The sequence below is a fragment of the Leptosomus discolor genome, chromosome 4 (assembly GCF_034619465.1).
Source record: "Leptosomus discolor isolate bLepDis1 chromosome 4, bLepDis1.hap2, whole genome shotgun sequence".
NCBI classification, from domain to species: domain Eukaryota; kingdom Metazoa; phylum Chordata; class Aves; order Leptosomiformes; family Leptosomidae; genus Leptosomus; species Leptosomus discolor.
Window position 1 is genome coordinate 13335880 of NC_141394.1, and position 72089 is coordinate 13407968.

Consider the following 72089-nt stretch of genomic DNA (forward strand, 5'->3'; position numbering starts at 1 on the left):
GGACATGCTGCTGCCCTGATGAGTCCCTATGGTGCTCAGCCCAAGGGCCATGTTGCCAAGTCCTGGCATGCAGCACTGGAAACAGCAGCTGTCGCTGTCTGTTGCCCCAGTGTGCAGGTATCCCATGGAAGAAACAAGATCTGTGAGGAAAAACAAGCTTGTCATGTCTCTTGTTGTTGCGAAGAGGGTGAAATACCCAGAATGTTTCCCTGAGCCCTGTGCCAGTGACTGCCCACACAGGGAACGTCTGGCAGAGACAGCCTGCACCAGGACCAGCATGGGATGGCTGTATGCATCCTCCTCCTCCAACCCGCCGAGGAGGCAGCCCAGTGCCCTGGGCAGCCCTGCTTGCCCCATGCCAGAGCCGGGGGCATCCCAGCCAGCAGCCATGCATATGCTGGCATCATTCACCACCAATGCTTCCCAGGATGGTCTCATCACCTGGAGCCCAGGCAGCGTCACCACCACCTCTACACCTGCAGCACTGTCTGGTGTCTCCAGTGGCCTTGCAGCAGCAGGACAGTGCTGGGGGCTTCAGCAGCACCAGTGACAGCAGAGCAGAAGCAGCAGCAGGGGCCCAGCACACCCCACCCACAGGAAGCCCATCCCAGGGGACACCTGGGCTGGTCACCCCTTGGACATCTTCCCCAGCCTCCTACCCCTGCCTCTTGTACCTCCTCAGCCCACACCCCCTCGATATGCATCCCCAGCCCCAAGGACACACACCTTCAGGCAGCACGTAGCCCTCTAGGCCTGGGGAAGATTCCCCACATCCCACTGCCCCCCGGACATTGCAGGGCACAGGAACAAGGAGAAAGATTTTTGGGGTAGGAACAGCACAACAGCACTAGCACCAGGACGTTATGGCCTGAGCTCACCGCGGCGGGCGGGGGTGCTCAAATAACGGCGGCAAGGGGTAGGGTGAGGGTAGGCGGGGCAAGGGGTGGGGACAGGCGGAGTGAGGGGGTGGGGACAGGGGTCGGGGGTCGCGGAAGGGCGATGTGAGGGGCGGGGGCAGAGCGAAAAAGTGGGGATGGGGATAGGAGTGGGGAGGGGCGGTGTGGGGCGGAGCCAGAGGGGCGGGAACGGCCGGAGGGGGGGGGGGAGGGGATGGGTGGAGACAGGTCAGAGGGTGGGGCGGAGCGGGGCGGGACTGGGCGGGGCGAGCAGGCGGGGCGGGGGGGCTCACTGGCGCCGCCTGGCGGGCGCGGGGCGGGACTGCCCTACCGGCGCGGCGCCTCCTGCCCCGCGGTGCCGCGGAGGGGCGGGCTCTGGCCGTCCCGGGGGGCACGGTGGCCGTCGGGCTGGCCGGGCTGTGCAGCCAGGACAACCACAGCAATGACAGGCACAGCCCAGGCACAGGGAGGGGCAGGGCGCAGGGTCAGAGGCAGGGCTGGAATGGGAGAGCACCAATCTTTTTTTCCACATTTTATTGACAGGAAGGGCAGAGAAGAGGGGGTTCTTCAGAACTTGGGTTTCTAAACACACCTAGGACACTGCTGCCGAACAGCGATAGCTTCCTGGTCCTGCACAATACGGGACAATACTTTTGCATGTAAAGGGTATAAAACACTTTCATAGAATTATAGAATCATAGAATCATTAGGTTGGAATAGACCTCTCAGATCATCAAGTCCAATCGTTGACCTAATACCACCATGCTGACTAATCCATGTCCTGAAGTGCCATATCTACATGTTTTTTGGACACCTCCAGGGATGGTGACTCCACCACTTCCCTGGGCAGCCTGTTCCAATGTTTGACTATTTTTTTGGTAAAGAAATTTTTCCTAATGTCCAACCTAAACCTCCCCTGGCACAACTTGAGGCCATTTCCTCTTGTTCTATCGCTTGTTACTTGGGAGACGAGACCGACTCCTGCCTCACTACAACCTCCTTTCAGGTAGTTGTAGAGAGTGATAAGGTCTCCCCTCAGCCTCCTCTTCTCCAGGTTAAACAGCCCCAGATCCCTCAGCTGTTCCTCATACGAGACATGCTCCAAATCCTTTACTAGCTTGGCAGCCCGCCTCTGTACCCTCTCCAGCACCTCAACGTCCTTCTTGTAGAGAGGGGCCCAAATCTGGACACAGTACTCGAGATGTGGCCTCACCAAAGCCAAGTACAGGGGCACAATCACCTCCCTACTCCTGCTGACAACACTATTCCTGATACAGGCCAGGATGCCATTGGCCTTCTTGGCCACCTGAGCACACTGCTGGCTCATGTTCAGGCGGCTGTCAATCAACACTCCCAGATCCCTCTCTGCCAGGCAGCTCTCCAGCCACTCCTCCCCAAGCCTGTAACACTGCTGGGGGTTGTTGTGGCCAAAGTGCAGGACCCGGCCCTTGGCCTTACTGAAACTCATGGAATTGGCCTTGGCCCAGCAATCCAGCCTATCCAGATCCCTCTGTAGATCTTCCCTACCCTCAAGCAGATCGACACTTCCACCCAGCTTGGTGTCATCTGCAAACTTACCAAGGGTGCACTCCGTCCCCTCATTGATAAAGGTGTTAAACAGGAGTGGCCCAGTGCTGAGCCCTGGGGGACACCACTCGTGACTGGCTGCCAACTGGATTTAACTCCATTGACCACAACTCTCTGGACTCGGCCATCCAGCCAGGTTTTCATCCAGCAAAGCGGATGCCCATCCAAACCAAGAGCAGTCATTTTCTTTAGGAGAATGCTGTGGGAAACAGTGTCAAATGCCTTACTAAAGTCGAGGTAGATGACATCCACAGCGTTTCCCTCATCCAACAAGTGTGTCACCCTGTCATAGAAGGAGATCAGGTTTGTTAAACAGGACCTGCCCTTCATAAACCCATGCTGACTGGGCCCGATCACCTGATTGTCCTGTATGTGCTGCATAATGGAACTCAGGATGATCTGCTCTATCAGCTTCCCTGGCACTAATGTCAAACTGACAGGCCTGTAATTTCCCAGATCATCCTTCCGTCCCTTCTTATATATGGGCGTTACATTGACTGACTTCCAATCTGCTGGCACCTCCCTAGTCAGCCAGGACTGCTGATAAATGATGGACAGTGAGCATCCCTTCCAGTTCTCTCAGCACTCTAGGATGTACCCCGTCTGGCCTCATAGATTTATTCACATTGATGTGGAGCAGCAGGTCACTGACCATCTCCTCCAGATTGTGTGGGGGACATTTTGCTCCTGAGCCCTGTCTCTTGGCTTGAGGGGGTGACTTTCCCCAGTACAAGTGTTCCTATTACTAAAGACTGAGGCAAAGAAGGCATTAAGCACCCCAGCCTTATCCTCGCCTCTTATTACCATATTTCCTCCTGGAATACTAGTAGGGGATGGAGGCTCTCCCTGGTCTTTCTTTTGTTGTTAATGTAGTTATAGAAACTTTTCTTGTTGCCCTTTACCTCCAAAGCCAGATTAACTTCTAGATGGGCTTTGGACCTTCTAATTGTCTCTCTGCATAACCTAACAGCATTCTTGTAATCGTTATGAGTGGTCTGCCCCTTCTTCCAGAGGCCATAGACTCTCCTTTTTTCCCCGATTTTAAGCCAAATCTCCCTATTCAGCCAGGCTGGTCTTCTTGGCCACTGGCTCGTCTTATGGCATGTGGGGATGGCCTGCTCCTGTGCCTTTAAGATTTCCTTCTTAAAACGTGTCTGGCCTTCCTGGACTCCTATACCTTCCAAAACTGACTCCCAAGGTTTTCTCTCCAGTAACCTCCTAAACAAGTCAAAGTCTGCCCTTCGAAGAGAACTTAATGATTTCATGGTCACTGTTCCCTAGACTGCCTCCAGCTGCTATGTCCTCCCTGCATAACCCCATGACATCCTTGTAGTCCTCTTGAGTTACCTGCTTCTGCTTTCAAAGGTCACAAACAACCTTTTTTTCCATAAGTTCCAGCCAAAGCTGGGGTTCAGCCAGGCTGGTCTTCTTTCCTTCTGGCTTGTCTTTTGGCACAATGGGATGGCCCACTCCTGCACCTTTAAGATTTCCTTCTTGAAGAATGTCCAGTCTTCCTGGACTCTTGCCTTTAAGGACTGTCTCCTAAGTGACTCTGTCAATGCAGCTCCTAAACAGGCTCTGCCCTCCAGAATTCCAAAGTCGAAGTTCTGCTAACCACCCTCATTATTTCTCTGAGAACTGAAAACTATCATTTTATGATAGTTGTGCCCAAGATGGCCTCCAACCATCACATCACCCACAAGCCCTCTGATCACAAGCAACAGGTCCAGTAGGGTGCCTTCCCTTGTTGGCTCACTCACCAGCTGTGTCATTAGTATGCTTGTATATCTGTGTTTATCACTTATCTCACTGTGCTGAATCTGCCAACTCATGGAAATGGTGCAGACCAAATCTCCAAGCTGGAGGTTATAAAACAACAGCTTACACAATTGCCAAGCTGCAATGTAGAGCTGGAGCTTCAAGAAGATGGAGCTGTAAGAAGCTGAAGCTGAAATAACTTGGAGCTTCAAATAACTTGAGCTGGACCAAGCTGGAGCATCTTGTGGCCAGAGCTGCTATATACAGCTGGAGCTTCAACAAGCTGGAACTGGAGCTGAAACTACCTGAAACTGAAACAAGCTGTAGCGTTCATCAGCCAGAGCAGTATGAAGCAGGAGCATTTTTCAGCTGGAGGGTCCAGTAGCTGGAGCTGGAATGAGCTGGAGCTGAAACTGAAACAAGCCCAAGCATCCATCAGCTGGAGCTGTAAGAAGATGGAACTTTTGTGCAGAAGCTGGAGCTTCAATAAGCTGGACCTGGAATTACTGAACTGAAACAAGCCAGAGCTATAAGAAACTGGAGTGTCCAGGAGCTGGAATTGAAATTACCTGAACCTGAAACCAGCAGCAGCAGCATCTCCCACTGCAACTGTGCAGGAGCCGGAGCTGCAATATATAGCCAGCGCTGCAAGAAGCAGGAACTGAAATTAGCTGAGGTTTCATGAGTAGTTACATGCTGGATTGTCTGTCAGCAAGAGCTGTAAGAAGCAGGAGCATCCCTTATCTGGAGTGTCCAGTTGCTGGAGCTGCTGTACAGCTGGAGTGTCCATTAGCTGTAGCTGTAACAAGCTGTGGTGTCCGTCAGCCAGGGCTGCACTCCAGCGTGGCTGAACAGAGGAGTACCTTATCCATAGCCTCTGTTAGCCAGAGCTGAGAGAACCTGCAGCTGTAACAGGAATGAGAACCTATGAGCAGGAACGTCTCCTGGCTGGAGCTGAAATTACCTGGAGCTAGAGCATCCATCAGCCAGGGTGTCCATCAACCAGATCCATACTCTGAAGTGGGTGCAGGCAGGGCTGTCCTCAACAAAGAGCTCTTCCCAGCCAGGAGCAGCAAGAAGGCAAGTTGTCCTTCTGCAAGTGGGAAGCTCGGCCTCTTTCCCCTAGCTCTCCCAGGGCAGCTGTGCTGCAAGGGAGTGCAGGCCGCAGGGGGCAGGCGAGGCAGAGGCAGAGGCATGAGGCAGCGGTGTCTCCTCTGTACCTGAGAAATCGGTTGGTCAGAGCTCCCGGGGTGCACAACATGGCCCTGCACAACCCTGCATAACCCACTGGAGATACCTGTCCCTGTCCCAGCCAAGGGCAACGCTTCCCTCCTGCCTGTCCCTCTCTTTCAGCAGAGGCTGCCCAGTGCCACACACAGTAAACAGGGAGTTTAAAATGATAATGGGAGAGCTTGGGGCTCAGCCTGAAAAAACACATCTCAGGCAAGAACTGTGCTAAACCCTCCTGCTCAGTGAGGGGCATTTCAGGCACAAAGCGACACAGGGTAACACAGGGGCTGAGGGGCTGTTCCCATCCAGGGCTTGGCCTGGCACAGCACTTCGCCTGCCCTGGCTGCCAGCCTCACCCTGACCCTGCCCAGGAGCAGGACTTTGGGAGCCACAGGCTGTGCTTCGCATCCTGCTAAATGTCATTACCAAGCCAAGGGCTAAACATCAAATAAAACTGAACCAATTCAAATGTGTTTCAGGAGGGGCCCAGAACAACCAAGAGCCCCACGGGGAAGGACAGGGCTATCCCCAGACCAGCTGTGGCTAAGAAGCCACACTAGCACTTGCCAGGGGCAGGCTGGATGGTCATTTATCGTGTGGGCAGAAGCTGCCCTGGAACAGCTGTCACCAGAGCTTCCCTCACAGCGACCAGTCACAGAACTGGGGGGGACAGCCCCAACCCCTGGCCTGGCCCCACTGCAGCTTGGACTCCTGCCCAGGAGTGCTGCCAGTGCAGCCCCAAACCACCCCACAGCAGGACATGCAACGCAACCAGAAGCCACAAGCAAAACCATTTTCCTCCCAAGCAACAGCCAGACACCACAGAGATGTCAGGTGCAGCCATGGCCATGACCCTGACCCTGCCTGCTGCAGCTGAGGCCCCTTCCTGGCAGTGGTGCCAGACCCAGCCCCCCCCGGCAACAGGACCAGGACTGGCACCAGCACCAGAAGCCACAAGCAAGGCATGTTTGTCTCTTCAATCACAGCCAGGCACAGCTTCCTCAGCTCACGCGCGGTTGGGGTGTTCCCATGTGCCTGACCCTGCTGGACGCCCCTGGAGCATGGCACACCGGCGCGCCTGCTTCAGAGCACCCGCCTGACACTTACTACCATGTTGGTGTCCTTTGGCGCTGCCCGTGTTGGGGCTCTGCTCCTTGCCCAGGCTGAGCCTTCCTGCTGCTCAGCTACTCCCTTGCACCACTGTCTGCGCTGAAAATATCTGCTGCAAATATTGCTTGTGAGGAAGTTGCCATGGTGCTGCAGCTGGGAGGATGCCACTGGCCACGGTGCCTGGCCCACACCGTGGCAAACAGGGAGTTGACACTGGACTGCGGCTCAGCATCCAGAAAGCAGCTAATATGGCCCTTAACATCAGCTGAAGTATCTAAGCACCTACCAAGAGAGATGGTATAGCAGGTCTATTGTGTTCCCTCAGTAGCACAAAAGTTTCCGTGATCCCTTGCAGTACAAAGGGTATTTTTAGCTATATGTTGCTTATGTTTGATTCATCTGTTTTCTTTTCATGACCATGTACATGAAAGACAGAACCCCTTGTCCTTGTTAAAAAAAAAAAAGTGTTTTATGAGTGAATTACCATGGCTGAAGTGTTAAGGTAAAAACAAGAGAAAATTATGTGTAAAGCAAATTAACCGGTGAACATATTACAGGTAAAAACTTTTTATGTGGGATGATGAGCCTCCTGTTATCCCTTGTGATTATGAACATGAGTGCATCCGCTTCCTTGCATGAGGATTAGAGGCAAAATCACAAGTCAGAATATTTGTGTTGCCATGGTCAGTGGTACGTTCCCAACATTTCTGATCTCACAGTCTCTTGCCTGATGTGGGAGAGAAATAATCTTGACCTTGCCTGAACTGACCCGTCTACTTCCAGTAGGATCAGCATGGGTATACCTCAAATGGTTTAAGGGGAAATAAATTCTGACATGATTTAAAACATAGCTTTTTCACATCATAGAGGAAACTTTTAATATCCATAAGGTAGACAGCCAGGCCAGTTGTTTAGTACAGCTTGTAACAAACCCAGCTGTTCACTGCTGAGACTACCCTAGGACAGTAAATGCTGGGTAGTGGTCTCTTGCCTCCTTTGTCTGGTAACGTGCATTGTAACAGTGCCACTGATTCTGCCACAGAAAAAATAGGAGTTGCTCTGCAGGGTTCTGAGCTTCCCTGGCCCTGAGGGGAGGATTTCCTGTCCTGCCTGGCACATGCCCCTGCCAGAGCAGGGAACGGGAAGGTGCCAGGTGAGAGCCGCAATGTGCAAGTGCAGACCTACAGCTCCTGCATAGGGTCCAAATGGCTGCAGGGATCACCTCAGGGCCTCACTCCACATCTTCCTGCTCCGGCCAGGGAGTAGGGAAGGCTGAGGGGTGTGTGTGGAACTGCAGACAGCCCCAGCCCAGAACTTCAGGCACCTATGCAGAGACACAAGTCAGCAGGTCATGGCTGAGACCTGCTGCTGTTACCCTCTTCAGATCATAAGCTCTGATGACAAATATACGTTGCTTTGTTCTGAAACAAGCAGTGCCTTCACTGAAAGAGGAGAAGGTACAATCCCAGCAGAGTGATATTTGCTCTTATAAGTGTATCTGATTAAAGATACTTAGTGTTCTAAACCTATTGTTCTAAGCCTTTGGATGAAATCCCATCTCTGTGGTCTTTCTAATCATATTTATACTCTCACTTGACCTTGGGTGGCAGCAGTCCTATAAACACACTATTCACTAATCCCCTTCCTCCTCCTCCTCCAGTATTTTCACAGTTCAAGTGCCAAAGCAATAAATTAGAAGTGGTTACCAGTTTTTGACACTCTTACAAGTATTTATGCAAAATTTTTAACCAGTTAGCTGTTGTTCTTCGCTCCTCTTGATGGCAGAAAAGTGCATTTCCATAAAACTCTTAGATCAAGTGTTCCTCAGAGTGGTGGGGGGAGGGAAAAGGCTTTCTGCTTTCTGACTTTTTCCTGGTGCCTGACTGACTGGCCAGCCCTGCGATGGAAACAGCACATCCACAGTATTTGCCTTTTGATGTGATTTGTTTCCAGATTCTCTGCTCTGACTGTTGCACTTCTTGGCTGCAAATTTCAGTCTCCCACAGTCTTCCTCTTGTCCTTAATGTGTCTGCGTCAGTTAAATTAATCAATTATGTTTCTCTTACTCTTTTAGCACATTATACCATCCCTGCTGCCAGTCCCTTCAGGAGACAGCTTTTTGTCTGTGATGAGCAGAACTTCCCTGAGAATCTGTCCATTTCTCCTGCATCTACACCAAGAGGCCTTGAAGGAAATGTTTAGTGATTTCACTTGCGGTTTAACCATATATTTAAGTAGTTATGTTACAGCGCTGTTCTCCCTCATTGACTTAACCACCCTAACTCATTTCTACATATTCAAGTCAAAGGATGTTCAGTCCATCATTTCTGTGACAGCCGTGTCATTGTTGTGGGACGTTTCTGGGATGACACTAGCAGCCTGTGTCTTGCTTAAGCCACGCCGCACAGTGAGTTCTGCTTCAATAAAAATCCTAAGCAGAGCCTTTTCTGTTTCTTTGCCAGCCAGTACCACAACAGTGAGTGGTTTTCCATCCCTTGTGACTCTAAAAAGAAAGCTAGGAGGAAGGTCAGATGATACAAGAGTTACAGATGAACACTGACAATTCTGGCAAGTGTACTCTTAAACTACGCCTGAGTCTGTGCATCAGTTTCTGCACACAGCCGTTCTTTTCTACTGCCAGTTAGTGAAACTGCTGAATGACCAGACCTCCAGCTGATACAAACCTACTTACCTTCACTGTTCCCCATAGAGGTGTGCTAATCTGCAGCTTCTGAGGCTCAGGATCTGGATAAAAGCTACAAGCTGGAATAAATAAAAGACTGAGAAGATAAAAGCCTCGAATGCCAGACTTCCAGCTTGCTTTGGAAAGAACTTTCAATCATAGCATTGCTAAAGGAACATGTCTTACAAATGAGTAATTTAAAATTTTTTCATTGGAGGGTCCCTCTAATGATGTTATAGTAAAGCTATACAGTCAGAAATTACTTTAAACTCTCTTTTATTGATTGAATTTAAAGTAATTTTAGGTATTACACTTGCCCCTGGGCCAATTCTCGTGGGTTAAGAGCTACGTTCTCTTCCTTTTCAAAATGCCTTTGTTCCCTTTGTTGTGGTATGAAATGCCCACGCAAATAGGGGAATTGAAGTAGTGACAAGGAAACCAGCAAGTCACTGGCTGCCATCAGCCTGTGAAAACCAGTACAGACAAATTCTAGCTTCTTTGAGCTCTAGTAGCATTAAGCATCTTCTGTAATGAAAACTTTAAAAACATTTCAGGCCAGAAATGGTGAGAATGTGGGTGTTTTTTGTTTTGTTTTGTTTTGTTTTTCTGTACCTCTATAAATAAAATGCAGACAGCATCATCCTGATAGTTTTTAGGCAGAAGGAGCTTGAAAACAGTTAAGCTATTATTTGGGCAGGCTGGGCCCAAATCTGCAAGCCTTCTCTAAGGTAAATGGGCAGGAGAAGTCACACATTCTGTGTGCAAATCTAATGGACTTTAAAAACTGGAAGACGAGAGTTGTGCTTTTCTCCTGCATGAAAAGACAGACAGTTGCAGACAACAAAGAGCTTTTCACTGCTGTGTCTTGGTAATGAAAAAGAGCCTGTGTCTCTAGTGTGGAGCTGTGTGGGCTCCTATCTTGACTTACAGAATAGTCAGAAGTAGTGATGTACACAGGCTGACTGTACTGTAGGGGTCAACTTTTAATCCACTGGTCCACTCCTGGGCCCAGTGTCATTAGGACATTAGGACACCTGCTAAGCTGGAAGCAGGCTTGGATCTTCAACAGACAACAGGCCCTGCAAGCAAAAACAGATGCAGTGGTTTCCAATAGTTCTTTTTTTGTAACAGCTGCACAAATAAATCCATAGTTTACAAAATTCGGTGTGACAATGGCTACTGTTAAGAAACACACAAGCTCAAATGATTAACCTAACTAAAGCTAATCTTCAATTTGTGGAAAGCTTTTGCAAAATAGATTTTATAGAGCTTGACAAGGCAACATCAGCTCTGTGCCGATACATCCTATTTCTTTGTTCAAGGTGAGCTGGCTGGTGATGAGTAACACTCCATCACCAAAATAATTTCCTTTACAGTATTTTTGATGCTCTTGAGGTCCACACCTCAGCCTCAGTAGAAAGGCAGGAGCTGTTCAGTAGCCCTTGAAGGCTGGATTTCTCCCCACATTGCATTCTGTTAGGATTACAGCACGTGCCTTTCTTAGAATAGCACCAGACTACATCTTCCTGAATACAGTGCAGAGGATAAAGTATTTTACACCTTTCTAGCTCCCCATGGGAATTCTTTGGATCATCACACTGCAAACAAGACTGCTACCTCAGGGGAGGGCAGCCAGTACCCCAGGAAAATACCTGCTTCTGGCACCCAAGTACAATGCTCACTGAGTGATGGGCAATGCACAAGGGACTTGTAAAGGGACTAGGACACAGGTACCTCTCGCTTTGTCCCCAGCAGGATGGTGAACAACAGAGGACATAGTTCAAGATAAGATCTGGTGTGTTTCCTTTGCTCTTCCTCTCCGTCAGGGAAGCTGACCAGAAACACCTCTAATGTAAGCTCTCAGCAGCCAGGCACTACAGCAGCGTAACTGTACGTGTTGCTGGGTGCCCTTTTGAATCCCATTAGGGTGGGTTTCAGCCTTCTTTTTCTGGAATGCTTTTTGCTTAGCAAGACAGCATGGAAAACAATCCACCTGGGCATGGACTTTGCTACCCTAGCAGCTAGCTAGACTATTCAGCAGCCATGCCTCTTGCTATTAGTCTCATAATTTAATTGGAACATTCATTCTGTCTTTTGCCATTGCTGGCCTGCAGCTTGGTATGGGTAATGGCTTTTGACTCTGCAAGCACATCAGATGAGCTTTGAAATTATATTTGCCACTTCTCAGCTCCCGCACATCAATGAAACTCTGGCTAGTGGAGGTCAGCCACAGTATAGCCCTGACTTCTGTGGATCAGGAATTCACCTTAATTCAGTAGCTTTGTCCCAACTCCCACCAACCAGTGACGAGCCACAGCATATCAAGAGTCATGACGACCTCGCGTTTGGGAGTTTGGCCAAAGGATGCACTGAAACACTGGTGCAAATCTTGCTGCTATCCCCAGAATAGACCACCAGGCAATATTTGTGCAGGAAACAATGGATCACGGATTTGTGAGAAAATAATTACCCACCTTTTCTGTGGCTGTTGTGCAAATCAATTTGCTTTGAACCTGTAACTCCCAGTCTAGCATCATCTTGCTTACAATTTACAGAAGAACCAGGCCCTCATCTCTTGCCTCTGATTACAGGAAGGTGACAAGAGTGGAGACTCTGACCCCTGAAGGGAAAAGATGCTTCTGACTGCTCAGTTCCCCACTGGCCCAACCTAGCAAGTAAACTTGGGTCCCAGAATAACACCCTGCCCTCTTGCCTGGAGGTGATCCAGGTTCCCAAGCCACAGGGTTGGGACATAAAGGTTCAAGGACGACAGGTCGCAGCTGATGCATTTAATTTCACATCTTCACGTCTGCTCTCTGCACAACCTCCTCCTTGCTTTCTACCTTTGGGAGGACTTATCTGGTTTTACTGACACTGCATTCTGCCTCTAGCACTGCCTTCCATCTCTCCCTAAAACGGCACCACACGCAAAATAGTTAATCATAATGTGGTGCAAATTCATTTTCCTAGGCCTTTCGCCTCAACAGATCTTATGTACTTGAAGAGCACCATATCCACAGGAATCAGTTATCTGAGTGTGGACATGCAGACACTTAAGCAGTGAGACATGAAACTGGGAAACAATGTTCTGTAACGGGCATATTCAGGTGTGTGCGCCTGTTTGAATCTTTTGATTTACACCTGGTTGTTTAGCCCTAGATGAAGAAGTAAAGAAGTAAATCAGAAATGCTCAAACCCATGTCAGGAAACAAAATAAACTGTGCTACAGCATTCAAGCACAAGGAACTCAAAGAGATACAGAGCACCAGCCTTGTGCTGCCTTGCAAAAAATGGGAAGGGAGAATGAATTTAGAGCAGTGTGCTATGCTACAGGTGAGAATGCTGGCTTTGATTGTCTCTTCATTCCCACACTTTCTACATAATCTTGAGGAAGCCAAATTGTCAAACTGTCAAAGCTGTCTAAACCCCAAAGCTACACACAGCTGTCTAGAGGACCTTGAAAAATCACCAAGCGGCTTAAATCTCTCAGGGCTTCAGCTTCCACTTTGTCAAATAGACAAAAATTTTTCTTCCCACTACACTGGCAAGGTCCTTGGGGACCACAGCAGGGGAAAGCTGTGTCTGTTCAGAGATAGCTTGTTGAGTAGTGTAAGGAGAAAGGCATCTCGGATGCTTTTCATTGCAAGTGAGACCTGTTAAATCCTGCCTGAAATCACAGACATTCTCTAAATGCCCTGACAACCGTTTCCTCTCATTCAATGCAAAAATCTTACAGGCTGACACTCTGTAACATCCACCCCACACCCCTTTATGGATGAATTCAAACATCTGAGGCACTGAGGTTACTTCTTCCCCTTTCTGTTAACAGATGATGCTTTCAGGCATTGGGGTGGCCATCCTCACCCTCCTTAAAGCCTTGAAGGGGCAGCTGTGAGGATACGGTGAAAGTTCATCACTTGCACTAGAAACTGGATGGAATTATCACACACCTGGGAATTTTCTCTTTCACTCTGCTGCTGCTCCTGCCTACATGTCTCTCTGAAGCACTCACCTGCATCTCTACTCTGATATGGTAGTTGGGGAAAGGTGCTTCCATCTGCCCAGCCCAGGCTAACTGCTCCTTATCTCTGTCCTCTGTCAGGAAGAATCGTCATGTTCTCTTATGGCAGAAGTACAGGGAAAAAAGCATAGCTATAGCTGGATTTCTCAGGGAGCCACACAATAAAAGCAAAGCTGACAAGACAGAAAGGCAAAATACAGATAAGAACACCAAGGACAGAACTCCAGACAATTACTAACATATCCACAGCATGCCCAAAACCTGAATGTCAAAAGCTGTTTTTCGCTTACCTTAATTTAGAAAATGCAACAACAACCATAATTTGATCATCATCTTAACTGTACATTCAATTCTGCCATGATCTCCTGCACTTTGAAACTACCTAAGCATGAATCGCTTATTTATCCTTTTGTTTTACAACAGCATAAGTACATCTGTCTGTTAAAGACAGTTTGGGTTAGTTCAAGTAATGTTTAGCCTGTACCGTATCAGCTTGCGCTTCTATTTCTGGAAAACTTCAGCTCAGTCAACTGCATACATACCAGAAATAAAATAAATGAAATGTACCTGGGAACTCTACATAAATACAAAATGATCTGTGACCTCATTTATTGTGGCTTCTTATGCATTCATTTTCTCTACATCCATTAGGGAAAACATAGTCTGAACGGGGGACATGCTGCAAGAAATTACATCAGTGACTCTCTCCAGGGTATTCTTTTCTGCCTCAGTCTCTTCTGAATCATGTGGACAAGAAGTATAATTCAGGGATAAGATTCCAGACTGCTGTATGGAATGTGATTGTAAAAAAATGAATGTCCTGCCCATTGCACTGTAAGCTTACTTTATTTTCATACACTGCAAATTAGACGAGCTTTATAAAGAAAATATATTCTACAGCTGCACAGACTTAACGCTAACTGCACTTATCATACGGCTATTTCTTCACTTTAAAAACACACATACACACACATATATATATATGCTTTGTTTAAAAAAATATATATAACCACCTATAATGCAACAGAAAAATACATTTAAGACCTTTTTATAAAACTTGGCACAGTACTATTTTGACTGTAATAAGAATATTTATGAGATAAAGACAAACAGACACACAGAGAAACAGACATACGTAATGTCTAGTGCTTGTCCAAATCGTGAAAAGAAAATCTGGTCTTTGGTGATGCTAAAGAGTTAGTTGCAAGTGTCTAAAGCATCTACAGTCCCAGCTTACAGCCTTTGCTCTACCCTCTCTGTCTGGATATACTTATCACTGTTTTGCTCAGGCTTTGCTGACTGCAGATTTCCACAACAGTTTACAACCAGGCAGGGAAACAAAACCAGCTAAACATGTAGTGTCTTCCTCCAAGGGCTCAGTCAACCTTCATTAAATTCAGTGGAAAATATTCTACTGCCTTTATTTGGACTGAATGTTGTACAAAATATTTAAATTGATTTGCTGTCAAAACAATGGCCACCCAGCAGTAAAAAACAATTGTGACCATGGAACAAACAATGGAACAGCCCCTATGGCAGTCCCTCCCTCCTCAGTTGGGATAAGTCATGACCAGCAGCTAGGAAGTCTAGCCAGCATTCGTGGGTAACTAAACCCTGAGCACACATTCCATGTTCCCTGTGAGGCTTTCCATTCAGCATGTGAAATTCAGTGTGCTGTGGCAGCTTCAATATTGAAATTTAGATTGGTCTCAGGGGGAGCTGAAACAAATCCTAGCATGGGTTGCAGATGCATCAATCCCATAAGCCCAGCATGACATCCAGGAACATCCCTGTTTCTACAGCATTTGTGGTTCCTAACAGAGAGGAACAGAATTTTGCACAACATCCAACTGCATTTATTATCCAATCAACATCTCAAACTAATTCTCATGTTCTAACAATTTAAGGTTAAGTGGCAAAGCCCATGCATATATAAACTCAGAGGGGAATATGCATTGTGCTATACTCTGATTATACAAATGGCTGAAAAATAAAACTAATTCCTAGAAATGTAGAATCACCCAGGCTGGAAGGGACTTTGGGAGGTCTCTAGTCCAACCTCCTGGAAAGAAGGGTCAACACTGAATCCAGACTGGATTGCTTGAGGCTCTGTCTGATCCTGTCTTGAAAACTTAAAAGGAAGGAGATTGCAAAACCTGACTGGGATCCTGCTTCACTGGGGAAACACTTTTTTCCTTTTGTCAGGTCAGCATCTCCTGTTCCAATTTATGATGACTCCTTCCTGCGCAGCTCCATAAAGGGCCTGGCTCTGTCTTCTCAACAACCTCCATGTAGGCACTGGTGGGCTGCTGTAAGGTCCCTGCAAAGCATTCCCTCCTCCAGGCTGAACAAGCCCAGCTCCCTCAGCCTTTCCAAACAGGGTACGTGCTCCAGCCTCCTGACTATCTTAGCTGTTTGTTGGACTCCCTTGCTTAGGTTGTTTGATGGTTCTAGTTAGCAATTTGTTTACTTGTATCAAAGTAGGTGAGGATAGAGCTTGAAAAACCAGGCTACAAATCACAATTATATTTTTGTACTGTTTTTGAGAGGAGCTTGGAATTTATTGCCTTTCTAAACCTCATTAGCAGCCATCAGAGAGAAGGGAAGGCAGTCAAAAGAAAACAAGAGTATTTAAACTGATTTGTGAATAGAATTCCTTACAAGAGAAAAAAAAAAAATCAAGTTTTTGCTCTCTTATTCTCCCCTCCTATAAAAGTAGAACTCAGAATAATTATATGTTAATAAGATGTCTGATGAAATATAATTTTAAATGGTAGTTCACTTCTAGTGATACCAACTGGAACATTGAAATGGGTGAGTTTTATCACTTATGTGAACAAATGTAGCATTTCAGCAAAATATCAATGAAAACAATCTGAAAATATATTTGAAGGAAAAAATATGATTCTATACTTACATACTTTTTCCTGCAAGGTGAATGTTTTTTGTCCACCTATTTTATCTTCAAACTACATAAAAGTAAAACATTTTAAGAAATGGACATGGCTCCTTGAAGCAGTAAAGGAAATATATACCACAGTCTGCTTCTTCAGGCAACTTCTATTCTGTATTGTTTCCTACTGGATTTTCATTTGATCTGTTATACACTGTCTCACATATTCAACCTGTTGCAAAACTAGACTGACAGAAAGGCAGTTTCCACAGTGATACCCTTGTAGCTGCAGCATTGGATCAAATCAACCTTTTAGTAAAAGTCTCTTTTATACACGCTTCTGGATCAATGCAATACTGGCCATTATGGGAAAAAGTGAAACACACAGAAGACTTAAGATAAAATGAAAAATAGACACCTATAGTGTCAGCTGTTGACAAATGCCACAGTTATTGGCTTCCAGTACTCATCCTGTCCATTCAAAATAAAGACATATGGTAACCTTGTTAATAGCAAAATATCAGCTAGTGATATTTCCAATAGCAAAATGATCCATAGCGTTTCAAAAAACCTTCAGGTTACATCTGCTGACTGAATGCATGAGTTTGGTGCGTTATCCAAACAAGTTCTGGTTGCTACGCTGTCTTCTGTCCTTCAGGGAACATTGTGTTTGCCACAAACCTTGTGTAATTTGATTTTAAACAAGAAACAAGAGAGCAGGTTTAGAACTGATGCCTATGAGTCTCTATAAATGTCTTGGAAGAAAAAAATATCAGAAATCCTTGTCCCAGCCTGAAAGTTCATCTGGAGGGATTCCCTCTTCAGGTGGATAGGTGTCAAAGTAGCTGTAATCAGTTGGTCCAGATAACTAGGACATTAAAAACACAAACAGTTTTTTCAGAAGGTAACTTTTGAAAATACTCTCCATTGATTATGCATCATCTTTATTGCTACCAGTGGAGGAATGAAAGGCTAGCATGATATGAATGACTTCTTTTAATGGATGCAATTTCTCATTCTTTAAAAGACAAACCTCCAGTAATTAAATTGTACAACAGAACAATGGCATTAGCCTCTCCAAGTACTATCAAATCCTAGATTTCACCCAAAGCCCTATAAAGTCAGTAAGAAAACTGGGCCACTCTGTGTACAATTTTATTCAAATTTGTTTAAGACCAAATCTGCACTCACGGGATAGCTACTCAAAGCAGATCTCAGAATTATTTTTTGTTTCAAACTGAGTTCAAAGTGAGTTTCAAGGTCTTTACCCTCAATCTTTTTCATTTTAGGGCAAAGAGAAATGGGCCATTTGAAACAAGAAGCTTATTCAAGGGTGTGCTGTAATTCAATAGTAAGAGAATACAGGAATTTGTACTCTGCACAGTAATGTGAACATTGCATCTTAATAATGTGCCCATTACTGAGGACAATATGGTTTTTTGGTATTTGTTTCTGACCAAACACCATTTATTCTAGTAGTGGCGAAAATCTAATGCAAAGTACATGGTCATAATAATATTACCCTTATTTAACTGAATTTAAGTTATGTATCGCTTACTGTCTCTCTTTCTTTCATTTGATTTTCACTAAAAATGGTGAGCTATAATAATTCAAATGCATCTTTTGGAAATTTCACTCTTGCCATCAGTTGTTTCTTTGTAGCCAAGCACCTTCGTATTAGTAAAGCATTGTGATATTGAAAGCCAAAGCCAATACCTCTCTTTTTAAAGGTGATGTTAATTTCCTCACTTTCAGACCATCCCAGTTAAAACCACTCAACCATCTGATTAAAAAAAAAGAGACAGACAGGGAGAGACCAAGAGAAAAAGACAGATTGTTTTCTATCATTGTATTATTAACAGCTGAAAAAAATGTGAACAAGGGCTACAAGACATTTTTTCACACCAGCTTCTGTCCATGTGACAACACAGTTGTCAGGAGGAAACTTGATCAGTGTCATTGCCATACAAGAGAGTGGTAGAAGGGGGATCTTCAGGACCACCAGATACATTGCATCTCCTCTGTATAGAAGTGCCAAAGTGACAGGCAGGTTAATATATGCATAAGCACAGCCATGCAAAGACCTACGCATCCCCTTGGAGTGCCACCCTCTTAACAGCATGAGAGGAGGAAATGTCGTGGTTTAACTACAGCCGGCAACTAAGCACCACACAGCCGCTTGCTCACTCTGCCCTGTGGTGGGACGGGGGAGAGAATCAGAAGGATAAGAGTAAGAAAACTTGTGGGTTGCAATAACAGTTTGATAGTTGAAATAAAATAAAAATAATACTAATTTGGAATGAAAAGTAAAATAACAAAAAAAGAGAGAAGTAAAATGCAAGAAAAACAAGTGATTCAAATGAAAAACAACTGCTCACCACCAACCAATGCCCATCCTGTTCCTAAGCAGTGCCCCCACCCCCAGCCAGCTTTCCCCCGGTTTATATGCCGAGCATGGCATCATATGATATGGAATATCTCTTTGGGCAGTTTGGGTCAGCTGTCCTGCCTATGACCCCTCCCAGCTTCTTGTGCACCTCCAGCCTCCTCGCTGGCAGGGCAGCATGAAAACCTGAAAAGTCCCTGACTTAGTATAAGCACTGCTCAGCAACAACTAAAATATCAGTGTGTTATCAACATTATTCCCACTCTCAATCCAAAACAGCACTATACCAGCTACTATGAAGAAAATTAACTCTATCCCAGCTAAAACCAGGGCAGGGAGACAAGCAGAAAAGTCAAAGCACTTCTTTTCCCAAGTACAAACTGCAGGACTTAGAAACAACTCAGATAAAAAGAAAAAGCAGGAAATGTTTAATCCACAGAGGACTTTCATCATGCGAAGAAAGAGCAGAAAAACCTAATACTGCTCTGGAGCTCTTAACTACCATTCTTAAAAAGCACCTGTTTAAGGGTCAGGAGGTCTGAAAGGCAGATGCTGAATCGATTTCTCTGAGAACTGAATTTAACTCCTACATTAGCAACCTGTGATAAAACCAGTAAACAACATGATGTTTCTGTATAATCATGCTGAGAATTTGTTTATATTGCTGCTTGCTGTAGTTGCAAATACACTCTGTAACAACAGATACCTGCCTTACACAATCTGCCTGGAAGTGCCTGGAGCTTTATGTGTTTACTGGACGGGGTTCTAAAATATTAAAAATATTTTCAAATTAAACCCCAAATTTTCTTCTTAGCCATTTGCTTCATTTACCTGTGCTTCTTGACGTCATTAATTCCATTCCTCAGATTGCCTAACCTTTCTGTAGGGTTTTGCCTTAAAAAAAGAGAAAAAGATTAAGGATAAGAATTTTAAAAATATTCTTATTTTCTTAAAAGATCATTTAGAAGTCCTAACTGCTTGCATTTAACGGTTACACAGCGATGGAGCTTGCATACAACATGTGGTCTCATAAGGAGATACAATAAGGTATTGCTCACTGCTCCTTTCTTTTGAGGATGGAGAAACCTTCCAGGAAGCCAAAACAGTATCACTCCGCTATGAGAAGCAGCAGAAGGAAATCAGCTGGTTGAATTTTAGTTGCACACCTTTTTTTTCTTGGCCAGCAGGTCTGGTCATGACTTACGAAAGGACGCAGACCAAAATTTGCAGCTACAAAGATCCTTTCAATCCTGCTGCAAAGACATGGTGCCTACTGTTCATAGTGCCATGGATGATATCCCACTGGGCTGGGAGTTCACAGTCAGCAGGGTCAGCAGCCCCAGGTTGTGCATGCCACTATGCACTAATGCTTCTAAGTTATGTTGGCCCCTTTGAAATACCACCTTTTTGCATATTTTTAAGTGGACGTAAGTTAGTGTTTAAGTGCCCTGTTTTCTGTAGGAGCTATATGCCTAAGTAATTTTAGAAGTTTATTTAAAACACTGCTTTTGATAATAAAATTAAATTTTTCAGCTCTTTCCTCAGCCCACACTTAGTAAGTTTTCCTTAAGATGTGTTTCAGAAAAAATTCACAGCTATAGAGAAAGCCCAGAGCTTGCATTTGTAGACGACACCTCTGCAGACTAAGAGGTGTGACACACACATTCAGAGGCATGCATGCGTACTGAATATAATCAGAATAGACCATGCTAGGCATAACAATTTTAAATGAACTTATCAGGAGTTCAACACTCTAGTCTGGATCTTGAATAGCTCAATCTATCTACAACCAGGCTCTGCCACAAACTATCCCTCCTACCTGCAGAGTCTGCGGATCAAATCCTCAGGCCGCCTTGTTATTATTTTAGGAAAATCCAGCTTTTCAATGCCTTTGAGAATCAAATTATATGTCATCATTTGATCAGCTCCAGAGAACGGTGGACTAGCAAAAGAAAGCAACACTGATAAACGGAATGGCTGTCAAGAGCAGATGTCTCCATTTCTCATCAAAGTAAATATTTGAGAATATAGAAAAGACCCCACCTTTCTAGTTTTACAAACTTCAGGCTTTCAGTCTAAGATATTAGAAAGGTTTGAAGCTGAGAAGCTGCCTGTAGGTACCATAATCCTTTGTGTCCCTCTAAGCTAGCTCTGCTTCTAGCCTAACTCAGAGAAGCTTCTATGTTGTACTACCATTAAGCATTCACAAAGCGTTGTCACGGAAGTGTGCATGGAGGCAAAGAACAAGCCCTGCTTACAGTTCACCCACCCAACTGTACCCTATCACCCACTAAAGAAGAAAAGAACAGTCTGTTGTCAGCTGTTCCTCACAGGAAACATAATCAGTTAAAGTAGCTCTACACCAGCCACTTACAGCCGGTGTCTGGCCCTTTTCTTGGAGAGGTAAACCAGAACTGAGAATATGTCCTACACTTTGTCTATGGCATTTCTGAAATGATGGAAGGTAAGACATGCATAAGAGGCAAAAAGAGGTATCATTTTGCAAGTCATCACTGTTTACTGATGGGAAAAAAACCTAAACTGTTTATTTAAAAAAAAACCCAACAACTTGAAAATGTTTCAAAAACAAACAAGGTAAGAACTTGGAGTAGGAGGCACTTACCTGCCCGTAAGGAGTTCATACACAAGAATCCCAAGTGACCAAAAATCCACACTGAAGTCATGGCCTTTACTCAGAATGACTTCAGGGGCAACATACTCAGGGGTTCCACAAAATGTCCAGGTTTTCTGCCCTGATCCGATCTTCTTTGCAAATCCAAAATCAACCTGATCAAAATCAACATATGCTGCATAATGCAGAGGTGTTTTGGACTGGGAAGCCTTAAGGTCTTAATTGCTTCCTCACCTCTTGCAAAGATCTCAGAGTTGCCAGTGTACAGCTAAAACGATTACACAATGTTGTTGTGAAGGAGAAAGAAATAATTCCACTGGATTACCAAATATTGTAGAACAGATCCATTTATTCTCACAAGTAATTTCCTCAATTATTTTCCTTTTGGATAGAACAACTCATGTTTTCCTTGAGGACACAGATTTACAGCCCATGGAAAATGGCAGGCTGCTCATTGTCCTCAAGAATGGCTGTTTCAAGCTCTTTGGAGCGTATTCTGTTTGCACATTTCATGGTTCCAGTCAAGTATGGCAGGAGCTCTTTACTGTGTTCCCTCTCTACAGAGATAATGTAGAACCTATGATTGCGTGAGGCTGGACAGGGAGGTAATTCTGCACCTGAGAAATGTGGTTCCTGCCTTTACATTAAGATTGACTGCTGGGAGAAATTATTTTTGCTGTTTATGCTGTGGCAAGAGTTCTTAGAGGCTACAAACCTCCAGTTTGTCTGTGGCTTGCAACGGCTTTGTGATGCCTTTGTTTCTTACTGTGCAATGAGTAGCCTGCCCTCTGTTCTACTGAAGTGTAAAAACTCCAGGATCCTGTTACTATAATTGCATGCTGTTTATTTATATACCCCCTGTAAGGAAACAGGATACAGGCACAAAAGGGTAACACTACGAAAGGATCACATCTTACCAGTTTTATATATCCTTCTGCATCCAAAATTAAATTTTCTGGCTTCAGGTCTCTGTAGACAATTCCAATGCAATGTAGATAGTCAAAAGCCTCCGTCACACACCCAACACAGAACTTGGTAGTGGCTTCATCAAAGCTGCCTCTGGAACAAAAATAATCACTATCCTTGCAGACAATTAACTTCTAAAAATGCCTTTTATTAGCCAGGTAACATATAACACCCAGAATATTAACAATTTTTTTCACTGACATTCAGTACAACACTTGTGGTCTGAAACTGAACCAAACACCTTTTCATTGGACAGCCCTTGAACAGAGAACTGACAGCAGACAGATGGAGCTGACTGGTGATTTTAAAGGACAAGGTTCTACTTTGTTTGCTGTTACCTGTCTCTCAGTAAGCTCCACAACTCCCCTCCAAGGCAAGCCTCCAGTAGCATGTATACATACTTACTATCTTTGAATGTGCGATATAGTCTGTGGAGACAAATGGCAGCAATTTAGGAAAAGCAAAATAAAACGTGAGGTTTGCAATGTCTTTTCTCCAGAACTCATATAGGCCAAACCTCGTTCTTAATAATGCTGTCCAGTGGGTCAACTGGGAGTCAACTTTCAAGGAAACCTTATGGTCAACTTACTTTACAATGAATGGAGAACATATCTGCTCAAGGATTTTCTTCTCAGAATAGACATGCTCTTGTTGTTTGGTGTCCACTATGTGCTTCTTCTTTATACACTTCATAGCAAAAGCCACATTCTCATTTTTCACTTTAACCTGTGAATAAAAATGATGAGTACAGGTGAGGCAAAGAAAGGATGTTTTCACATAATGTTAGGGGTTGGAAGGGACCTCTGGAGATCATCTAGTCCAACCCCCCTGCCAGAGCAGGACCACCTAGAGTAGGTCACAAGGGAACGCATCCAGGTGGGTTTTGAATGTCTCCAGAGGAGACTCCACAATTTCTCTCAATAGGTACACTGATATCCATCTTTTTCAACACAGCACAGGACTGCAATTGATGACTGTAATGAGAGACAAATTCCATATTTTCTGCAGAACTGTAACTTTTTAGTGTCCCAGTCTCCACTTCTAGAACGAAAAGAAATATTTACTGTGTTCATTTTATGTATACAAAATAGGAGCAGTTTGGATAGGTACTACATTTTACAATGAGTTTAAACCACAATGGGTCCTAATTTCAATTTAAGATTTCTAAATACTAGCATAATACAAAACAAAAAAAGCAGAGGGAGTTTATGAAGAGTGCTTACAAGTGATTTTGCATTACACTGAAATACTATCCAATATGCAATAAAAAGATGGAAGCTAAAACAAAGCTTCCAGAAAACCAGGGAAGCAGCTATCAGTGTTCTACAGCTGGCTGATAATTCAATTTTTAGCTTATTATTCACGTGATGCTGTAGAATTCTCAAGCTGGTAGTCAACCAGTGTGGAAATTTGTTTTGGGAAGCATGAATTTGAATAAAACAATTGATGGTCTAACTACTGTAAAGGATTATTGACTTCACTAAAATCACATAGTGTCCTTTAATTGACCATTACATTCTGCAGCCTGCACAAGAAGCATTCACATTTTTTCCATTTTTTTGCTACTCAGACAGAGGGCAGTGGAATTTAAGACTTTAGTCTAATGAGGCTCTTCACATCTCAGAAACACAGCTGTTCATGCTACTGAATATGACTCAGAAGAGTCATTACATATTGTTGGAAATTTCAAAGTCAACACAGCTCAGAGCTAGATCACACTGATTATAGTTGCTGTGGGGCATACCGAAGCAATTCTAACAACACAGGCTATGTGATGCTGGAGATTACTTCGGGTCCAGGCAGAATCTTGGGAAAAGGCCTGCAATTCAGGGAACACAATGAAGGTTGGCACTTCTGTAAACTCCAAATGCACAAACTGATGAATGTATATCTAGTGACTAGGAAGATATTTTTAACAGCAGGAGATGAAGGCACACAAGAACGGATTTGTTTCTTTGAACGTCAAAGTCTTGAAAATATTTTTTCATTATGCATTGCTTCATATAGACTTGCCTCTGCCTGAGAGGCACAAGCATGCAGAATATAAAAATCCTTCACATTTTTCAGCAGTTAAATCAATCATCTAAGACAGAGAAATACTTGCATATGTTTAAAACAAACTCTTACAAGCTCAACCCTTCCGAACCCACCAACACCCAGAGTTGTGACAACTTCTAAATTCTGAAATGGGGAAGGAGGGAACTGGGCTACTTTCTCCTTGAGCTCTATCATCTCCAAAGACACCTCTTTGGTCAACTGTCCACAGAAGGATCTTCCTCTGCATTAAAAAAAATTAATATAGGTTAGTGCTTTCCTTGCCAGCAACCTGCATCACAGTACTTTAATACTCCTATAAAAGAAAACAAAAGAAAAGCTGCCTTATTTCCTAATAGAATCTTAATTTTATTTTATGCGGAAGCACTTTATTTCTGGACATCCCATGGAAGTAAATTAGAAGTGAAATGCTACTGAAGTTCACTGAGTACAATCAACAGTGTTTTCACCAAGAGCTGATCCATGGTGATGTTCCCAATTATGCAGTCAGCTGTGAAACTGGGGACTCCAAGTTGGAGAACGAATCTCTAAAGGACTGTGTACCAGTTCCAGTGGAATTATCAGAAATAAAAATGCAGGTATAGTTCTAAACAGAAGAAAAACATACTCTGCTACTCTTCCAATAGTGCTCAGGTTCAAATTAGAGGCAGATAAACTAAAAGTGTGGTTCACAACTAAAAGCAAACTCTTTAATAGCACCAGTGCTACACTGAAACATTAAAAACAAACTGTTTCTTTTATGTCTGCTTATTTCTATTTGAAATGGCAATTAGTCTTTTGTACAGTAATACAGTTTCATTAACTCAGTTGTGAGTTAAAGTTGACCTTTAGGGGTTTTACCAGCTAAAGACTTTACCGTCAGAATGCAAAAAATTATTTGAGCACGCTTTCACTTCTTTTCTGCACTCAGTTTTCTTGGGATAGAGTGAATTCTTGGTTGGAAGTCAATATACTGAGATTCTATGTAATTTTTGTTTCAGAAAAAATTTCTTGAGACTCTATAAGCATATCCAGTTTTATTACAGTGACTGCTGTCATTCCTAGGGTTCCATCTCCGTCAGCTACCATCCGCGATTCTACTTAAATATCCATTACTCTTTTTTATGATTACCTACTAAAGATGTGCCTAACAAATGACCTGACTTACTTTGCATGTCGCTTTTCATCAGCCTGGGCCAGATTAGCCACGTAGCCTTCAAGGTAAGTTTGAAGCTCCTCGTAAGTTCCAACAGTTTGATTAAATGTCCTAAAACCACAAATGAAACAGTATAAACATACAGTGATAAGAGAAAGAAAGCAGTATCTGTGCTGCTGCACCAAGGCTTTACATTGCCTCTAAGTCATGACCCAGACCGAGCTTTACATAATCACTCTGACGGCACAAATCTTAAGAGCTTTGAAGGGGTGGTAACCCGTTGAAGTACCAAATTCGGTTCACCACAGAGTAGGGGGACAGAATGCCTGATCTCTTCAGGTTGTTTCATGTTGTGTTTAAATAATTTGGAGCAGGCTGGGTGTACCTTGCTTCCCACATACACTACGGTTATTAAGTGTGGCTCCACCATCCCTACCACAGGAATGAGCTTGGCATGAGACCAGGCTATCAGTTCTTCTGTCTCAATAGATAGAGCCCTTGGTACACAGTGCCAAAGCGATTGAGATCACCTCTCCTACCTCACAGGTGAGCAACAGCACTGTGGGAAGAATAGACTTAGAATAGACTATTCAGTTGGAAGGGACCCACAACAATCATCTAATCCAACTGCCTGACCAACTCAGGGCTGATCAAGCAAATTATTAAGGGCATTGTCCAAATGCCCCTCAAACACTGAAAGGCTTGGGGCATCTCTCTAGGCACCTCTCTAGGAAGCCTGTTCCAGTGTTTGACCAGCCCCTCAGTAAAGGAATCCTTCCTCATGTCTAGTCTAAACCTCCTCTGAGGCAGCTTTGAATCATTTCCACGTGTCCTATCACTGGACACCAGGGAGAGGAGATCAGCACCTCCCTCTCCACTTCCCCTCCGCAGAAAGCTGTAGAGAGCCATGAGGTCACCCCTCAGCCTTCTTTTCTCCAAACTAGACAAGCCCAAAGTCCTTAGCTGCTCCTCATAGGACATGTCTTCCAGCCATGTTTGTCGCCACCAGCTTTGTTGCCCTCCTCTGGACACATTCAAGGACCTTAACATCCTTCTTAAATGGTGGGGCCCAGAACTGCACACAGTACTCGAGGTGACACGGCACCAACACTGAATACGTAGGGATAATCACCTCTTTCGAGTGACTGGTTATACTGTTTGATGCACCCCAGGATGTGATTTGCCCTTGTGGCTGCCAAAGCACATGGCTGACACATATTGAGCCTGCTGTCAACCAGCACCCCCAGATCCCTTTCTGCAGGACTGCTCTCCAGACGCTCCTCTCCCAGTTTATACTTGTGTCTGGTGTTACTCTGTCCTAGGGGCAGAATTCAGCACTTAGCCTTACTCGATTTCATGTTATTAATGATTGCCTGATGCTCAAATCAATCTAGATCCCTCTGCAAGGCCTCTCATCCCTCAAGAGTCAACAGCTCCCCCAAGTTTGTTGTATCATCAACAAACTTGCTAATGGTGCATTCAACTCCTGCATCCAGATTGCTGATAAATATACTGAACAGAACTGGCCCTAGAACTGAACCTTGAGGAACAGCGCTGGTGACCGGTTGACAGACATGTGTAGCCCCATCCATAGAATCATAGAACGGTTTAGGTTGGACGGGATCTTAAAGATCATCTAGTTCCAACCTCCCTGCCACGGGCAGGGACATCTCCCACTAGGCCAGGTTGCTCAAAGCCCCATCCAACCTGCCCTTGAACGACAACCATTTGAGCCGTGCCTTTCAGACAGCTCTTCACCCAGAGTACCATGAATCCACTCATCCCACAGTTGGACAACTTGTCCAGAAGGATGCTGTGAGGGACAGTATCAAAAGCCTTACTAAAATCCAGAAAAACGACATCCAACGCCTTCCCTTCATCCACTGGGAGGGTGACCTCATCACAGAAAGATATTGAATTAGTAAACAGGACTTTCCCTTTGTGAACCCATCTTGACTGTGCCTGATGACTACATTATTCTTTAAATGCCTTTCAATAGTACCCAGTAGGATGACCTCCATAATTTTTCCAGGAAATGAGGTCGGACTAACACGCCTGTTGTTCCCTGGGTCTTCCCTCGTGCCCTTTTTGTAGACTGGAATAACACTGGCTAGCTTCCAGTCAGCAGGGACCTCCCTAGACTCCCAAGACCTTTGGTAGATGATTGAGCGGGGTCCTGCCATAACATCTGCTACCTCCTTCAGTGCTCTGGGGTGAATCCCATCAGGCCCCACGCTTCTGTGAACATACAGCAGACACAGCTGCTCCCTTACAATTTCAGTGTCCACAAATGGAAAGTCACTGTTGCCACACTCACGGTCCTCCGACTCCAGGGACCAGGCAGCCCAAGGTCTATCAGTATTACTAAAGACTGGGGCAAAAAAGCATCGAATGCCTCCGCTTTTTCTTCAACACTATTAGTCAGATGATCATCTTCAGCAAGTATCAGTCCAATGTTTTCTTTAGACCCCTTGCTATTCAACGTACCTAAAACATCCCTTCTTGTTACCTAAAACAACACTGGCCAGTTTCAACTCTAATTGAGCTTTGGCCTTTCATGTATTCTCCCTGCATATACCAACCACAGCTCTTGCTGCAAAACATCACCTTGCTTCCAAAGATCATACAACTTCTTTTTCCTCTTGAGCGCCATGAGGAGTTCCCTGTTCAGCCAAGCTGGTCTTCTGTCCCGTTTGCTTGACTTATGACACAGTGGGATTGCCTGCTCCTGTGCTTTTAAAAGGCGGTTCTTAAAAACTGACCAGCACTTGTGGACTCCTAAGCCCTCAAAAGCAGATTCCCAGAGTACTCCTCTAAATAGCTCCCTGAACAGTTTAAGGTTTCCTTTCTTGAAATCCAGCCTAGCAACCCTGCTGTCCTTTTTTCTCATTACACCAAAAATTGTAAACTCAACTGCTTCATGGTCACTGTGGCCAAGACAGCCACCTACCATCCCCCACAAGTCCTCCTCTATTCACAAGTAGCAAGTCTAAGAGGACATCTTTCCTAGCTGGCTCACTGCGTACCTGTGACAAGAAGTGCTCTCCTACAAACTTCAAGAATTTCTAAGACCCGCTTGTCACAGCAGTATGATATTCTCAGTTGATGTCTGTGAAGTTGAAATCTCCCATAAGGACAAGGGCTACTGATCCAGAAATTTCTCCTAATCGTCTATAGAATAATTCATCAGCATTTACATCCTGGCTGGGTGATCAGTAGTAGACACCCACCGCAACATCTCCTTTGTTTTCCATCCCCCTAATCCTCATCCAGGGGCTCTCAACCACATCATCACTAACTGTAAGGGCTGTACAATAAAACCTCTCCTTTACGTATAGTGCGATACCTCCACCTTGCCTGCCCTGCCTATCCTTCCTGAACAGCCTGTAGACCTCCACCTCAGGACTCCAACTGTGAGACTCATTCCACCAAGTCTCACTAATACCAATATTATCGTAGCTCTGAGGGCTGACCAATGCTTCCTGTTTTGTGTCTCATACTGTGTGTGTTGTTGTACAAGCATTTCAGATATATTCCTGAGCCCTCCATGCTCCCAGGGGCAGTGTAAATGTTCCCACTAGCATCAACATCCTCCAGCAGTGCCACACCAACCCTTGGCTTACCTACTGCAATCCTGTTGGTACCCCCTTCGCCTATAATGCACCAGCTTTGGCATGCTTCTCTGCAACCTACTTAAACAAGCTAAAGAAGAGAAGAGGAAAAATGCATTCACAGCCCAAGATGTCATTTCCTGGGTTGGGGTAGAATCTTAGCCCTCAGTAGGAGACCTTTTGGGATTCAGCAAGGAAAAGGATGGTGGCTGTCCACATTCCAAGCAAGCATCCGTACAGCTAGCCCTGAGAAATGCAGGTTTGTTTCTCTTTCCACTCACTGGGAGCGTGCTTTCTTTTATCTTCCATCTTTTCCACTCTTAACCACTTTAGGAAGTGTAATATTGGCCTCTACCTGACAAAACCAGAAATTTGGCTGCATGTCCCCCTTGACAAAATGACATCCAGGGATATGTTGTTTCCTGAGTCAATGAATAGCACTTAACAAATGTGAAACATCATCACCACAAGGAGAGAAAGAATAACTCTGAACTACTCTTAAACTTCTGTGCTCCTGCAGCTTCTGTCAGCCCGTCTTCAATAGGTCTTTGTCTAAAGCATAGCCACAGCTCAGTATTCTGAAAGCATAACTATTCATTCAGTATTCACTTAAGAAAACATTGTGATTGTGCCTACAGTGAAGTCACACCTTATTGTTAACCTACTGAAAGAGGATGCAAGTCTTTCATTAAACTGTATCATACTTACTCTCTATCTATAACGAGGCACTCCACGTTGTATTCATCTGCAATAACGTTTGCTGATCTGACATCATCACTAAGAATTGAAAGAGATCACAAGAATTCAGAAGTATATCAAAATTCTCTGAGTACCTCACAGTGTACTCATGGAGGGTAACAACTGCTATAGGTGAAACTCCTTGAAGGCCTATGCAGCCTATATCTGGATTAATGTTGCTGAAACAAATACACAGCTATAGCATTTTACTAGTCATTATTATTGTGTAGCACAGTACTTTTTCCAGTTTCAATAGGATTTGGATCGTGACTTCCTTTAGCAACCTTCCAAGAAATTAGGATGAGATGTAATTCGCATTACATCAAGGTTTACTACTCATTTCTGAAATGATACTCAGATAAAAAACATTCCAGAGATGAAACTATCCCTACTTAATCACCCACATAAATATGTGCTATATGAGCTATTTGGTTCATAGGTCCTATCCTCCCTGTACTCCTTTTCTCTGTTTTTTAATATCATGGGCACCAGCACAGAAACAACAGGTCACTCCAGTAATGATGGAATTTATTCATGCTAGGAGTCATATAGAGCCTGGCATAAGTTTTCATCACAGCTTTTACTGAAATATAAACAATAAGCAGCAATGCAGAGAGGGCCAGTATTTGACTTTTTCAGGGAAAACCAAAGGCAGATGATAGTGTATAGTTTCAAGTTCTCTCTGCAAAAACCAAAACATTAAGAGGCACAGACTCAGCCATTGCCTTTATCTGCTGACTTTAACATCACAACAAAGAATATATACAAAACAGCCATGAGTTGTATAATCCAACAGATAGTGATAGGTCAATTGAAATACTATACATTGTGAATCAGATGATGTGAACTAACCTAATGAGTGCCTTTTCTCCAAAGTAATCTCCTTTATGTAGATTTTTAATCAGCTGAGGCTGTGAATGATCTGCAGTACTCTGGGTGACTATCACCTGGAAAGTACAGGATCAAAAATTTAGCAAGGTAAGTTTCAAAGTGTTGCATGTTTTCCCCTTCTTTTCTGTGTATTTAATAAATGCCTTAAACTCAGTAATGCTGCAGAAAGAGCTACAAATGTATATAATTACTTGCTTCTCTCAAAAATTAACACCATCAAACATTCCCTGACACCTCTCTGATTTTACTGAAAGATGGAAAAATGAATACATTCATTATTGCTCACCCCACAACATTTACTCCTCATACCTTTTAAAACAGAGCAAAATAAATCACATTTTAACGAAAAACTGAAAAATACTTCCATTCCCACAGTGGGCAGGCATCATATGAGCTTTTTGTCTTCTCAGCTAAACAGCCTCCAGAAACATTAACTAACATTTTGTCCCTCATGAAACTCCTCTTTCACAGCAGCACACATTCTCCTAATGCCCTTATCCATTAGCAAAAACCAAAAATATTTGCAGATACCGAGACATTTTGGAAATCCTTACTGAAAGTTTATTGATGAAAATTCTCATGATTTAATTCTTTAGAGTGCTGTGTCAGCCTCCAATGTAACAGCTGACGGATAAAGGTTGCTGCCTTACTCCCCTGGGACTAACAAATGAAAGGAATAGACCCTGAGTTATCTAGAAGGCCATTCTCCATTAAATCTAGGACTCCATTATTTCTTAGATATTTCACAAGTCTATGTTTTGCCCATCAGATATTGAAACATCTAGAAGAATATATAGGATTAAATCTCATTGACAAAAAAATTACTTTACATCTCTGTTAACGGTGTCAGGAGGCTTAAGGACATACTTTAATTACATTATAGTCAGAACAGTATAACATGGGTTCATTGTGAATGAAAATTAGGCTCCCTGAATCTCTGAAATGCTGCTCCAGGCTTTTATCACAGTACTGTGAACTTAACAGCATCCTCAAAAACTCTATGCACAGATTTTACTGAAGACCACATCCCTCAAAGTAGCTTTGGAAATATAGGTGTTTGTATATGTTACTTTGTAAGTCAGGTTTATTTTATCTTACCTTTCCTTTTGCTATTATAAAGAAGGTATTTCCTTCTTCTCCTTCCCGAATAACATAATCTCCCTTGTCATAATGTTCCTGTTGGGGGGGAAGAGAGAGACAATATGGTCCACTATATTGTTAGCCTCTTTGAAAATTCTGATTACTATGCAGAGTTCTTAATATATCTGGATGTTCCATTGATGTTTAACTTCCTATCTCCTGCATATGTTGCATCCCATAACAATATGCAAACATTCCACTGTATAAATCATAGTGGCCAATCTGTAACATATCTTAAAGCAGCAGCACATTACCTATCTATAAAAAAAATTAACACTGGTATCATCCTTATGTAGTGAGGGAAAACAAGGAAGAAAAAACATCAAAAGCTCTTAGAAGAGTTCTAAATTAAAATCCTATTTCCAAATGTAATTTTAGGCTTGACACTTCAGTGGGAATGCCTAAATCATCTATTGCAAGCTACCAAAGCACCAACTTTTCTGTGTCTGCTAAGGAACCCTGCCTTCATTACCTAATTGTTTGACTTTCAATCAAGCATTTTTTCCATGTTACTTTTCAGCTTTATGATCTGTTCCTCATAAACAATCATCTGATTTTTTTCTCTTCTGAGTGTTTCCTAAAAGTTCTCCCTTGGTAGGAATCCCACAAAAACAAAAGTCACTGCTTAGGATACTGCTGTGCTAAGACCATTTGTCGTTTCACACAATTAAAACCATGATCTCCTTATCCCCTTTTGCTATGGCCATGCATCACTCTGTCTGCCTCCTCTGACTTCTTGGGACTGAGGCTTTTAGTTTTCTGAGGAACTTTTGTTTCCCATCTGCAGAACTGTTCCAAGACTGGAGCTCCTACAGACTTCCCCTATACAAAAATCAAATGCTTTTGGAAAACATCACAGCTATGACTATATATCAAGTTTTTACCTCCAAAGGCTGTTGGCAGCCCTAAGACACAGAAATATTTGTCTGGTTTCACGTGTTGAAGTCCTAAGGCCTTTTTCCCTTTATATTTTGCAGTGTATGTGGTCTAAGGCATGTGAAAGTATTCATATCCATGTTGCAAACAGGTAAAGTGTGATTATCAAAAAAGAGCTGGAGACCTGGATGGCAACTTTGTGCTTAACCTTAATAAAGGCTAGATTATAGATTCTCTTATCTACTTGCTCAACTCCTTCAATGACAAAGATATAACTTACTTTTATGCCACTAAATATTATTATTTGCTGTCAACCTGGAATTCCAATCTGACCACTCCAAAAACACTGTCATATTAAAAATTCTTGGTTGTTTTTTTTTTGCTTTTACATATTCTTTACTCTTTGTAATTTCGAAAGCTTACTGAATACTATTTAGGAAAATCTAACAGTTTCTTACCACCTCCAGGCAATCCATAATCTTGGTTAATTTATCTTCAGGTAAGTTTTTCAGCAGGGACACACTTCCAGAAAACAGAAATGCAAAACAAAAAAACCCAAAAGTAGTTTTCATGATCCCTTCTCATCTATACAATTTATACAACCACATTTTAATACTAGCTAAACTGGTGGTGCTATACAAAACACATAATATACAACTATATCTTAATTTTGAAGGTTCAAGCATTCTCATCCTGTTTTTTAGCTAAACAGAACTCACATAACTTACAACTTAGAAATGTGGCAAATGTTGGTCAGTTTGTAAATCAAGTTTGTATTTCAGTATGGGAAAAAACTCTAGTGGACACATGGACTAATTTCAAAATTCAGTCATACAGAACCCATTAACTGCAAAACCACATTCTAGTAATCCAATAATATGTTTTCAAATGTATTGCAGAGGCTGCAAAATCAGACAAAGGTAACAACTTCAGTATTACTTGCAAAACTATTAAAAGAGAATCCAACTACAGTGATGAGTTAGTGGACCTGCTGGTAAGAATGGAAAAACTTCCCATCCTGAGCACTTGGAATTGTAAAAGTTAGGAAATCACAGAGCTCTAGCTACTCAGGCCCAGCAAAGAACTGTTTATAGAAATCAAAGATGGGGATGGATGCAAAAATACACAAAACATTCTATGCATGGCCAGGCTTGAGATCTTGATTTGAAGACGTAACAGAATGGTCATTCTTTGTTAAAGAAAGAAAATATGAAATCAGCTAATTATGGTTCGGAACCTCTAGTTTGACATTCTTCCTAAGGAAAAGCACTGTACAACTCTCAGTGTTCCTTGCAGGAGAGAGAATTAGTCTACTCTCTCCAGATTTCCTAGTAATTTATGTTGGAATTAGTTCATAAATTGAGAGACATGTAGTTCTCATATTCTACAAGTGATAAGGAATATGCCGTAATCTACTCCAGCAGCAAGCTAACTTCTAGTTGGAGGATTTATTTAACTCTATTTATTTAATATATTGGTTTAACTTCTATCCATATAACCTTCCTGTACAGTTGTTCCATTACTTAAAAACATTCAAGTATCTATTGCTGTTTCCTAATGTAATACCAGAGAAAAAAAATCAAACCAAGAAAAATCACAGACTGGCAGGGGTTGGAAGGGACCTCTGGAGATCATCTAGTCCAACTCCCCTGATAAAGCAGGTTCATCTAGAGAAAAATTATTTTTTAAATCAAAAAAACAGCAAGAGAAGTAAATACTCAGGCTTTTGAGGCCCTTCGCATTAAGAGCACCTCTTTCACTCTCTTTTTATAAGACAAGCACAGTATTGTTGCGCATCTTAGGAAGTGGCCCAAACCAGTATTAGAAAGAGAAATTCAGTATATTTACCTTCTAAGGAAGTTTCTATATTGCTCTTGTCTTGTTTGTGCTGTCACTCTCATGATATTTTGAAACACTTCTCTGTCCAATGCCCATGTTTTAACGTCAGTGATTGCTTTAAGAAAACAAAAACCAACAACAAAATCAACAATGATTTGATGGACGATACTACAGTATCAGGTCACGGTACAACACAGACTAGCTCTTTCAAAATGCCCAAAGCCAAATTTTAAAATATCCAGCACCTACTGCAATCAGACTTTTAAAATTCAGCTCCCACTTAAACAATGTTCACTCAAGTAAGGCATAGATTTCCAAATGGTTCTTCTATGGAGCAGTTTCCATGCACCTCCACAGGCTGAGTAACCTTGAAAACCTAGCCGTTCACTATGAGCACAAACAGGCTGAATGCTTGTGAAGATCTGCTCCTAAGCACAGATAGTCATTGCACTCAAAACCTGCAATGTAATCTGCAAAGGAGCTAATTTGAAAGAAACAAAAACTTAGCTGAAGTTTTTCAAAACTTACGAGGTAAATGTTAAATACTATGGCTTGGATCGATCTCTAATTCAGATTACATGCAAATGTTTGAGAGATATGCAAAAGCTAGAAATAACAAGAGGTCAAGAAATAATTTTCGTTGAATTTAATCCTGTGATCCTCGCACAGTTTTCCTCTAATGTAGCCATTTTATAAGGGAATAAAGGGTAATCAAAACATTATCTTTCAAAAGGCAATCAAAATATTAATACAGTAAGCACACATAAGATCCAATATCAAAGATGCAAACCACGAAGTGGCCTCTGTGTTGAATCATTGATAGAAAGAACACATTGTACTTCTTACTTTTTTAAGCAAAATAAAGTGATTCTATTTAATTTAATCTCTTCTTTTAAAGGATGCTACACCATATTCAGCAGTTTTCCTTCTGCCATAAGAAGGAACAAAGCTGTTTTCTCTGCGATAAAGGAAAGCTACAGAAAAAACTAGAGCAATTGATTTCTTCAATTTATCATAAATGTAGAATCATTTTTACAAGAAAGAAAAATGTCAGGTTTAAAATGAGGCGCAGCCATCGGTCTTTGTACTTAACCTTCGTATACACAGATGCTCTTAACTGCCACTTATCAAAACAGCTCAAAAATATTTTTGGATGCTAGAAGGGAGAACAAAGGTATTGCTTTGGTTTCGTTTTTCTCCTAAACAACATCTTTCAGTTTACTTTCCATGAAGAAAATATGGCAAGTATCCAAGCTATCGCAAATGTATTTCCTCTATCTTGCACCTTAACTAAATAAAGCAATTGTATAGCTAGAAAAAAAAGCCTATAATCTCAAAGATGAGATAGAGAAAGAGAAATTCAGAAACATAGGAGTGAATCACATTCCCAGTTTCAAATACAGCTACTACATGTAAAGATGCTGCTGGGTAGCAGCAGCCATTGAAATGCTGTCTGGCTAAAGTCCTTCACTTGTCAGTTTTCAAAGACTGTAGGTAAAGGATGTCACTAGATCCAGCATCAAGAAACGGTTTTCACATATGTATTTACTAGTCATGCTCAGTTATGGCATTGTAACTGCTCTTCCTCCAGAACAAAGCTATTGGGGAAGGGTGGGTTTCTGCAGTGATTTTAAGTATTCAAACACCCTTTCTTGTCAATAATTGGGCAATTCTTGTCCTACCTCAAAACCAATTAATGTTAACAAAGGTATAAAGCAGCATATCTTACTATGCAGGAACACTACTTTATAATACTAATACTATACAGCATGCAAAAAAGAAAAATAGGGAACATATTCAAGTAGAACAGAGTGCTAGTAAGAAAAATAACCACATTATTGATGCTGTTCTGTTTATCAGGCAGCAACAAAAAGAGATTATGTGTCATAACTTCCATCTGCACAGCCAGCAACGATTAAGTGCTTAAACTGGGTGCAGGAAGAAAGACCAGAAGCTTTTAAAGCAAACAACTTCTTGTTTTATTTCATTTGCTCATTTTTAAGTCAACATGAACTCTTCATACTTACTGGCGGTTCAAAGTTCCTGCAGACTTAGACAAGAACAGAAATTAGCCATCAAACACAAGTAATATTTATGGAATGGTGGGGAGTGGAAGAATGATGAATTTAATCATTTTTGGTCACTGACTGACCTGTCACAGAATAATTACGGCAGGTTAGAAAAGGAATCAAGGGGTACTTCATGGATGAGTACCCAGCCTTATTCAGGAGAAGGGATATTTGTATCAGAGCAACACTTAACAACTCCATCCTGGTTAGCCAGTAAACACAAAGCAAGAGCCAGTATTTGCCTCAAAGAAGCAACACATCTCACCTAGAAGTTTCATCTCTCCCACTACTCAGATCTTCTCCTGAGTGCCAGTCGCAAATGCCAGGTGCAAATGGGTCTTGACAAGACTCAGTAACTTCATGATACAGAACTAAAATAAGCACAAAAGCAAAAAATTCCTACATATTTTATTTCCTCTTGAATTAAGCTTCTTCTGCCATGGTTCTAATACCTTTTCAAACTCACTGTAACTTCAGCTTCAGAGTTGCACTTGACACAAGAACATAAGAGCCAAAGACCATCACTGCTACTAAATCATTCAACATTAAAACATAATCACAGAATCATAGAATTACAGAATACCAGGTTGGAAGAAAACTCAAGGATCATCTGGTCCAACCTTTCTTGGGAAAATTATGGACTAGACAAGATGACCCAGCACCCTGTCCAGCTTTATCTTAAAAGTGTCCAACATTGGGGAATCCACCACTTCGCTAGGGAGATTATTCTAATGGCTGATTGTTCTTGTGAAAAATTTTCCTCTTGTATCCTATTGGAATCTCCCCAGGAGTAACTGGTACCCATTACCCCTCATCTTTTCCATGTGAGTCCTCTAAAGAGGGAGTCTCCATCTTCTTTGTAGCCACACTTTAAATACTGGAATGTGGTGATAAGGTCTCCCTTAAGCCTTCTTTTCTCAAGGCCGAACAAATTGAGTTCTCTTAGCCTTTCCTCATATGGCAGACTTCCCAGTCCTTTGACCGTTTTTGTGGTCCTTCTCTGGACCCTCTCCAGCATGTCCACATCTATTTTGTACAGCGGACACCAAAACTGAACACAGTATTCCAGGTGTGGCGTGACAAGTACCGAGTAGAGTGGGATAATGACTTTGTCTCTGCTGATGATGCCCTTGTTGATGCAACTCAGCATCCTGTTGGCTTTCTTTGCCACTGCAGCACACTGTTCACTCATATTAAGCTTGTTGTCCACCAGGACCCCTGGGTCTCTTTCCACAGAGCTGCTCTCCAGCTCTGTAGATCCCAGACTGTGCTGCACTCCTGGATTATGTTTTCCCAGGTGCAAGGCCTTACACTTGTCTTTGTTGAACTTCATAAGGTTCTTGTTAGCCCGCTTTTCCATTCTATCCAGGTCTTCCTGCAGAGTGGCTCTCCCTTCCGAAGTGTCCACTTCCCCACCCAGTTTGGTATCATTGGCAAACTTCATCAGGGTACACTTGATCCTATCACCCAGATCACTTACGAAGATATTAAACAGCATTGGGCCCCAATACTGATCCCTGTGGGACCCCACTTGTGACAGGTTGCCACTTTGAAAAGGAGCTATATACCACCACCCTGTGGGTGCAGCCTGTCAGAGTGTTCCCCACCCACCACACGGACCACTTGTAATGCATCAGTTTCTCTAGGAGGAGGCTATCGAGAACCGTATCAAAAGCCTTGGGGAAATCCAGGTAGACAACGTCCACCACTCGCCCCACATCAACCAGGCAGGTTACTTTGTCACAGAAGTCAATTAGGTTTGTCAAGCCCTATTTGCCCTTCATGAATCCGTGCTAGCTTTTCCGAATCAAGTGCTTCATTTGACTTGTGATAGGCCCCAGGAAGATTTAGTCCATAATTTTCCCATGGATTTAATTAAGACTGATGAGCCTATAATTTCCTGGGTCCTCCTTTAAGCCCTTCTTGTAGATGGGGACGACAACAGCCTTCTTCCAGTCTTCTGGGAAGTTTCCCAATCTCCATGACTTCTCAAAGATTATGGAGAGGCCTCACAAGATGACCACCAGCTATCTTAACACTCGTGGGTGGATATTGTCAGGGCCCATCGATTTGTGGGGGTCAAGCTCCCGTGATAGTTCACATACCATCTCCTCCTTCACTGACAGTGGATCTATATTTGCATTGACCTGAATTTTTGTTCCCAAGGCCTGGGGCCCAACAGAACTGGTAAACACAGAGGTGAAGAAAGTGTTGAGAACTTCTGCCTTTTCAGCGTTGTTGGTGACTAGCTCACCTCTCCTGTTTAGCAGCAGGCCATTATTTTCCTCTTGTTTCTGCTTGTTTTTTACGTACCTGAAGAACCCTTTCTTGTAGTTTTTGACACCTCTGGCCAAATTTAAATTTGAGCTGAGCTTTTGCTTTTCTAACTGCATCTCTGCACAACCTGGCAATGCCCTTGTAGTTCTCATTGGGTATTCTACTGCTTTTCCACCTCTGGTATGCTTCTCTTGGTTTTGAGCAGGCTCAGAAGCTCACAATTAAGCCAAGTGGGTATCTTGCTCCGCCTACTTCCCTTACCTTTAAAGGGGATGAACTGTTATTGCGCTTCCAGGAGAGTGCTCTTGTCCTCCATGGAAGCTTCCCAAGGAGTCCCTCTGAGCAAGCTGAAGTTTGATCTTCTAAAATCTAAAACCTTCGTTTTAGTACTAACCTTCTGTGTGCTCAGCAGGATCCCAAACTCCACAATATTGTGATCACTGCAACCAAGGCTATCACTAACTGAGATATTACAAAGCTGGTTTTCTTAGTTTGTAAGTAGCAAGTCCAGCAGTGCCTCATTCTTGGTTGGCCCATCTAGTATTTGTATGAGGAAGCAGTCCTCTACGCTTTCCAGGAGCTTGATAGATGACCTGTGAGCTGCTGCACTGTTCTTCCAACAAATGCCTGTGTAGTTGAAGTCACCCATAAGAACCAGATTCTGTTGACCCACAGCTTCCTTAAGTGACTCAAATATTGCTTCATTGGCCTCATCGTCTTGGTTTGGAGGTTGGTAGCAGATGCCTACTGTAAGATCCCCCTTGGAGATGACCCCCCTGATCTTGACCCAGAGGCATTCAATAGGGCTTCCATGATTGCCATAGTTGACCTCAATACATTCAAGGTTCTCCTTAATATAGAGCATGACTCCTCCACCTCTTCTTCCCTTCCTGTCTTTACAAAAGAGCCTATAGCTATCCATCGCGATCCTCCAGTCATGTGAGTTGTTCCACCATGTTTCAGTTATTACTCTGATATAATTTTCTGATTGGGTGCAGAGCTCCAGTTCCTCCTCTTTGTTCCCCAGGCTGTGTACATTGGTATACATACACTTGAGGTGGTTGGTCTTCGGTTCACATCCTGGGAGGCAGCTAAGAAACATCTGTCACTGCTGTAGTTGCCCTGGCTTATTCCCCAGTTGGTTGCAATGGTGTGAGCATTGCCACTTTGGTCTCCATCCCCTGAGTCCTTCAGTTTAAAGCCTGCATCACCAAGTTGACCAGCCTGCTGCCAAAGATTCCCTTGCCTCTTCTAGACACGTGGATCCCATCCCTCCCTAGCAGGGTATAGTCATTGAAGAATGTCCTGTTGCCACAAAAGCCAAAAACCCTCATGATGGCAGCAGCAATGAAGCTAGAAGTTGGCATTATACGTCTATTTCTGGCAGCGCAAAATGGAAGGAAAGATAACTTGGGCATCAATACTTTCCTCTTGCACTGCCAGGGCTTTATAGTCTTCCTTGATTCTGCCCAGGTTCTGAATTGCAGTATCACTTGTGCTCCCATGAAAGAGTAGCAATGGATAGTAGTCTCTGCTCTTGACAAGTTGTGGCACCCTCTGGCAACATCTTGGACTTTATCTCCCAGAAGGCAGCATAACTGTTGTGACTCCCTGTCAGGCCAGCAGATGGGTGCCTCAGTGCCCCTCAACAGAGAGTCACCCACTACGAGCATTCATTGCTTCCTTTTGCAGTATCCATTGTGTGCTGCTGGTACAGTTTCTCCTTGCAGACCTTGCTCGTGGGTGTCTACAGCTGTTAAAACTTCTTATCTGGCTTCAGTTGTAATGCTGGACGGTGTAGACTGAAGCAGAGGCCTGTTTTTGTGGGTCACGAGGGTCCAAGGTGCCTCATTCTCTGTCCACCACAGAAGGACACATTCCTTAGCAGTTAGTTTGGTACAGATCTGGCTAACCAGCATACATTGGAGATGCCTAATTGTTTATCAAAGATCATGCTAGAGATGGAATTATATTCATGGCACAGTGTTATTAGAGTTCCCAAGCAGAAAGAACTCAAGGAAGGAAACGTGATCTTACTGTAGCTAATCAGGATATGCAGACATCTACTAAATGAAAACTTCAAAGAAAATCTGGATATAACAGGGACCACACAAAAGTGCATGATTTTCATTTTGAGCAAAGCTTTTATAATAAACCTTAGGTACCTTTCACAGAGGCTGTCCGTGTGCAGTTATATAAAATGGCTAGTTCACCAAATGCTGTCCACACGGGTATTGAGGAGAGTAGTTTATTCTGCTGAAAGACTTCCAGACTGCCCTCTGTCAAAAACCATAGAGATAATAGGTATTAAAACTGAGCTCGACTGCACAGAGTGAAGGGAAAGCAAATCAATATATTTCTGGCTTTGCCACTCCCTGGAACACAGGAATGGGAACAATGATGCAAACAGTGGTTTGAAACGCATGTACAAACCAGTAGAGTTTTTTTGTTTGTTTTTGTTTGGTTGGTTTTTTTTTAATGTATTGCCAATCTACAAATCTGCTCTAGAAGGCAGGGAAAGCTGAGAGAAACTTTTCAATGCTAAAAAGGCCACAGAAAAGGGCCATTCTAAATCCTGATGCAATAAACCTTTGCTACAACAAAACAGTCAGTACTGGTTCAGATAGCCTAGTGAGGTATAGACAAACAAGTCACAGCACAAATTACTCATAAGGTTTATCTGTTCTAAATTTCTTCGTACCTTATGGCCCAAAAACCCCTTCCCTTAAACATTTTCTGAAAGTTTGGTCCTCTTCTCTCTAAGACACCCAGTGACTCCTCAAAAAAGGTCTAAATGGTTTAATGTGCCAGAAAAATTTTGAGGTGCACAACAACTTCCTCATATTTCATCTATTTTTCAAAATGTTATCATTTAGTCTATCAAGAATATGACTACCCCATTACAGATCCTATTTCCTCTTTCTCCCTGCACCATCTGTGTTATCCTAACACAGCTACCATCAATTTTTCAAACTAACCAACCCATATGAAAACAGAAGATGTGCTTTCCAACATATACCAGTATGCTCCTGGCTTATGTATTCCTGCCTCAACAGAATATATTCCTTACAGCATGAATTTTAATTCATATGAGCTTCTGGGCCTTCTAGTAGTCCAGAACTGATGAAGTATGCAAATTAACCACAAATACTGATATTTTTATTTTTTGGTGAGATGACGAAAGAGTGTTGCCTCTAGGAGCAACTTGCAGATGTTAAACTTTGGTTTCACTATGACTGACCTGTAATTTAAGATTTGAGTGTAAGCACAGCAGCAGTCAGCACAGATGACTGCAGTGAGATCACTTCAGACCTGTTGACATTATTTTAGGAAAGTCTTCTTATCCCAAAACTTGTTTTTTGCTTTGTGTTTTTTTTTTTTCCCCCTGAAAAAACAAGCAGCTGTTTTTAAAAAAAACTCTAAGCTTTGAGAACAGTAAACTCAGACTTCATCTCTCAATTTCCCTTATACAGAAACCTGGTATAAGCTCTCATGAATGTTGAAAAGTAAGTTTATTTCAGAAGTGGCTTCACCATTGAGCAGTTTTCTGTATTTTAATCATACCTGCCCTTCCTTTAAGGAAGAAAGGGTTGCCTGTACCTACAACATAAAGGATTTGTTGGCCTCTAGGCTTTCAGAAATGAAGGTCATGAAATAGCATTAAAACAAGGTTCAAGTTGCTAAGTTGCTTTTGTTGCTCTCACTCTTGTTTCATAAAAGTCACAGGTAAAACTTGCATTGCCCTCAGCACAGCCAGCATAAATGGTTTAAGAGCACAAACATCATCATTGTGGTTTCTTGCAAAGACTTCTAAATTACTTTCCTGTTTTTTGCACTTGTGCATTGTACAAGTAAGCAGTATTCACCTTTGAGCACAAAGATTTGATTGCCCGGCTCTCCCTGTTTGATGATGTAGCTCCCTTGCTGGAAAGTCCTTTCATACATACATTCCACCATATCTTGGATCTGGTGAAGATCCAGTCTCTTCAAGAACTGATTTTTATTCATGGCATCCATGATAAGCTTCTTCTCACTGGTTTCAAACAAAAAAACAAAGTTTAAAAGATTCAGCATTGTTGAGGTATATAATTCACCAGGCATTCATTCCTCTCAAGATATTTCCTCTCATTTCTAATACTCACATGACCAGTACCACTGACAAACGTTACATTCCTTGCAATTGATATGCATCCCATTAGCTGTGCCACCCTATGGCCTCTCCCCTCCTGTCTGTCCCTGCCTGCAGAAAGCACCAGGTTAGATGTAAAAGGCTCCCAGTAGAAGACATACTCCCCAGAAAGTTTTGCACTGCTTCTCACCATATTCTTTCCCCATTGCATGACTAAGATATATAGCCTTGCTTATCTGAAGGAAAGACATGTGAAAGGTATGTCTTAACATACTGCTTTCTGTACAGGAATGGCAACTTGTTATAAAATCAGGTCCACTTTTTCTACATTTTTTTAATATCCTGCAAAAACATAACACTGGTGATACTGATACGGTTAAAGTCAACACTGATGGTACTAGACCTCACCAAAAGTTTCTCCCTTGTGGCAAGGAAAAATGCAAGGAAAGAAAATTATGCAAAAACATGATTAACAGGTGCTCATGTTTCTTAGGAGAATGTTAGAAGACATTGGTGGCGGGAAAAATTAAGCAAGTTATAAATGAAAGTGATTTAAAACATAACTACAGAGAACTTCCCTTGCACCTGTAAAATAACATTCATCCTGCAGTGTTCCCTGTTCATAGTTACTAAGCAAATTTATGATCAGGACACGATCACAAGATCAACTTGCAAAGTACCTGTTGAACATTGTCCCAGAATTCACAAAATAAGTCCAGGATCCAGGAGAGGTGTGTTTGCAGGTTGAGGGTTAATGCTGATCCCTCCTGCGCTGCTTTTTGCCCTCAATCCACCTCCCTGCAAAACTTCCTACCTCTGCTGTGCCCACTTCCTTTGCACAGATGACAACAAACAACTTACACGCTCCTACTTGAGTAAAAACCCTCTGAGTAGTCTGCTCATGTGGGATGCCAAATATACTCTGTCTCTTTAAGAACGACCACACATGAGAGAATCTTCACAAAGCCGGCCCTTTTCTCTCTACTCTATATATTCAGAAGTAAAAATATAACACAAGGGCTTGTGGATACAGGTATGCAGCCATTAATGCATCTGAACCTCTTTGCTTTCTGAAATTCAGCATTCAGGGAAATAAACTTATAACGCACTTTGGTGATACCATAGCAAACTACAGCCACTCTTGAGTTGTTTTGTTAAAAAGTCTTTGGAAAAGCTTCAGGGTATCCACAAAAGTCAGAGAAAAGGCAGGTAAAGTAGGCACGTTAGTGATTAAGGACTAGCCTGTCAGGGTCCTGAGGGCAGTAATAGGTCTTAACTACCCTTCAGCATCACTTGAGACCGCCACCCATGCATCCTCTGCCCATTGGCCTGAACACTTTATATAAGCTCAGATCTGGGCATTCAAATCTTGCCTGAGCTATGTTAATTGATTTTGGTTTTGTCTTCTGGACGGGTATTGGCCCAATATTCTAAGGCCTTTGTTTCTGTCTCTTGGTTAGAGCTTGCATCTGAGTGATGTTGTCTTCTGTGAGACTCCTTGTGGACTCTGTTATCAACACTCTGCTCTGCCTAACCTGTCCAGACCTTGTGGGATGGTGCCCTGGTTAGTGAGGGCATTGTCTGTGCTGTAGTCAGCCCCAGTTCACTTACTGTTGTGGAGCAACCTTGTTTTTGCTGCTCCCCGAGACACAGCCTCTGCATCATTTCATAGTAAATACATATAAACGGGTGAGTTGTAAAGATAAGAACTGTCTGTTTGAGCTGCAGGTGGAAGAACCCAGTGGTTGGATTTTAAGAAGAAAATGTAAAAAAATCAACAGTGGGTGAATCCACTAATAATGACTAACCAACTGAGACAAAGCTGGCTATATATACATACTGGACAATCTCTGAGTTCCGATTAATTGTGTACGTTCTGGGTCAAGGGCTTCCTATAAAGCAGTGCCTTGAATCCATGCCAGAAATGAATGCAATTAAACAACCGCTGCACTTTTATGGAGCTTTTATGGACATACTAAGTAGTTTTCCTTTACTCTGAAGTGAAAGATAAATTCTGCCTTTAAGTCTCCATGTTCCTAATATGCATGTGTAAGGAAGCTGCATAACAAAAGAAACACCCCAACAGCTTTCTGAGGCATTTAAGGCTCTCTCTTGCTTGTATTTATAAAACAATGCAAGGTTATAATCAAAACTAGATTACTTGGGAAAATCTCCTGGGGAAATCTCCTGAGGAACATCCAGGAACGAACAATCAGTTAAGGCAAGTAGACTTACAATGTTACTAGCCACATAATGACTGAAAATAAGTAAAGGTAATGAGATGAAGCAAGAATAATAAAATCAAGTGGCTATGGTGAGGACTGTGTTTAGAACTCGAAATCATGACTTAGTTCCTGCTGAAAGCAACAAGGTTATTAGTATCTAAGACCTAACTTCGTTTTCTGCTAAAAACAAACCTTGGTTATTTAATTCACCCTGGCCTGCATCATGCATATAATACTGCAATAAAATACAGCAACGGCTCATAAACTGATACTTAAAATGAGCACTAAAGCTTCCAGAACTACAGAATAGGAGGCTATGCTGTTTTTGGAAAATGCAGCTGGCCACAGAGTGAAGGACACATGAGTATCATAACCATGGCTCAGGTTCTTGAATCAGTTGCTTGTTCATTTCATGGGCATCCAGTACAGTACCTATCTAACAGTTTTCCCTCTGTTGTTTTCCTCAGCCTCTCCTCTATCTGTCCCACTTTTGAGAACTGCTGCTGGAAATAACCAGATGTCCTGCAAGGACAGAAGATACTTAATCCCACACTTGTGCCAGTCACTGTCCTGATGAATACTACTAAAAGGCTAAAAAGGGGGTGCACAGCTCCACACAACTGTTCTGGTCTTGAAATATTTCTTGGTCCCACTGCTAGTAGGACTTTTCTTCACTGCCTGGGGGCAGCTTTGCCACAGCATTCTTCTCCAGGCTTTGCCCCCTCCCTGCTGTAAGCTCCTGGGGAAATGTTCCCCCTGCCTCTTTCAAAACATTCCCAATTAACCACTAGAAATAGCACTTGACAATCTAGGAAGGGCTTTTTGTGAACAGGATTGGTAATTTATTCCAATCACAAGATAGATGCCATCTGACATGCACAATGGTACATCTTACACTTTGCAGAACGATGCTTTCTCTCAATACACCTTTCTGCTACTAAGGAGAGAGTTTTGGTTATCTGCTGACATTGCCTGGTAAAAGACATCAATGTCAAATGTCAAGATGGTTCTTCCCCAACCAATAATGGCTGAAAATAGAACTGGGTCATGATCCTGAGCCCACAATGGGAAGGGATTGATAAAGGCAGCTTAAATGCTACTGACGGTGATAGCATGCCCTGGAAGGACACAGAAAAATGAAGAACCAAGTCCTACAGATACTGAGACACCTAGATTCTTAACACTGCAAAGGTTAACTGATTTAAACATTTTCCTTTTCAAAGAGTTGTTTAAGAGATCAGCTCTCATACACCATGTTCAAACTCTAAAATCTTCAGGCTTTAGTTAAATTTTCAATTCTTAAACTCCCATTAAGGAAAAAACTCTTATTTTTGGAAACTGACATGGATTTATCCAACTAAGTCAAGAGATTAAACATACACATGAGAAAACATCCACTTATACAGGATAGATCAAGAACCATTGAAAACTTCTAAAACTTTCATTAAAATAATTCATGCTGAGATACTCCAAACAAAAGTATGGCACTTAAAACCCTGCTAAATGAATAGCACAAAATTGTGCCATTTGTTTTACAGATGTTTCTAAAAGGGACTGGTAACACTCTGAACTCAATGCAAATTCAATAACATAGCATGGAGTTTGCCTTTCTTCTGAAACAGCTCCTTTCACAACAGTGTAGCAATACTGTACAATTGTCTTATGCAGAAGTGGGGCTGCATGAAGTTGTCTCTCTGTAAGGGGAGGCAGTACTTATATCAGCAACTCTAAACACTTCTATAGACACTGTTAAGCTAAAGGATCAGTATTTTTTAACTACAGTGGACAGAATTCTGTAGACAGTGAAGGTTAGACTTGTGCTTACATGTATGCCAACTGTCTGAATTTGATCTACTCCAGTATTTACAGTCCAGGAAAGGAAACTAAATGTTTGCACCTTCCAGCATTTGGTTGTCTCACTAGCAAGGTGATGGTGGCTTAAACAAGTGCTTGTGTATCACAGGCTTATCTAACTGAGAGACATAATAGTGCTATGTCTAAAACAGTTCCGTGGTGTTCTTTCGCATCTGTTTGCTTCTGAAGTATTTGGAAGATGAAATGACACTTTGGTCACAAATGCATCGAAGATGTATCTGCCCTCACGGCAGAAGTCTGAGCAAGATCTTTCACTATTACTCAATTTGTTAGAGAAAGCATAAATTCTTCCCTCTGTGACTATAAAGTATGATGGTATATAAAATACATGTTCTATAAGTGCAATTTTAAAAAGCATTCTGTCCAGGTCTCAGAGTTGTCACAGAGCAGAATTTAATCTTAGCCTGGCTGTGCCAGGAAAAAAATGTTAACTTGCAGATGACAAATACTTTGTGTTTGATCTTCAAGATTTTTAAAAATTTGATTATGCCACAGGAATTGAGGTTTCATTAGTATCTTGCATATTTATTAACTCAAATCACTCATACTTGCTGTACTGCAGTCTAAGATGTTTAGTATTTCAAAGCCTAAGATATTTGAATAAAGTTGAACTGCAAAGCAGATGACAAGTACCCATTAATAAGACAGATTTAAGTTTCAGAATGTTAGCCAAAGCTTCAAAGATATAAACTCTTGGAGACCAAAACTAATCTGACCTATCCTTTACATGACTACTTTGGCTAAAAAGAACATTAATACAAAGCATCACTAAAAAATTCCAACAACAACAGCAACAGAACCCACCTGCTGTAATGCCAATAATACAAGACCGTATTCTGCTATTTAATTGTCTTCCTGATCATGGTCTTGGACCTACATGTAAAACATGGGAAGACTGCCACTTTATTTTCTACCAAGATCTAAAGTTGGAAAATGGTTAATTGCATAAAATTAAGTTTAAAAACACTGGGTAAAATATGAAGATAAGTTTAATATTCTAAGACAATTGATTTTTAATGTCTGTAATGATCTGTTGAATACTTAGGATACCCTAGAAAACACTTTTTCTTAATTCTAGCATCTCTGATGATTTACTATTCAAGAGATCAACTTTAAGACGATGGAGAAAAGGATGAGGGAACGGCATGATTTGGGTTGGAAGGGACCTTGAAAGATCATCTAATACTGTAATAAAGAATTGCTAACCAGCTTTTAGAGATAGGAAGAAAGGCCAATTTGTACTAACACTTGTGCATATATCCATTGCCGACTAACTAACACTTTAAAGATAAGAATAAAGCAGAATCTACCAAGTTCCACTTCACTCTCAAATTACTTACTCTAAGGACAATAATTAGCAGGCAAATCCAAGCTTAATGGCCATCGTGGAAGACAAGAATGTAAATGAAAATTCAAGAATGTGCAAGTACTGAGGAGAAGAAAACAAAGGCACAAACAGAATCATAGAAAAGCTGGAAATGGTAGGGAGGAGAGGGGCAGATGGTGCGCTTTTACTGCCAATGCAGTGCATATTTAAGCAGTCAGTTTTTCCAAAGGAGTAAATATCAGAATAAATTTAGGAATGATGTGTTCTACATTGTTATCAATCTATGGGAGCCTTAGCAGTAATGACAACCTCTGGACCAGATTGTAAGAGATGAAAGGAGGGAAGAGAATTGCTCCTTTATCCTGTTATGTTACACTAAATCTTTTAGAAGGACAAGAAAACAGAGATGGCATACAACAAAAAAGAAAACGTTTTTAGAAGTGCTGAGTCACTGAATCAAGAAGGAAAATTTCCAGCTCTGTTTCTGTTGCATGATCAGCATTACCTCTAGATTACTTAAGCTGCAATATTTGGTTTTGTTCTGAATGGCAAAGCCTGTGCTGCACTTAGCTAATCAACTGGCTCTTTGCTTCACTCAGTGCTGTTACAATTCTGTCTCCGAAAGCACCCTAGAAAACCATTTGGTGGACTACAGTACAAGGATCATACCAAAGAGAAGACAAGTAGACAAACAGAATAATCCTAAACCAAAAGTTATTTAAACTGCCCAAGTACTTGTGACAAAATGTTAATACAGTTCCCTTACTCCAGAAAAACACTGCTAGCCAAAGATTTCAGCTCCTTATTGTGACTCAGGCTGCCTTTTCTTGTTCACAAGACAGCCTCTAACGTGCAATGCTAGACATGATGGATGAGAAATAAAGTCTGATAACTCTCAGGTCTACTAGTACAGACTCAAATGTGCCATGATTTCTTAACAAAGTAATAAAGCTCCCCACAAATCTGAGGCCCTTAAGCTGCTGTTAAAACAGATACTCAGGTTATGTCTACACTGCAAGGTAAAAGAGGGCCTAAGGTATGTTTAAGGATACAGTCTGCTACTCTGTACTGATACTAATTCCACAAGGTCATCTGCAACCACAGATATTTCTGGCTCTTCCAGAGGCTAGAAGTATAGTTGTACTCAAAGAGGAACAAGTAAAATTAAGTTGCTACACCACGACTGTCAGAAGCTGGAGGGCAGGAGGGAGCTGCTGAGAGGATAATCACACCATACATTGTATTTTGCACCAGACTGAGTTGAAACTGGTCTGACAAACTTTGTACACAGTTCAGAATCAGTTCAGTGTCCATATTGCACTTGGGAGAGCTGAGCTGGGGCCACTTGCACCTTACAAATCCATCCATGCTATCAAAATAAGAATCTGAACCCATGTGAAGACATCCAGCCTTCTGCTCATCAGTGCTTCAGCTGAGAGCGCTAGGCAAACCTAGACCTGAGAAGTTTAGATTCTGCTTAGCTGGCAGTAAAGATAAATCCCAGACTACAAAAATCTCCTGAACCAAAATACAGAGGCTACCCACCACTCTTCATCTGAAATCTGTGGGATACAGATGATTTTTGTTAAAGTTACACACAAACTCAACCAGCATCTAACTACCACAGTGAAAAAGCCTATATTAAAAAAAAAGGATACCTTAATCTTGATTTATCATGAGAAGAGGATATCATTGTGATAAAAGTAATACCCTTGTAACACAAGCATATAACCCCCCTGAAATGAGCTCACCTGGAATCCTTTCGGACCTTCGCTTTTTCAAAGGAAAATGTAGCTTGCCTGTTCAAATCATACAGCCATGTCGTTGGCTCTGCAGATACACCTTCCTTGGCTCTTTTCCTCCTGTTGGCAGAGACTTGAAACCTTGAAGCCACTTTATACGGAAAAGGCTGAAGAGAGTGCTCTCCTTGAGTGCTAACAACATCCTGCAACTTGTTCAACTGTATACACTTGCTCTGAAGTTCCTTGGTGAGTTCTGCTATGACCTTAGTCTGCATATCCAGTTGTTCCTGAAGCTCAGCAACACGACTTTGACCCTCTTGCAACTCTTGATCTTTTCTCTTCAGCTCCTTTTCCAGTTCAAGCACCCTGCTGCAAAGAACATCAGCTTGCCCACTGATCACATTGATGCCTAGATGTGGGTCCTTCAAAAACTTGTGGTTGCCAGCACAGCCAATAGACACGTTCACTGCCTGTCTACCTGGACGCCTCAGATGCTTGGGTTTCACTGATCCATTCCCCATTTTGTCCAGAGACTAGGTGAGAAAATAAATTTACAGATTAATTTCATTCCCCAACAAGAAGAAAAAAAAACAAACATGGAATGCTTAAGTAATGAATTTAGTATTTAATGGGCAGATGAATTTGAGATATACAACTGTAGCAAACAGTCGATTGTATTCATCCTTTCCAGTCCTGAAAGTCAAAGGTCTAAAGGGCAAAGAGAAGAGGTAGGTAGATTGGTGGATACAAAGCAAAAGATTTGATGGTTACCACTTTTTTTTTTGTGAATTGAAGAAGAGATGTGTAAGCTCATAGCCTAACAAAGACAAAACAAACAGCAGGAAGGAGAAAAGCTTGCACTCTACTGCTGGAGCAAGAAAATTGTTAGAAGCAAAAGAAAAAAAAGTTGGGTCATTTCCCCATTGAGGAATAATTATTGAGTACATGGGCTAATTTAACCACTGGGTGCATATCTGCCTGGCATAAAGGATACGTGATTATTAAGCATATGTGTTAATAATAATCTAAAGAAAAAAACTTTAAGGGTTATGACCATAAAAGAACAGTCATACCGATTAGAAGAAGGGTCTGGCTAGCTTGTAAACTGGCTCCAATCATGGCCATAAGTAGATGGCCAGGAAAGAGTATCAACAGGATGAGCATATAGGCTGCTTGACTGAAACACTGTCTGAAATTTCAGATTTCCTGAGCCTGATACGCTTTATTTAAACCTCAGTGGATCTCTAATCTTAGTCCTTGTCCCACTTCCCTTCTAATCCCTGTAAACTTCATATCTGCAGACCCTGGCAGGACCCTAGCGAGGAGTTGCACAGGTCTGCTTGCATGAAGAACTACCTCCTTTTATTTGTTTCTTCCAGTACAAAACCAGGGATATCAAAGTTAGGAAAAGCTAGTTTCAGAAAGACTTATCTCTATTAACCTTTTTCTTTCACAGAACAAGTCCTAGCCTACTCAGTCCTTCCTCAGGGAGACATCACTCCAAAAATTTGACCAACTTTGCTGTCTTTTGCTGACGACAAACTCAGGGCAGCACAGACTTAGACCTAATTTACTCCTACCAAGAGCAGGCAGCTGGCACTGTTTCTGCAGCTCTCAATCATTAAACCTCCTCACATTTGTTAGTGTGACAGCAGCTACTGCTGTCAAGGAGCAATTACCTTTTATGAAGAATTACCCCTTTCCATTGTTTACTCACGAAAAGTGACTAGGAAAAAAAAAAGAGCTTGGGACTCCTGTCAGAACACCTATGCTCCAAGCACTTGCTGCAACTAGCAGCCTTCAGTAGATTCGCAGTGACCCACTTTCTTTCCCGGACACTATCTGTAGCATATTTTATTGTATCATTTAAGAGGAGCAAGGAAAAAGTGCCTGCTGCTCAGGTCAGACTGTATTAAATGCACAAGCTGAGGAGGAAAAAACCCAACGCGTTGCTTTTGGGAGTCTAGTGTTCAACAATCTCTAACTCACTGTACCCCAGAACTAGTCTTGGCGAGCAATGCCTGTCTATAAATCCCATCTGTGGGCCACAACAGTACCAGGCTACAGTTTGGTTTAGTTCAATCCTAAGGAGACCTCCACCAGGGGAGAAGGAATGAGCTTAGGGCTGTATTGTCTGGGCCTTAGCACCACATAGAGCTTTTCCCAAAACCCCTGCTCAGCTCTTGATAAATCTTGTTCAGTTGTATCCACAACACAGGAAATACATGGCTTGAATGAAACAAAAATTTCTTTCCTTGGACTCTGATTTTTGCCTCATCAATACGCTATTTTAGTAATTTTTTTAAAAGTACTGGTGCACTAACCAGGCAATCATGCTGCTATTGTGGTCAGTTATCAGTAGGCCCAAAGTAGCTGTTGGTCTGTCTCATGAATGAAGTACAACTTTTTCAGGTTGAAATCTAAGTGATGTGGTTTAAGGTAATCTGTTTTACCATTTCATTGGGACTGGGCAAGAACATGGCCCTGACAAGGTACACTGATCAGACAACAAGAAGTAAATTGGGAAGCTTTAGCAAATTGCTTTTACTGGCTAGCATAATGATACTTTTAACAGATGTTCTGGTTTTCAGCCTTCAGTGGGTTGGAATGTAAATACTTGACAAGATAGCTCACATTGCAAATCTAGTTTTCCTTAAAACAGTCTTTCTTCTCAACTCTGTCTTGCTTATTGTGACTTCGCACAATATTTTTCTTTTGCCCCAATTTCCTGGATGCATTTTGACAGCTGGTGCTTCAGCTTGATAAGAGGGAAATAATGAAGAAATAAAGGTAAATCTGTACTGCACAGGAGAATTTAACAAATTGCACATCAACGTACCAAATCAAATAATTCTGAAGAAGGACCTGTGTGTCACTGCATATGGCTTAACCAAAGATCTTAGCTCAGCATGCAACCATATTTTAAAAAAATCCCACCAAACCAACCAACAAAACAACCAACCTAAATTAAGTGTTGCAATACAGAAAGTAAAAATGGAGATTACAGGAAATATGTCATCACACACAACCAGTGGCAGCCTCTGCTACTAAATGCAGTGGCAGTCACTGCATTTCAAAAAAAAGAATATTGCAAACATTTTAAAATTACATTTACAAAAGGATAGGTTTGGTGCCCCAGAGCACAGAAAAACCTACTATTTAGATTGTATCCAGAAATAGAACATGTTTACCGTATAAAGAGATAATGATTAAAGTTCATAATATAACAACTGCACTAGAATGAAAATGTTACGAACTTCTGTCTTCCCATTGTATATGCACAATTAATTGTCAGTGTACAATGGAACAAGCAGTCAGATCTGACAGATCCCTGTTTCCACACGGTGCCCTTTATGGAAACTCATGGCCAAGCAGGAATTGATCAAAAAAAGACTGACAGGAAATTCAGCATTACAGTAGTTAATACTAACAGAAAACTTAAAACCTTATGCCTCCAAGGTCTGACCAACCTTTACCCATGAGACAAAAAGCAAAACCAGAACATGCTCTATGTTTACTACAGGGCACCTCGCATGCTCTTTCGAAGGGTCTGCCACTGGTAGAGACGCAGCCAGGAACCGGGAAGACTCAAAACTCACCCAGGAGAGAAGAGGATGCTCCCACCCGGCCCGGCGCCTAGGGTTCAGCGTAAGTCGGCGCCGAGTGCCCAGGCTGCGCTCCTCAGAAACCAGGTGCAGCCCAGGACCGCGGGATGCCGGTGCCGCCAGCCCAGCACCACCGCCCAGACCCCCGCCGCGCCGGAGCTCGGCGTCACGCCGGGGAGGCTGCAGCTCCTCCAGGCTCCGCGGCGCGGTCCCAGCCTCCCCAGGCCCCCGCAAGCACCCGCTGGCGCCGTTCGGTGCCTCCTCCTCCTCGGTCCCGGTCCCGCTAGGCTGCCCTCACCTTCGCGCTCGGCTGGGCCCGGGGCCCTGAGACGGGACGGGGCCGGGTGCTGGCAGGGACAGACTGGTGCTCCCGCGCTTGCTGCAGAGCCGGGGCGGGCGGAAACACCGCTGCCCGCCTCGTTCGCTGCCCGTCATGGGCGGCCTGGAGGTGCGGCGGGGACAGGAGGGGGAGCGGCCGCTGCGGTGCCCGCCCATCGCTCCCTCGGCTGTACGGGAGCTGCGGCGGCGGCGGCGCGGGGCTGTCGCTCGCCCAGGGAAAGGCAGGGGTTTGCAGGGCGTGAGGAGCCTCCGGTGCGGTGTCCGGCCTCGTCGGGGAAGCGGATGCCCTGTCGCAGGCGGGCAGGATCAGGAGCCGCAGGGACAAGTCGGGCTCCTCAGCCCATTCCACTTCGCAGAGACGCAAGTGCAGGGCCCAGATCGGGCCATGATGACAAGTGTTTGTCCTGCTTGTTTTCCCCTGCCCTTTGGAGAGGTCCCGGCATGACTATTGGGCACACAACTGAGCTGCAGCAGAGATCCTGCAGCCCTTGCTCTCTGAAACTGACCGCCAGGCACCACTGCACAGTCCTCCTGCAAGGCACCTGCTCATGGCCCAGGGTCTGTCCTCACTCAGGCTGGAGCACCATAGCTCATGGAGCATTAATTCTGTGTTCAACATTAACTCTTGGTACAGTAGAGGTTTCACAAGGGCTGTTCTCTCCTGGCATGTATTTTTATGGTGATTCAAAGCAGCTGTCTTCAAATCAAGGATTGTTAGACCCAAACAGCCTGCCAAAACACCTGTGAAAGGATTTTACAACAGCCAGAGCTGCATGCACAACTCTCCTACCGATGCTGTCAAGCAGACTTGATCTAACCCCAACCTATAGCCTCCAGGACACTGGCTCTCCAGTTTTGTCCTCCACACTTAGCCTCTCCTTTTGAGACTGTCACCGAAACCTGGAATAAAACTTCTCAACACCAATGTAGTATTAAGAAGCAGGCAATTCTTTATTGATGGCCGGGTGTGCAGGGGAGTTCTCGCACCAACAACACACCCCTAACCTGTAACAGTTACTGATTATATTGGATACATAATACATAATAAACAGGTTTTCATACATAAACATGTTCATTCCCATAACTCATTATCATTTCTCCACCTTCATCCAGTTATGAGCAGTAGATTCTTTAACTGAGTTGAAGGGCTCTTCTGTGACCACCCATAGACCCCAGACTCAAAAGATGTGACCCTCCAAAGTCCTTGAGTCAAGGACTTTGACTCAAACTATACTTTGGTCACGATTAAAAGACTGTTAACAAAAGATTAGAATAATAAATCTTATCTAGCAGACATCCTTAAACAATACCATATTATCTTTGTTCTTAACCATGAACAGACAATCGGTTAATGAACACCTCTGATCTACATAGCTTGGGACTGTACTTCTTAAAGTCTGGAGCTTTGTCTCCTTGATGTCTCCTTGATATCTGGAGCTTTGTCTCCTCGAAGTCAGGCAAGATGTTATCTATTTATCAACTTTGCTCATCAAATAGCTAAAACCATCCTTGTGAGGGAAGGAAAACTCAGGAAAACAAAGATGCAAGTGAAACTAAAAAAAAATGCGCGAGTAAAACTTTTATGTATCAAAGTGAGGCCTTAGTCAGGGATTGTCAGGGTTTAGCTCTTTCAATAGCAAATAGCCCAAATGGGCAACAGCAAGATTTGTAGTAAATAAATACTGCACGTTTTTATTTAGAAGCCCCAGTGCTGACTTTCAGCAAAGTACCTACAAGCAGACACCACTCGACACCAGTGATTTGTCACCACAGATACACTGCAAGACACTGCCCCCCATGTAATCGGGAGCCCTCGGGCTGCTGGGCCCCCCGGACTGTGTGGTATGCCTGAAGGGGTTGGTCGTACTGCATCTGCTCCATTAAATTCCATGTGCTGAAAGAGAGGAGATGCACAAAGAGCAGCAAGAAAGCAAGCAGAAGGGACACAACCTAATGCACGTGTGCTTTCTCCACTTCAGCCATGTCCACCCTTCAACCAAATTCAGCCAAGAGGAGCAAAAAATACATGAATTCTGTTACAGGGATCATTCTAAGCTGGAAGACATAAGCAGGGCTGGAGTCCTGAAAAGGCGATTGATACTAAATTTAATCTCTTTTATAATAGCTTCCCACAAGCCCTAGAGCATTTACAGCCTCATTTCTGCTCAGAGCTTTGTAAATATGCCGAAAGTTTTATCTGTGTACAAAAATTCAAAAGAGATGCCTCCTCTCCAAGGACCCTGCAGTCTTGCAACCAGGACACACCAGCACTGGTGGGGACAAAGGGAAAGGCAGAAAAATAGCCACGGCTGTCCAGCAGATCACCAGGCAAAGCTCACCACATTTTATGCCGCTCTTTACAATTAATCAACAGACTGAATGATGCTAGTCATCTTGAGCAGTCTCCTTCTACACATATGATAATAAAGTTTATGGCATATAAAAGAGGGACTGTACAAGGTAAATGGCATTGTTTCTTAATTCCCAAACAGTCATTCAATTACATGAAATAACGGATATTTATTTGCCATCTTTCCCCCAAACAATAAATAATCATTTGAAGTCTGCCTCATTCCCTGTCAGTTCACTCGTCAGGCTAGCTTCTACTTGGCCGTAACTTCCTCTAGTCAAGAATACTCTAGCCCTTGGAAACAAAAGCACCGCAAAGGCATGTCTGGCAGCAGTTTGCTAGGATTTCTGCATAGGAAAATTCTTCCCCCAAGCCCTCTAGTTCTACCACTCTCACTCAGTTTGACTAATGTAGGATGAATACTGCAAGCTGGGGCAGTGCAAGATCCAAGAAAGAAGTGAACTGCAACAGAGCTCCACCTGACACAGACAGTTTTGTCACCTTTGCTGGCTCTTCCACTTTTTTTTTCCTTGCATTGAGAGCCAGAACCAAACTCTTGAGCTGCTCTTTGCTTATCTTCACAGGACAGTGAGAATCAGCCCAAAGTCAGCTGCTACCCCCTCAGGTATGGACTGTGAATGTGGGCACCCTGCACAAAGCAATAGAGGGCACCTAAAGGGCCTGTGCTGGTAAGTTAAAGAGCTTCTGTCTGTCTGGGCCATATGCAACCATTTAGGCTGAAAACAGTGCTATTAGTTGTCAGGAACATCACCACCCACTTTGATCTGAACCATTTATATGTATATATGTGTAATATGTGTAGAGCTGTTTGAGCTGGCCTATATGCTAAGTCTAGATCTAGATCAGTTCCCACTTGCTGTCCTCCCCCTGCACAGATGAAGAACTCAAAAAGCATATTATGTAGAATCACATAGAATCACAGAATGTTAGGAGTTGGAAGGGACCTCGAAAGATCATCTAGTCCAAGCCTCCTGCCAGAGCAGGACCACCTAGAGCAGATCACACAGGAAGACATCCAGGTGGGTTTTGAATGTCTCCAGAGAAGGAGACTCCACCACCTCTCTGGGCAGCCTGTTCCAGTGCTCTGTCACTCTCACAGGGAAAAAGTTTTTCCTTATGTTAATGTGGAACCTCCTATGCTCCAGCTTGCACCCGTTGACCCCTTGTCCTATCATTAGACAACACCGAGAAGAGCCTGGCTCCATCCTCCTGACACTCGCCCTTTACATATTTATAAACATTAAAGAGGTCACCCCTCAGTCTCCTCTTCTCCAATCTAGAGACCCAGCTCCCTCAGCCTTTCATCATAAGGTAGATGTTCCACCCCCTTAACCATCTTTGTGGCTCTGTGCTGGACTCTTTCAAGCAGTTCCCTGTCCTTCCTGAACTGAGGGGCCCAGAACTGGACACAACATTCCAGATGGGGTCTCACCAGGGCAGAGTAGAGGGGGAGGAGAACCTCCCCTGACCTACTGACCACACCCCTTCTAATACACCCGGGGATGCCATTGTCCTTCTTGGCTACAAGGGCACATTGCTGGCTCATGGTCATCCTGCTGTCCACCAGGACCCCCAGGTCCCTTTCCCCTACGCTACCCTCTAACAGCTCACTCCCCAACCTATACTGGTACATCACATTGTTCTTTCCCAGATGCCCCACTCGCCCTTGTATTTCATTAAATTTCTCCCCGCCCAGCTCTCCAGCCTGTCTAGGTCTCTCTGAATGGCAGCACAGCCTTCTGGTGTGTCAGCTACTCCTCCCAGTTTCGTGTCATCAGCAAACTTGCTGAGGGTGCACTCTGTCCCTTTGTCCAGGTCATTGATGAATATATTGAACAGTGCTGGTCCCAATACCGACCCCTGAGGAACTTCACTAGGTACAGGCCTCCAACTAGACTCTGTCCCATTGACCACAGCTCTCTTTCCTTCAACCAATTCACAATTCACCTCACCACTCGATCATCCAGACCATACTTCCTTAGTTTAGCTGCGAGGATGTTATGGGAGATGGTGTCAAATGCTTTACTGAAATCAAGATAAACCACATCCACTGCACTACCGTCATCTATCCACCTGGTTATGTCTTCATAAAAGGCCATCAGGTCGGTCAAACATGACTTCCCCTTGATAAAGCCACATTGACTGCTCCTAATGACCCTCTTATCCTTGATATGCCTAGAGACAGCGCCGAGGATAAGTTGTTCCATCACTTTTCCAGGGATGGAGGTGAGGCTGACCGGTCTGTAGTTACTCGGGTGCTCCTTCTTGCCCTTTTTGAAAACTGGAGTGACACTTGCTTTCCTCCAGTCCTCAGGCACCTCTCCTGTTCCCCACGACTTACCAAAGATGATGGAGAGTGGCCTAGCAATGACTTCTGCCAGCTCCTTCAGCACCCGTGGGTGCATGCCATCGGGGCCCATGGATTTATGTATGTCCAGATTGCTTAATTGATCCCTAACCCAGCCCTCATCAACCAAGTCAAACTCCTCCTTTATCCTGACTTCCTCTGCGGCCTCAGGGGTCTGGGGCTCCTGAGGACAGTCTCCAGCAGTATAGACAGAGGCAAAGAAGGCATTCAGTAGATCCACCTTCTTTATATCCTCTGTCACCAGGGCACCCGCCTCATTCAGCAGTGGGCCTACATTGCCTCTAGTGTTAGTTTTGTCTACAATGTATTTGAAGAAGCCCTTTCTGTTGTCCTCGACCTCCCTTGCAAGGCTTAACTCCAAGGAGGCCTTAGCTTTCCTAGTTGCCTCCCTATATCCTCTGACAACAGTCTTATATTCCTCCCATGTGGCCATCACTTCCATACTCATGGGAGCAAGAGTCAGGCAAACTCAAAAGGCCTTTGAGTTTGAGATACAGTAGCTATTTTACTCTGGTATTAGGATGCAATCAAGATTTAGCACACCTGAAAAAGCTCACATTTTTTCTAGCTCATGACATTCTGAAGCATCCTGCTTTTATTACTTTTTACATGCATACCTTTTCTAGTTTTGACCTGAGTCTCATTTTTACATCAAATCAAGTTCTCATGGGGGACTCTCTGTCAAGTCATGCATTTGAGACAAATGACTAAGTTAAAAAGTAACAAAACCAACAAAAGAGCCATGGACCTCAACTGCTTGTTCAGCGTTAAGGCAAGCTGAAGAAAGGGTCCAAGTTCTCATAGCTGCATAGGCAAGCTGATCATCCAGTTGTGATCAGGAGGGTTGGCATAGCCCATGGTGCTACTGCCATGCGCTGTTTAGCTCACTGGGCAAGTTTTACGTTCCCATTAAACATCTATCATCAACAGGGACACTGAACTAAAAATTCTCCTGCAGTGCTATGAGAGATGGCATTTTTTATGTTGTTAATGTCCTTCAAGAGGCAAAAATTACTAATTTCTGTCCCTGACCAGCCTTTCAAAATTGAAATGTCAGTATTGAAAATATTTTAATACCAGTTTTAAGATACATCAAAACTGCATTGTAAAAACAAAATTATGATTTAAACAGAAGATTAATATTATGGAAGAAATATTGTCTTGATGACTTCATCAACGTCAAGATTTGACCCAGCACTTACAGCCCAAGTCAAAACTTCCCAGGGGGGTTGTATCTTGCCAATGCTTTTCAGTTATAGACATATTATAAATTTTAATCAAACTACTTCATCAGAAACTCTTTAACATGGACTCAGTTACAACTGCCTGTGCCATTTCTCCTATAGCAACCTGGAAGATACATCTTTATAATAATACAGCTGTAGCCTGTCTAAATACTGTGTGGCCTAAACAATAGCAATCTAATTAAAAAGCTACAAGAACATGTTCAAGGCAACTATTTAGCTATTAGTTTTGTAACATGAGACATCACCACTCATGACCATTTGCTGTAGCAGAGAACATATCTTGATTCTACTAAACCCTTTAAACAAAATCAGATTGACAGCATACAGCAAATGTCACACTGAGATGGATACAGAGACAAGCGGTTACTCAATTTCTAAATCTTGTGACCATGGTTATGAGCTTTCCTACGGTCCTAATCAGTCAGATACTTCAGGCTGTACATCAGTTTAAGCACTTTTTACTGGCTCACTGAGGCTCCAAATAGGAACAGAGCCAGCAGCTACACCACACACTACTATAGAAGCTGTTTGCTCCACACTGCTTTCATGTTAATGCATTACGAAGACCTTGGGAACAATTACTTTTTGCTTTTGAATAAGTACACAATGACTATCACTTCTCTATCTCAGAAAATATTCTACAGTACACTGTTTCCTGTTCAAATTCTTCATTCAGCTTTTCCATACTCCCCTGAGTGGCACACAGTCTCTTTTGTATTAACATTTCTAAGAAAATAAATGGAGACAAACTATATGTAATCAGGTCGCTCAGTACAGAGCAGAGAGACCATACACCATTCATTGCCTGCCCTGAAGCATTTATAAGCAACAGTAAACAAGACATAGTGCCTCAAGAACACTAGTTTTATTTCCATGTTGTGTGAGGAACATTTCTGAGATTCGTAAAGGAAGCTGAAGAATATGCTAAAATGAAAAAAATTGGGAGGCTGCTGAGCTCTGTGAGCGGATCTGCCCTCACTTGGTCCAGCAAGGTAATGGAGCACATGGTGCTCTGAACTCAGCATACAATCTGACACATGTAGCTTGGTTCTCTGATGTGGTTAATGTGACAAGGGCACTGCAGGATGGCACCCTAAAGGAAAGAAAAAATCCCAAGCCTAATAAGACGGCATGGAAAGGTAAAATTTAATTATAGGGACCAAAATAAAGGGGTGCAAGAATTGGAGGCAGGTCTTTCACATGACAAAGGAGCATTTGAGATGTCTGTGAGTGAGACAGAGGTACCTAAAAGCGAGAGGTTCTGGCTCATAAGGAATATGATGGTACTACATCTGAAGAAAAGACCAGCAGAATTTAGGGAGATTGCAGAGTTTCCTCAGACTGTAAGATCACAAATCTAAGGGTGCTGTGCAGGCACACATTTTTCTGTCTTTAATTACATGTATAGTTCCTTCTATGGCTTCTTTATGATTGTGTACTCACCATGTCAGCTTTCTTTCCTGCTGCCCAGCTCATTTCCTTTGATCCAGCAAAACTGACTCTTGCTTATGACCATGCATGGTTTTTCTTCCTCTGCGGTGTGACAGCCCTCTGTTAGCCTAAAAGAAAGAAAAAACAGTAAAAAGTGAGAGGAACATAAACTGAAAGTGTCTTGTTTGACCCATGGGGATACATAGCTGGCTATCTGTGTCCTACAGGAGGTCACGTAAGCAGAGACAGCACAAACAGAAAAAATACATTTTAACTGGAAGTTTCTAAGTGATAAAGTGTGAGGGAATTGTCTGCTTCTTTAATTCGTCAGACAACCGCATTTCTTACAACACTACAGTGGAAGAATATATAAGATTGTTATTAAATTACTTTTTATCTATCTCTTCAGGCAGTTTATTTAGAAGATTTGTTAAACACATATGCATACGTGTGTGTGCACATGCACAAGAGCTTGGAGGTGGAGGTTAACTCCAGAACTAGAAGACAAGGGGAGCACAGTGCAAAGACACCTGCACCAGCTACACCCCAGCCTGGGCACCACACTGCTGAAACTGCACAGGCCACATTTTCTGTGTGGACCTGGCAAGGCTGTGTCAGTCCAGGTCCTTAGCAGCTTTCTATCCCACCACAGAACCTGAGCATCTCCAGAACACTTCTCTCCTCTGCACTTTGCCAATCTAACCAGACAAGAAAGGCAGCCACCTTTGAGTGGCCAGGTTAAGTAACCATAGCAGTGCTCCCTGACACTGATGCCAAATATGTACCACCACCACCATATCCTACACCAACTACAACTGGCAGAACCTACATTTTTCCTCCCACCCTCCAAAGAGATTAACCTCAGTTCAGCATCCCTGGTGGTGGGAACATAGTCCTGGACTTTGAAACAAAAGCTCGACAAGAGAGGCCTGAGGATCATCCCTGCCTCAGGGGTGTCCAAGCCTGGCAATAAGCCCTTCCAGGTCCGTTTGCACTTCTCCTCCGTATGACTTTGGTCTCCTTTCCTTTTCTCAGCTGATCTTCACAGGGCTACATTTCATTTCTCTATTCAGTGCGGACATCTGTTTGTTGAGCCAGTGATGGCAGCTGAACAAGGAAAGCTGAACATGGGACACAGGGTCTTTTTTCTTACACCTTGGCCTAGTGGTAGGAAAACCAAACTGCTATGCATCAAGGACCTATTTTCCTTTTTGTTCCCCCTCTATATTGCTGCCCTCAAGCCTCAGGGACCTGCTGCTCCCAGGTGTTTAGAGGAAAGGGCAGGCTGTGTACCCAACAGTGCTCTAAGCAAAACCTATTAAATTACCAATCAAGATGTCAAGTACTCACTGCTTCTGCAGACAGGCTATTCCTAAGCAGGCTTTTTCTGTGGCACTTACATGACCAACCTCCTTAACAAAAATTTTTACAGCTGCTTTATCAGAGGACAACTGTGACAATAAATCAGGACACTTCTCATCTGCAGGGGGTATCGTCCAATATCTTATTTAAAGACGGAGTTTGAGGAGCCTGAGGAAAGCGCCATAGAAAATGCCCTGCACAACTGCATATGAGACCATCTCAGCAAAACTGCCCTGTTCCTTGCTGAAGAAATTGTGAGTTTCAGCTCCAACCTTTGTAATCAAACCAGACTCTTTTGGGAATTCTCAAGAGAGGCAAGCTGGAAGGCATGTTCTCACTGCTGAGAGCTAGTAACTTATTTCACTTCCTATAACATTTACAGAAGGAGATATCTGGAAAACTCTAGAAGATAAAACTCTTATCTTTAGCAACAGCACAACAGTGCCAGCACCATGCAGATCTACCTGAGCTGAGGTGAGATTCTCCGCACACCATAGGGGGAAATTAGGTTTCCTGATTGCTTACTCCATCATCCCCACATCACACCACACTCATAGCGCAGCTACGCAGCAAAACCCAGAAACAATGAGCAATGAGCAAACAGTAAATTTGTAATGGCAGAACAGGCTTAGAACCAATGGCAAATTGTGTCACTCGTATGGATGTGTAAGAAAACAAACTGTAGTCTGAAAAAAATGCAGATTTTTGCCAAAGTTGGCATGAACTTTCTTCTTTTCTTGGTTTTGCTGTGTTTTACAGCCACACTGTTTAGCAAATGCGGAGTATTTCAATGATGCTCTCAACTTCACCCTGTTTGAAAAGCAGCACAGGGCACTAAGCATCTCATAGATGCATTTTGCAAACAACCCTACATCCTGCACTTGGCCAGATATGTGCTCTGAAATGGGTCTGGCCGGTTGTAAAATGACTTTTTTTTTTACCTTGCCCATTTCCCCACATTTCTGATATAAAGCTGTGCTGGTTTGGTGTTTTTTGTAGTGGGGGATGGGGCTCCTGTAAGAGGCTTCGAGAAGCTCCCCCGGCTCCAATTTCGGACCCGCCTCTGGCCAAGGCCAGGCCAATGGCGCCTCCGCAAATAACTATTTAAGAGTGAAAGAACCTGTGGATTGTCTGCTGTCGTTTTGTCTGTCTGGGTTGGTGAGCGGCAGAGAGAAGAGGGGTGGGAGAGAGGCATCCCTGCGGACACCCCGGTCAGTGAGGCAGGAGAGGGGGAGCTGTGCCGGGGCAGGGGTTCCCCTGCGGCCCGCGGGGGGGTGGCGGCTGAGCCCCTGCAGCCCCTGGAGCCCAGCGGTGGCCCAGAGGTCGCCCTGCAGCCCGCGGAGGGCCCCGGGCCGGAGGAGCAGGGACCGGGCCCGGAGCAGCCGCGACTGCGGCCGCGCTGGAGCCGCCCGTCGGTGGGAGGGCGGCAGCCCCGGGAGGGACCCGCGCTGGGGGGTTCTGGGGAGCTGCGGCCCCGCGGGAAGGACTCGCGTTGGGGCAGCGGGAGGAGGAATGTCTGCCGGGAGAGGGACCCCGCGGTGGGGCAGGGGAGGGCTGCGAGGGCCCCTCTCCCTGAGGGGGAAGGAGCAGCGGAGACCCCTTGTGCCGGCCGGGCTGTGACCCCCATTCCCTGCCCCTGCGCTGCTGGGGGGGAAGAGGGAGCAGAGCTGAGCCCGGGAAGACCGGAGGGGTTGGGGGTGGGGAGGTGTGTTGTATTTAAGACCTGGTTGTATTTTTCGTTATCCTTGATGGTGGTGGTTGTTTGTATTAAATGTATGTTGTTATGCCCAAGTTGAGTTTGTCTTTTGCCCATGACCATAACTGGTGAGTGAGCCCTCCCTGTCCTTTATCTCTGTTCTCAAGCCTTTTTAGTTTTATTTTCTCCTCCCCTCAGGGGACAGGGTAGGGTTGAGCGAGTGGCTGCGTGGTGCTTTTGTTGCCAGCTGGGTAAGCTCAAACCACAACAGCATCAATGCTAAAATATCTGAATATCACCAAAAAAGGTGCTGAAACAACTCAGGCTCTGCCAGTTTTTCTGTGTAGGCTCTGCTGTACAGAGGGAAAGGCAAAGACCACGTTTCATATACTTCAGGGAGAAGATTGGTTGCAGGTGTCTCACTGCTGTGCAGAACACCTTTGTTGCTCCAGAAGCTCATTGTACATCTGTTGTTTAGATGTACCTGTACGATTATTTTCAATTTAGAGGACTTTGGGGACATCTCTGTACCTGATGCTTATTTATAAACATCTGTAAGGTGGTTTGGCTTGGGTTTAAGACCCCATGCAAACCAAGCGATGAATTCTGAACCTGCAGCCACAGCATAGCTCCTCCCACATAAGCCTCCTCAGAATCCCCTTTTCTGGAACATAATTGTATTTCGTTAACTAGTGCTACAGACAGAAATAAGAGGCCCTTCTGCACAATGACAGTTTTGATCATCCAGGTGAGGTATGAAGGTGATAGATAATTTGAGTTCTATTTTAGAATCAAGCTAGAAAACCAGAGGAAGGTACATCTTTCAAAAACCACTCCCAGTATTGTTGCTGCCTCTCCCCTTTTCACCATGTACATTTACAGGACAGAACATTTCTACGGAAACTGAATTTTCTTACAGCTGCACTCTGACTTCACTGGACTTCCACCTAATAATGACACCTCTGTCTCCCATTAATTGCAGCAGTACGCTGCTCTGGACTTAAGAAAATTTGCGTTTGATTATTCAATCCTGTTTTACAATATTCAGCTTCAGATGAGCTACTTGTTTTCCAGCGTTCTTCATAATTCCAATCTAGTCTGCAGCCAGAGCAGATAATATAAGGCAAAAATGTGGCACTGTCTATTTTATAAGGAAAACAAAAGCTATGTCAATTCTGGAAAGCACAAGGGCTTCCACTTGGTGCACTCATTTACCCCAGAAGATACCTGTGCTGCTGTTTAATTCAGTAAATGTTTCTGGGTCTTTCTCATTCTGCTCATGTTTCATGTTTTCTGTTGATACCATCCACCCCACATTCAGTTATGTTCAAACTGAAAATTGATTTTCTTGATACCTCCAGTTCTTCTAAGAAATTACAGTCTCATGGATGAGTAAATACAACATTTGGAATATTACCAGAACTAGAACAAAGTCTTACATGGGTTACTTGTAGGAAGCCTAATCTGAGAATGTTAACTCAGATTATTAACTTTAGGAAATCTTTATGACAGGTGAGCTATTTCCCAAAGAGGAACACAACTTTTAGAACTATCTGCATAGGGATGAACTGACAGCTCTCTAAAAGAGTATACTCAGAGTTGTACATCTACATAAGCACTACAGTATCTCAGCAGGCAATGGACATGTGTTGTCCCAAACTCACCTTGTGCTCAGTTCCTAGAAATTCAGAAGGATCTTAAAGAACTCCTGTATTTTCCCTTGTTTTCTCCAAAACATGATCAAGTTGAACAAATCCCTCTGTATTTGGATCTATTTAGACATTTGGTATTGCAAAGTTTAGTGCTTTTCCCCTTAGCAGTGTTACTGTACATATATTTTGCCAACCTACTGTGTTAAAAGAAACCATGACCTGGTCAAGCCAGGACACAAGAAATAGCAAAATTGAGTATATAGCATATGTAGACTACTCCCAAAAATAATGGATCCCATATGAAATAGTGACAAAGTAGAAAAAGATATTTTTAACTTCAATATGAACTTTGTGACAATGCAGTTTCTAACTCCTCAGCAGACAGCAGTTAACCCACTTCCGAGGCAACAGGAGTTTTACACATTTTATAACCTATTTGTCAACATTTGGTCACATTTCAGCTATTTATTACATACACACTGAAAAGATTAAACATGTACCTACTCATACAAAGTACATGCTGCTACTGAAAACAAGAATATGTTTATGTGCTAAGGAAATCTCCCCATTTGGAATTAGAGGCTAAAACCTCATCTTTTTCTAAGGGATTTCAACAGCTGCAGGGTGAGAAACACAAACTCACTTCCCAATCCAAGTGTTTGCACACCTGACTGGTACTTTTTCACCTGGGGATATAAGGTTTTCGGCAGGGCAGAAAATGATGACACTCATGATGACAGTTTCCTGGCTTTGTGCTGATTAGTAACATAGTTTTCTGGAGGGGAGGTTCCCACCCCTGGAGATTCTCTTTCTCCAGGGCACTTAGGCATGGCTTTAAGTAAGCCATTGTACCATTCTATCTTTCCAGATTGCCAGGGGTGATAGGGAATGCGATGTACCCAGTCTGCTCCATGATCTGTGGCCCATTCTTGGATAGTTTTATTTTCAAAAGACATTTCATCATCTAACTCTAGCTCAAGTGGCACTTCATGGTGACAGATATTCTTATTTATTCCTTCTAGAATGCTACTCCTATTTGCCTGCAGAAAGCTTCTAGTCACCATGGTGATAGCTGTGCCACCATGAGACTGCAGTGCCCACTGGTCTTGCTGGAATAAAGTAGACATGTAACCTGCTGGCCAGGCTTCTCCAAACATGCATTTCTCCCATCATGTGTGCTGTTTCATCTCTCACACTTTGTGGGCATGTCATATTATTGCACAGATCTCACACTGCCTAACTACTTGCATTACGGCTTCCGAAGACAGGTCTAATCTCTGTTCTCTGTCCCAGTAAGAAATTCAACCCCTCACAGCCTGCCCAGCAGTTTTGTGGGCCCACCTGGCCACAACTGGTTCTTCATTATGCTCCCATTCCAAATCTCTGTGTTCAGGTCAGGCCACCTGGTCAGCCTGCTCCTTGTGTTTCTCCTTCTGAATTGCCTTTGAGACAGATAAAATACTGCCAGGAAATGAAAGATAACCACAGAAGAACAGAAAAATCTATTTCTTTCTTTGTTGTCACTGTCTGCTTTGGCTCAGTGAATGCAGTAACTATAGTATAAATGAGAACAGGGGGAAATAATTTGTTCACAATATCCACTAGTTATTTGTAACATTTGCAGCTCCTCTAGCTTTGCTTCAGCTGTGCAATGTGGAAACTGGAATTCTGCTGCAAGATAGAGCCCATTATTTCTAGCAAGAGGAGAAAAGAGTTAACACATCACTTCGTTTTTAGTAATTCTGGTTTATGCTGAAGAAGAACTGCTTATGCAAGACACAGATCCTTCAATGTATTACGCATCTGGAAGAGTCTTCAAGCTCTCCCACTGAAATCAGTAGTAGTCTATAAACTGAAAGAAATTTATAGGGACAAGAACTACTCCATAGTCTGTCTGCTAAAGGTCATCAACCCTTTTTACTTTTTCCAGGAAGTGCAGTAAAGAGTGAGATGCCTTTTCGCTTCACTTGAGATGAATCAAGTTCTGCAGGTGCCTTCCAGTGTCTTAAACTACATTTGCAACACCCTGGCTTGTAAGTGTGACATCAGGTGAATCTCTCAGTATACAAGGCTCTTTTGCCTGAAAAGCCAAACACAACTGTGATTTGACACAAGAGACTAAACTAATCTCAGGAATGGGCGGATAATCCCAACCTCTAGCTGCTTTCTGTCTCTTATCTCTGTTCAGTGTTTCTTCATACACTTAGTGTGTTTCTGTGTTGGGTTTGTGTCTGGTGGGGTTTTGGCAGTGGGGGAGGGGGCTACAGAAGTGGCTCCTGTAAGAGGCTTCTAGAAGCTCCCCCAGCTCCAATTCAGACCTGCCTCTGGCCAAGGCTGAGCCAATCAGCGCCTCTGAGAATAAACATTTTTAAGAGTGGAAAACCTGTTGGATAAGGCTCTGTTTTGGGAGCAGAGGAGAGGAGGGGGATGTGAGAGAAACAGCCATACGGACACCTAGGTCACTGAAGGAGAGGGGAGATGTACCAGAGCAGAGATTCCCCTGCAGCCCATGGTGAGATGGCAGGCTGACCCCCTGCAGCCCGTGGAGGTTAACGGTGGAGCAGATGCCCACCTGCAGCCCGTGGAGGACCCCATGCAGGAGCAGGTGACTGCACCCAAAGAAGGCCGTGACTCCAAGGGAAGACTGCACTAGAGCAGTCCATCTCTGGGAGGACTGCCCTCCATGGAAGAGACCCGCGCTGGAGCAGGGGAGCACTGTGAGGATGCCTCTTCCTAAGGAGGAAGGAGCAGAAGAGACACCTTGTGACGAACTGGCTGCAACCTCCATTCCCTGCCCCCCTGTGCTGCAGGGCAGGAGGAGGCAGAGAAATCAGGAGCAGAGCTGAGCCCAGGAAGAAGGGATGGTTGGGGGGAAGGTATTTTTAAGATTTTGTATTTCTCATTATCCTACTCTGATTTGATTGTTAAATTGTTGGTAGTGGTGTTTAAATTAAATTGGTGGTGTTTCCCCAAGTCGAGTCTGCTTTTTGCCCATGACCATAAGTGGTGAGTGAGCCCTCCCTGTCCTTTGTCTCGACCCTCAAGCCTTTGTTTATATTTTCTCCTCCCCATTCCCCTGGATGGGCATAGGAGCGGGTGCGTGGTGCTTTGTTGCCAGCTGGGTGGGCAATGACAATTTCAGAGACAAGTCATTTCCTCAACTTCAGATGACTTTTTAAATGCCATTTTGTTTCCAGGTGTTGGTACCTGGAAAAGCAGGAGCAGAGTTGGCCAGCCTGTTGTCATGAGCTTACTTACATAATATAATTTGTTCTATAACCAAGTAAATTCCAAATTGTGAGTTTGGTGACTTACCAGCTTACAGGATGCAATGTGATATTACACTGATATGTGAATGGACGTATCAGTAGCAAGAATGTGATTTGAAGCAACATGGTGAGAGACAGCACTTAGAAAATGTTTTTCCATTTTGACCAATGCTGGTAAATGGGGTGGCGGGGGGGGCAGGAGGGAGGGCAGAGGGAGAATGAATTTATCTAAAAACATTTTTATATGCTCATTGGGTTCATTCCCCAACTATTTGAGCATTTGTTTCAAAAAATTAAGTATGTGGGTGATTGCAGGCTTGTTGATTTTTTCCCTACACAAAGTTAAGAGCTCTGTTTGGGGTTTTCAAAGCCCACCTCTCCCTCTGCAGTTAGAGGAAAAAAGGAAATACAAGAGAAAATTTATGTTAAATCATATGCCCCATTTGGTCAATCCTGAGCAAAACATTTCAATGAGTTCAATTTTGACTCAGTAGGATGTAAAATTACAGGAAGAAAGTTCTGCTCATGTTCTTGATGCTTTCATTTCTTTAGTTTTGCATTTTACTTTGTCCCCATCTCCAGAATATCTGAGCACTTTTCAGTGGGGCACTAAGCAAGATAACATTAAGCAAAATAACATCTGTCATGTGCTGAACCGCATTTCCTTTACTCTGAAGAAGGCAACTTTCCAGTTGGTGCAAAACAGGCTGTAGTGCTCTGGCTGAATTGCTGAGTAACCTTACGGCCCTGGGGGTAAAGGTGTTCCCTTGCACAACCCCAGTACTTTTCTTTCCCTTTGCCCTCATCTACTTGGAAAGACCTATTCACCCCACATTTGTTCTGCTCCACTATCATGCAGAAGATAACAGGCTAGGTTTACACAGGCAAACAGAAACAGTCAAACGACCTATGAAGAAATTCACAGTGCATGTAGAACACATCAGGAGCTAAAGCGTTGGTTATATAGATGCAACCCCACGCCAAGCAAAGGCTTTCAAACACAAGAGACCTAGATCAGTTATACATTAATACTAAGGCAAAAGGGGCTTTTTGTAACCCTGCACAAGCCTCTCCATTCCTACACACACACACATGCTTTCAGAAATTATGTACCAGAAAATGATGGACTGAGCCATTCACCATAGTCAAGTGACGTGTCACATGGTAACATGATGTGACACATGAGGTGGGCAGTTTTTTACCCTCAAGATCTTTTGGATTACACATCTGCCATCTCTCCACATGAAATGCACTTGGCCAGAAGGTTTTCAAGTAGTCAGAAGCACCATAAACTGAAAATGATCAGGGAGAGACCTGGATTCATCAGTTGTTTGGGAAAGTGAATGATTCCTGACCAGGGCTTCTCTGATGGGACCACAGACCTCTGACCTGCCCTGTGCTTACCTGTGTCAGTGTGTGCGCCACACTGCTCTGCCAAGCAGCTGTCCAGGACTGCCAGCTGGCCAAAATGCCATGTCTTCTGTGGGACTCAGATGAAATACATCTCCCACTGTCAGCTCCAAATTCCACAGGCTGGAACCAGTCCATTCTCCCACCCACTCCCCATCACTCTCCACAGGAACAAAATGATGCCCTCCCATTCACCTTTATGTGAGGTGAGGGGCAGCCTCACACAATGGGTGCTGCAGCTACACCCCACTCTTGGGCCCACCACCCCAGGGCTGGCACTCACTCATGGGCAGTTTCAGTCTAGGACTGTGTTGATGCTGCTCTCTGAGGCTGCTGCAACAGGCGGAGCTGGAGCACGGTGAAACCTCGTGGCGCCCCTGAGGACTGAGGAGAATGGCTCCCGCTACCATCGCTGCTGAGGGGGCAGCTGCCAACAGTCTGCCACTGGTTCTAACAGCAACGCGCGAGCCCTCCACATGCCCAATGTCCCTGTGAGCAAGCATCCCCAAGCGCCAGCCACGGCGGCCACTGCCAGCACTCTCCGCTGGCATTCCTTATGGAGCTCCGAGATGCTAGTTGCATCCTGTGGAGGTTCTCACTACACCAGAAAGAAAAGCTGCATTTTCTCACAAAATCCCTCATACAGCCTTCCCAGGAAACCGAAACTTGTCAGCTGGAAATGACTATCTGTCTTTTGATGCCATGTCATCCAATTTTCCTTCAGTTAGCCTTCCTACCTGCCAGGAAATCACTTCTGTGGCATGGTCTTCCTGCTTACTCCACAGCTCCCTTGTCAGCTCCTGACTTTCCCTGGGGCAATCATGACATAATGTCCAAGTTGTACCAGCTCTCACCCTGTCTGTAACTAGCTGAGGACTTCTCTATCCTGTGGAAGACACCCAGAAACTCCTCCTGTCGTATGCCAGTCCCCTATCTCTTCAGTGAAACTAGCTGCAATATGGGCTAAGTTAAAACGTGTTGGCAGAAGCTGGAGAATATGTAAATAAAGCTGCTGGCTATGGGCACAATCTAAACACGTTTCTTCCTGTGAACCTTCACTCTTATTTCCTCATCCCCTCCCACCTATATCTCTGTATTTGTTTAATTTATATCACAAGAGGGCACTCTTTGCCTGATACTACAGTAAGTTTCCCATCCACAGCTTGAAAGGCTGGCCTTACAGGGAGAGGGGCACCGAAGGAAGAGCCACTGGGAAACAGCCAGTTATACCTGCAGTGACAGTGACCT

General features: G+C 43.4%; 1 protein-coding gene across 6 annotated transcripts; it reads right to left on the reverse strand.

The window, feature by feature from the left end:
- Window positions 1-16950: 16950 nt before the first annotated feature.
- On the reverse strand, window positions 16951-50612 carry PRKG2 (protein kinase cGMP-dependent 2). 6 transcript variants are annotated; one of them, XM_086463667.1, is made up of 19 exons: window positions 50540-50612; window positions 50101-50476; window positions 42660-42826; window positions 40959-41072; window positions 34457-34562; window positions 33067-33130; window positions 31691-31768; window positions 30554-30648; window positions 29672-29740; window positions 25365-25463; window positions 24374-24440; window positions 22752-22888; window positions 22501-22590; window positions 22114-22255; window positions 21188-21351; window positions 20384-20506; window positions 19396-19458; window positions 17895-17961; window positions 16951-17046 (listed from the first exon to the last, which is right to left on the reverse strand). In XM_086463667.1, the coding sequence occupies exons 1-19, from the start codon at window positions 50610-50612 to the stop codon at window positions 16951-16953; spliced, it is 2190 nt and encodes a 729-aa protein (XP_086319793.1). The 6 variants fall into 6 exon arrangements, with proteins under 6 accessions (XP_086319793.1, XP_086319791.1, XP_086319790.1 ...); XM_086463665.1 differs by having other exon boundaries at window positions 24290-24440; XM_086463664.1 differs by having other exon boundaries at window positions 24290-24440; window positions 50101-50612.
- Window positions 50613-72089: the final 21477 nt, after the last annotated feature.

Bases quoted from the DNA above. Each gene is read 5' to 3' on its own strand.
- PRKG2 (XM_086463664.1), bottom strand. From the start codon at position 50,612: ATGGGGAATGGATCAGTGAAACCCAAGCATCTGAGGCGTCCAGGTAGA. The intron at 30,649-31,690 runs GTAAGATAAAAT...TGTACTTTCCAG, and splicing joins TTATAATAGCAAAAGGAAAG to GTGATAGTCACCCAGAGTAC. The intron at 24,441-25,364 runs GTAAGTCAGGTC...TTTTTAATGCAG, and splicing joins GATGAAAAGCGACATGCAAA to AGGAAGATCCTTCTGTGGAC.